This window comes from Podarcis pityusensis (assembly GCF_964106645.2).
Source record: "Podarcis pityusensis genome assembly, chromosome: 7".
Lineage (NCBI taxonomy): Eukaryota > Metazoa > Chordata > Lepidosauria > Squamata > Lacertidae > Podarcis > Podarcis pityusensis.
The window spans coordinates 52,085,316-52,157,404 of NC_138031.1; the positions used below are offsets into that span (position 1 = coordinate 52,085,316).

The 72,089-nt window shown below is 40.4% G+C and overlaps 1 protein-coding gene and 1 long non-coding RNA gene across 2 annotated transcripts in view; one reads left to right on the forward strand and one right to left on the reverse strand.

The window, feature by feature from the left end:
• Nucleotides 1-21,785: 21,785 nt before the first annotated feature.
• On the reverse strand, nucleotides 21,786-24,364 carry LOC308480725. The gene is made up of 3 exons (XR_013988259.1): nucleotides 24,202-24,364; nucleotides 23,069-23,165; nucleotides 21,786-22,173 (listed from the first exon to the last, which is right to left on the reverse strand). It is a non-coding gene; the product is annotated as an uncharacterized lncRNA (long non-coding RNA).
• A 46,594-nt stretch (nucleotides 24,365-70,958) lies between these two features.
• Nucleotides 70,959-72,089, forward strand: part of LOC308481657 (uncharacterized protein) — a 2,904-nt gene continuing 1,773 nt past the window's right edge. Inside the window, exon 1 of the mRNA XM_081014291.1 lies at nucleotides 70,959-71,957. Coding sequence (XP_080870417.1) covers nucleotides 71,110-71,957 — 848 coding nt within the window. The 5' untranslated portion in view covers nucleotides 70,959-71,109. The remainder of the gene's footprint in view (nucleotides 71,958-72,089) is intronic.

Genomic DNA, 72,089 nt, shown 5'->3' on the forward strand with positions numbered 1-72,089 from the left:
AAAAGTTTGGAGGTTGGCAACATGAAACTGGGTCTTTTCTGTGGTGGCTCCCTGCTTCTGGAATGCTCTCCCCAGGGAGGCTAACCTGGCACCTTCATTACATATCTTTAGGCACCAGGCAAAAATACTCCTCTTCTCCCAGGTCTTTGTCCGATTAAACAGTCTATGGTCTTTTAAACTGGGGAGGGGGGCGTATTCTTGTTAGTTACTAAACTGCCTGGTGATTGTTGGATGAAGGCTAGTATAGAAATTTAATAAATAATAATAATAACATTTTCTCAACCAAGAAATATGCATGCTTCTAGCTGAGAACACCAACTACCTTTAGGACAGAGCTGTATGACTACGTTACACTGCTCAGTGTGGGAATCTTTTAAGTTTGGCTGGTAATTTTGACCAGGCATATTATTTACCAACTTGGGGTTGTATCCACTTAAGTTTTACCCAGCATTAGGGATGGATGAATCTGCCAATTTCAGTTTCCTTTGATTTCTATTTTTTTCACTCTTAGGTTCAGTTCTCCACATGTCCACATCAGTTTGCCAGTCCTTTTAAAACAAGCCGTTGTGAAAATCCAGCAGGGTCTTAGTGTAAATTTATCCTAATATATGCATTTTGTATGCAATGTGCCGGATAAATGCATTTTTACCAAGTAATTTCCCATTCTGCAATGCATTTTCATAAAAAACATGTGTTTTTATGCCCCATAAATATGCATTTCTGTAAACCTTACTTAGCTGGAGGAACGCATTGCAAAATTCAGAGAAGTATGAATCTCAAAGGATGGCTGTGTTCTGATTTGCATATTGTTTCAGAAGCACCATGATGCATCTGCAGCAGCACAACCAGATGCCTTCATCTGCCCCAGCTGCAATGGAACATATTTCTCCTGTATTGGTCTCTACAGCCACAGCAGGCACTGTAACCTTCCAACAATTTGACTTCACCCCCAAAAGTGGACTCTGCCATTGTCTCCTGAGACAGTTCGCCTATTAATGCAAACTTAACTGATATATCTCTCACATTCCTACCTAAGTCAGTTATGCCCATCAGTTTTAATAAGCCTACTCTGCATATGACTAAAGTTGGCTACAACTCTTTCTGTTTTAAACACCACAAGGAGATGAGTTCAGACATAATGCTCTTGTGTTGTTTCCTCAATCTGTTCTCCTATTGGTGTCATTGCATTAAAATAGACAACTAAGCCACAAAAAGATTGCTCATAAACATGAGCAAACTTGCATGAGAGTTACCATACTCAGAAGTGGCAGAATTGTCCTTAAAAATATCAGCTACATTTTCCCTGGACCCTCTTGCACTGGCAGAGTAGGATTAACCATGCATTCTGTAGAGCTCACATTTGCACCACAAAAGCATCTTCCAGTTTAATAAGGCAGAGCAAGAAATCAGCATGAGCTTGTAGGACTAGATGATTTCCATGATCACATACTAGTTTCAAAATAAATGTTGCACAGAAATATCCTAGGAGACACAGGATACAATGTGAAGAGCCATTGCTGACTTGGAAGAAGAACCAACATGCTGTTTTTTTGGTTTTGGTTTTTTTTTAAAGTTCCCTGAGTGGGCGTGCTTTTCATGCTTGGACATAAAGCTTTGTGGAGTATATGCAGCTGGAAAAATAGTCACATTTTTTTTTGTATTGTAAGTGGATAAAAGCAACTAGCACAAGATATGGGCAAGAAGAAGAAGAAAAGTCAAGAGGAGAAATTTTGCTCAAAATAGCCACTCTAAATTTACCAGAACAAGAAAGCCAGCAATTCCATATTTTCCCGTTATTGATTCTCATGACAGTAAAAGCTATGTAGGCAAGATAGGAAATGATTGACTGAAATTTCAGTACAGGACTGATTACATTAATTTTAAAAAATCAACTGGGAGTGGAAGAGAGATCCGAAGATCTCTTCTCCCAAGAAAAGAATTACTTTCAGTGTCAGAAATGTTTTCTGCTTTGTCAATAACTTTGGATGTTTCATAATCTGTATATTTACTATAGTAAATTAACCTGAATAGTTTTGGGTGTGAAAAAACAAGTACAATGAAGGGATGTTGGGACATCCTGATTTCTGGAAATGTTGGGAAATGAAACTCATTTGCTTTTAATTATCAAAATGTAAATGAATGATACCATTTCAACCATTGTTGCTTTTTCTTTGAGATTGAAAAAATCTTGATTTTGCTTTTAGAAACTGTTCTTTACAAAGGTCGAAGGTTCTGCCCAGGAAACTGAGAAGGGCAAAATGAAACACACACACACACGTGATTAGGGAATGAGAAGGAGAGAAAAAGCATTGAAATTATGGAAAAGAGAAATTTATACAGAACCTTTCTAACAGGTCAAGGTTTGGGGAGATTGGGCGGAAGCAATGAAGCTGGCAGATAGGATTAATTAGAGTTAAGAATTAGAGCACTGTTTGTGAAAGAAGAAACAGATAAGACAGAAAGGGCTACAATGGATCCAGAATCCATAAATTAAATTGAGATAGCTAGAAACTGTTTCACTGCTAATTATTGATGTACAATGAAGTAAAGACTCCTTGGGTGAGAAGGTCTCACCCAACCTCGTCTTTATAAGCTTGGCAGGAGCAGGGTGTCAACAAGCAAGACATTTATATAGCTTCTGCTCAGTTATGAATCTCTTGCCTTGTTCTTGTACTTTGACTTTTGGACTTTGTGCTTGTTGCGGAGCCTGTACTGCTAACAGCCTGATTAAAATGAGAGTTACTCTTGTGGTGTTTTGGGATGGGAGCCTCATACTGTTAGGTGCAAGTATGCATACACACCCCAAGGCCATAGTTGAGCTCTGGATTGTTAACTATATGTGATGAATCCCAGCTGATTCCCAAATTAGACTTAACTCTTCTTGGTTGTGCACTTCTGACCTGAAGAAGTCAGAGCTTTTACGGCTGTTGGTGTGGGCAGCTATGGTTGTAGTAAGAAGATTTCAGAGTTTTAAGGTGTGATTCAAGATCAAGTCCACACAGACGATGATTTGAAGGTGCCAAGAAACCCAGCACCACATAGTACATAGAGAACTTTATGTAATTTAGACTTAAACTTCTAGATCATCAGTCTGCTGAGTCATCTTCTTTGTACTCTAGATGCAACTTCTGGCTCAATCTGTGGTTTCTAATTTCATCCTCTCACCAGTTGCCATGGTTACACAAGAACAAGTCCTCTGGTGCCTGTTCTTCAGGGTCCAAGATAGCCTTCCAATTTATCCCCAGATAAGGGCAGCAAAAAACATTTAGGAACATTGGTCACAGTTTTTGAAATGACATGGACCCAAAGAGAGTTTTGCCTGCAAAAGCCACATGGAAGCCAACAAGATGTATGTGTATAGTTAAGCACTTAAGTTCATATTGATTGCAAGGGGATAACTTCAATTGGATTTCTGCCAAAGCTGTTTTCTAAAGACTTGGACCTGTTAATATGGCAACAGAGAACTAAGTACCGCGTGGTCAAATCTGTGCAGAAAGCTGCATAGGATATGTAAATAAAATACGTTATGATGTCTCATATGACATAGGAAGCTGCTTTAGACCAAAGGTCTTGCTCAGTACTGCCTATGCTGATGGACCGTGGTCCTCTTGGTTCTAGGCAGGAGTCTTTTTCCATCTTCTTTGGACTTGGCAGGGATTGAATCTGGGGCCTTTTGCTCTGTCACTGAGCCATGACTACTGGAAGAAATTTACAGTTATAAACCCTCATCCAGCAAGGTCCTTTGCATATGTGTACACATGTACAGTACTGCAGATATTTGCCTTTCTGAACAGGAGTTTTCAACCATTCCTGTCCCTTTGAAATGAGGTTTCAGTTCATTGTAGGCATCCTACTGTGAGGAGTTGAAAAACAGCACCTCAAAAGCCCATAATGTATATGAAGCTTCCAATGTGCTCTGCTGCATTGGAGCATAATCTCATCTCTACCATTTCATAGTTAAAATCAGGTGAACTTTTGCTATGTGCTAGCCACTTAAAATGTTGTTGGTGTTAGCTTTAACTGCATGGGAAGAACATGGATTTCACAGAGGTTCTTGTAAGCATTTTAATATGATGTAACCGAAATGTGAGAACAATGCAATAGCATTGTTAAGAAGTAATTAAATGTGATTAAGAAGTAATTAAATGTGATTAATTTTGTGGTTGTGATTGTGTTGTTGTTGTGGTTTTTGTTGTTGTTGTTGTTGTTGTTGTTGTTGTTGTTGTTGTTATCTACTGCTGCTGCTGCTGCCGCAACTTCAGCCACCTTTCTATTTCCTTCATTTGTTTTCAGGGAAAACATTCCCAATTGCTTCCTTTTTTTGTAACTCACCAATGGCAACTGAAATCAATGAAAACAGATTTATAATAAGCTTTCACATAAATCCTTTTGGTGGAAGAAGCAAAGAATTAAGTCCCAGAAAATGAGGGGAGGGGAGAGATTTCATTTGGTAAGCCCTGTTATCTTTCGTTGTAAATATTATGCATTAATTTCTTCTTTCTTTTTGAATTAATGGTCTGGTGCTAAAGAAGTCATCTGGTGGAAGCCCTTGCTAGCTTTGTGAATTGCTACCTTTCCTTCTGTTCCCTTCAGAAAATGTTTCCTTGAAGCATATTTTTCTAGCTTCGGTCTGAAACAGTGCTTACTTTCAAACTAATTTTCACCCAAAGCACTTTCTCTTGGTTTGGGTGCTAAATGAAGTTACTGAGGGGGAAAAGCTTGCATTCCAAATTGTAACTCACAAAGTTACAGCACAGGAAATGATGAATGTACCTCTCAGTGCAGTCTTTTCTTCCCTACCAAAACCAAACAAATAAAAAGATAACATCTCGACAGATTAAAAATAAAAAGTTGTAGTAGTGCATTCCTGTAAGCAATCAGGTAAAGATCAGCCTGCATTTGTCTGCAAATTCCTAAGCCATAATGTGACACATCTTTGATATGAACCGCTCCCAATAAACAATCTTTTTAATTCGCATTTTCTGCAAATCTGCCTTGATAGAAGGAAACATGCTTACAAGGCATATAATTCCTTCTTTACACACAGTATAATTACTGAAGGAATTACTGATCTAAATCTACATAATCACTAATTGAAAAAAGCTCATCTTTCCACGTCAGACATTGAAATAACCTTCAGATACATATGGCAAATTGTGTGTGTGTGTGTGTGTGTGTAGAGCTTCATTTTGTAAGTTGGGTTTCTTGGCCATATTTGCTGAATTTGCCAAGCCTTTATTTTATGATAAACTTTTATCTCTTTGTGGTAGGACACAAAGGGATTTCAAATGCAATGTTTTATTCATTTTTCAAAGTCCAAAGCTCCTTAAAAGTCTCAGAAGATTTCTTCCATTCTTCCCTCCCCTGCCTTTGTTTGTGGGTGTGAATGTGTATGTGTGCCAGTAATTGGCAACAATAGAGCCATTTTTGTTCTACAGGAAAAAACTAACCTCTCCCCTCAGTTTTCTGTGCTAAGGAGTCTGCTTTTTCCTTGACCCTCTTATTGGCTATAAAAGCTGGTTGAGAGTTCAGGGTTCTTCTGTCACTGAAATGCTCTACTCTGTTTATTTCTCCTTCAAGTAGGATCAAAAAGCCACAGTGAAGAAAGGTGCTGTGGACCATAGAAGACATGAAAGTGGCAGAACCATCTTGAAATATATGTCTTCCCAGAAAATCATGTATGAAGTGGGGCAGGGAGTTCAATTTTCAAGAGCAAAAAGAATGTATGGGTGAGTGCTGTTGAAACCTCCTCTATCAGAGTTTACATCTACACATTCTGAGGAGCTTTTCTTCACTCGGGAATTGGTTGGGTTTTTAAAACTGTTTGTGCAATACTTCAATAATCTATCTACCCACTGAACTTTGTATGAACACCAGCCTCATGTGTAAGATAGCCCCACATTCAGTGCATTGCGTGACCAGGCAGCAACAGCCCCAGCCCCCAGGGATCATAAGAAAGGAATAAATACTCTGACAACGTGTTATGGAATTAAAATTAGGCCACAACTTTATTAAACTTCCGAATGTAGGAAGACCTTGGCTTAGGCCTTGGGCTTCTACCCTCCCCCAAAGCTGGGGGAACTGGGGAACATCAGGGTAAATGGGATATGGGGGTGCACTGCGATACTTATGTGTATGCATGCAGCCCAGCCCATATCACTGCACACAGGGTAGTTCACTGAAAACCTTTCGGTGTATGGCCAGTGACACCCATTATATAACCCCTTTTAAGAGGGGAGCCTGGACTCGGCGCTGCAGGGGGGTGAGTCACCACTTCACGCCCCCCCCCCCATAAAAGGGAAGAAAAGACTAAAGGATTCCACCCAAGGAAATAAACCACCAAAGTTGTGACGAATTGCTACAGGGAAGATAGAACCTGCCAATGCAGGAAAAATTTTTCCTGGTCCTTCAGCAGCAACCAGTTAAAGACCATTGCAGTGCCCGCTAAAAAGGGAGAAAAAGTTAACCTGCAAACAAGAAAACACTAAACTAAGGGAGGGTAGGGTGGGTCTGGCTACTGTTGGCTCCACCCCCCCATATATAAATGGGACTGGCCTCTCCTCCCAGCAATGACACTTGACAACTGAGGCTGGGCGTGAACCTCCAAATAATAACACGGAGAGGCAGGTCAGTTCCTGTTTGCCATTAAGTTCCCTGGGAACTGTAGCACCGCGTGCAATCCTGCAAAGGGCACCCATAATGTAAAGTGTGAGTGCTCATTACAATAATCTAAATGAGAAGTTAACTGAGCACATATAACTGTGGCCAGGAGATATGTGTATGTGTGTATTTATATACACACACATAGTCAAGAAGTGTTGTAGTAACAAACCAGTTTCCTCTGGTGAAAAGTACAGTGGAAGCTCGGTTTTCAAATATTATCCATTCTGGAAGACCGTTCAACTTCCGAAACGTTCAAAAACCAAAGCATGCATTTCCGGGAGCATTTACATCTGGAAAACTCAATACGGAAGCTGCGTGGCACGTTAGGCTTCTGAAAAGCATTCAAAAACTGAAGCAGTTATTTCTGGGTTTTTGGAGTTCGAAAGTCAAAATGTTCAACTTCTTAGACACTTGAAAACTGTCCCCCTAGAGGGAGACTGTGAAACAGTAACCAACACCTGGGAGCTGGCAGCTGTTACAGATTACAATCGTGGGAATAGACATCTGACCTTGCAGGACAATGTATTCAGAAGCTCTGTTGTGTGCTTTCTATAAACAAATGCCCTACTGGAACAGCTACATGAGAAGACGAATTTGATGGCTGATTCGATTAGAAATTTTGAACAGGCAGTGGGAAAATATGTGGAGCCCACCCAGGAATTAAATCAGGAGTGTGCCCTGACAGAACAGGCCCAACAGGAATATGAGCTTTCGGATTTGACAAATGAACTTGGAAAAAGCCAGATTGGAAAGAAAAAGTTTGGTTTGGTTTGGAAATGGGGGGTTGGATAGACCCTCCTATGCAGGGATTTTTGGACTTTTCAAGTCTGGCAATGGGCCGTGAGATGTTTGGGATTGTGGGGGCTCTCAATTTTGGAGGGTTTTTGAAACATGTTTTTAAATACCACATGGAATTTAGTGTCGATTATGGAAAAGGGGCTGATCTGTCGAGAAGGGTCAAAAATATTGCTAAGCTGGAGTTCCCACGAGTGAAACGAGCAGGAGACAAGGGAAAATACAGTTACAAATATGAAGAAGAGCTGCGGAAGGGACATGGAAGAGACTTAAGGGCCTCGGATATAAGGTCACCAGGTTAATGCGCCAGATCGATGGGATAATAAGGACTGACAAACCCGGGACCAGGAGGAAGGGACGCTGAATGAAGATTGGATTTGTTTTTATTTCTTTTTTTCATCACTAGGACTGTTTTATAAAATTGATGAATGTTAGAAAAATGTTGGAATGAAATTATTTGGCTTTAGTAAAAATGTTTAAAGAATTATGTAAGAATATTATGGGTATGAGAAGTTGGTAAAAATAAGATTTAAGTTTTAAGTTCCAAGGTTTTTTATAGTAAGATAAGATTAAAATAGTTTAAGGTAATGTAATGACAGAATATTATGAAATATGGAAAGGATTTGCTGTGACAATTAACAACCAGGACACAAGGAAGGGGAGGAGGAGGAGGTCAAGGAAAGAGGGTAATGACAGTTGAGGAGTTGAAAATAATGGATTTGTTTTTAATTGTTTTTAAATTTTTGTGGTGTATTTTTGTTTTTTCCCTCTCTCTTATTTTGTGTATTTGTATGGTTGGAAGTGGCTTGTTTTTCTCTTTTTCTACTTTGTTTTCTTTTGTAACTTAAAAAAAAAATCCTTCAATAAATATCATTTAAAAAAAAAGAAGAAGAAAACTGAGGTACCACTGTACAGAGTTTGGGGCCTCTGAATGGCTTTAACTACCTCCAGACTGCAAACCTGGTATTTTAGCGGGAATGAAACTCAAATGCATCAAAAGTATGCAAAAGGATATGGTTTCTAACACATTGTGAAAACTCTTTATCAAGGGAAATGTCTCTAAAATCTCCCTAAAAGCAATGCAAAATGCACAGAAAAAACCTCCGAAGTAATAAACTAAGGACACATATGGGAGTGCAGTGTCTAACCATTGTGGTTAGATAATGCACTGTTTGATTAAAACAGTTTGCTACCTTGAATGTGTTGTCATTTAAATCTGCTTCAGAAGATTGGAGTGCCCTCCTGAGCAAATTTCAAGGGGAGGGAGAGAGGGAGATGGCTGAATATTGTCTCCTTTCACCGTTCCAATGACTGATTTGCTTCTATCACAACACAGTCACTGTTGGATACCATCCCATAGCAATTTCTTTGTCCCTTTCAGAAGATGCCCAGAGGATGGCAAGGAGAAAACAGGCTTTTTCATTGGTAGCCCCCTGTTTGTATAAACAGGGAACTTTATCTTGCATTGGCACTGAGATTTTTTTGGTTCCAGGTGAAGGCATTCTTATTCAGATAAATTTGGATCAAAGCTAGAAAAAAGGTGCAGAAGACAACTTAAGCAACTTGCACATCAAATCTCATTTAAGGTGAAAGTCAGAAGCTCTCTTTACAGGCAACTGAAAGAAGTTTTCAAATACCAATAAATACAGGGATTATACCAGTCACCCAAATCCCACAGATTTGAGTTTGTACACCTTTCTGTGTCCTGTATACATGTCCCTACAATGCTGACATATCATCAGTTGTGATGCAGTACCAGTGAAGTGGTTTATATTGCCAATTATAAGCAATAATGTGGTGTTGAATGTTTTATCTCTGAGTACTTTTGCCTACAGGGGTCATGCTAGTTGTTGATAAATTAAATTAGCACTTGGAAGGTGCTCAAGCCATGGGGTACCAAAAGCAGTCTTTGTCTGAAAACTATCTAAATCAGGGGTTGTCAACCTGGTCCATACTGCCCACTAGTGGGCGTTTCAGGATTCTAGGTGGGCGGTAGGGGGTTCTACGGCACAAGCTGAATCCTCCTTCCATCGAGCACTGGTGGGTGGTAAGGAAATTTTATCATCAAGAAAGATGCATTAGTGGGCGGTAGGCATAAAAAGGTTGACTACCCCGGTTTAAATATACTTGCCCCCTCCTTTGCATTAAATTCTGAAGCATAAGGGGGAAAATAACTTCCAAATGTATTTTTGCAATTTTTTTTTTACTAAGAATCACTTAAACAGTCAGAAATTATGTAGATCAAGCTACTATGCATATATATAAAAAAGTACAAACTCAGCTTATAAAAGCACAAATCAAGGGGCTTATTCACCAGCCTCTCTTTTTTAAAGAGTGAAAATGTTTGAGACCAATTTTAGAAGTAGTTTAAATGGAATTTTAATTGATTTTCTTAATGTTAATTTGGAACACAGTTCTCTTTATTACAAATGAATTATGGACACAAATTCAATAATCTTAGGTTAGAATAAACCTTCCCTTCAAGGCTTTTTTAACTCAAATAATTCATTTTCTTCCTCAATACTTGGTTAGCTGTTTTTAGTTTTTAGTTTTTCTTTTTGTAGTGGGCTCACCACATTAGTGTAAATAGGCTGGCTTTCTTCTTCTGTCCCTTGGTATGTTTTTGGTTGTTTATTTATATGTTTATTTGGAAAGTCACTACAAGGGGCAGCATTAACAATACCAATTGTGTTGGCAGCCTGGCTATCATTTTTTATTCTTACCCATGTCCTGGACCTAGCTGCATTCCAGGGCAGTGTGTATGATTGAGAGAGAGAGAGAGAGAGGGGACATTTGCCACAAAATGGTGTAAAAAATTATGCACATTGGCCTTATTATTGATGGGAGGGAGAAGAATATCAGAAATTTTAGCTATAATTTGGAAATAACTGATGTTTTTGTTGTTATGGTGCTCACTAATATTTGCTAACCTGATTTCACATACAAAGTTTGCAACACGTTTAACTGAAACACTTCTTTGATGTATCTAGATCCAGCCCCGGTCTCAAATGGTGCCATGTTAAAATGATTTTAATCTATGGTTACCAGATGTCCCCGTTTCCCGGGGACAGTCCCCTGATTTACAAATCTGTCCCCGGACAAAATCTATCCCCAGAATGTCCCCGGATTTCATTTAATGTCCCCGGATTTATATTTTAAGTGTTATAGATTTATTAGTAGGGAATGACTGTTGCGTGATTGGTTTAACGGCACAAGACACATCATATGGGGGCTTCCGGTGAGGCAAAATGGTGGGCGCCATGGCAGTGAACAGCTCCTGAAGCCAGCCAGAGCCAACTGTGCCACTGCCGAGGGGGAACCGGGGATCCGGTGCGTCAGCTAGAGGTACTGCTGCCCCCCCGACCCAAATCGAGTTGGGAGTGAGAGCACTGGCCAACTGCCCAGTGCAAACCCTGGAGCCAACACAGGGGAAAGGAGGAGAAGGAGAAGGAAGAGAGAGAAAGAGGAAGGAGAAAAAAGAGGAGAGCCGTGACCTTGCCGCGCCACTGCCACCGCTGAGGTGGAGAGGTAGGAGAGCACCGGGAGGGCAAGGACACGTGGCCGAGCCCAGGCCCGACCTTAGCCTATTCCACAGTGGCTAGTGCTCCAAAAGTGCAGGCCGGGGCCCAGAGGAAGGCTGTGTGACAGAGGAGACCACAGAAGAGAAGATATTCTTTTTTAAAAACACACACACACAAAAAACATTTTTTTAATAACTTTTTTTTCTCTTTTAAAAAAAAAGTGTCCCCGGATTCTTTGAAAAAATCTGGTAACCTTATTTTCATCTGAGGCTTATGCCTCATGGTTTTACTGTTTTACTATTACACTGTAAGTGTAAGAGTGTGTTATTTATGAGATTTATTGTTTTTCATTTTTTTAAATGCAAATGCCACTTTTGGTGCAGACCTTTGTGGAAAAGTACCGTAGATTACAATAAAGATATGACTAGGAGAGAGAAAAGCACTTGGGTATATAGGAGCTAATTAGGGCTTCATAGCTCAAGCCCAGTACAATTGCCCATGCACTGCTATAATAATCAAATTATGACTTTTGCATCCTTGCCATTAAAATCTATGCCTTTCTATAGCTGGATGTGCTTTGTTCTGCATTAAAAAGACTGCTGGTTTAGTTGTCCCCTCTGGATTCAGTTATGTATTATCAGTTGGTTCCTTTCTGGAGTAGACTTACAGCAGAGGTTAGCAGCATGCTCTAATGCAATGCTATGCCCAAGCCCTCTCCAAGGGAGTTTCCGTCCAAGTTCTATAATGAATGACTGCTGCTGGGCCAGCAGAGCCCTTGTGGTTTTACTGTATTAAATAAATGGCCGGCATGCCTGAAATACTAAACACAGAACTGGCAGCTGGGACAAGCATATTCCCCAAGAAATTCTTGAAGGAGTTAATGCTTCAGCTCTCCTTGTACATAATCTATGGTTATGGGTCTCTCATAAGAAAGCTCTGCTGTATAGATGATGGAAGCAAGGCAGAAAAGAAAGTGATCCTCTTCTCCAGCCCATTTGCACCAGCTCATTTTCCTGCAATCTGTCACTGAAAATGGTGCAATGAGTAGGCATGTGCAAAATCCTCCCTATTATCTTACAGAATCATTGAATTGTAGAGTTGGAAGGGACCCAAGGATCATCTAGTTCAACCCCTTGCAATGCAGAAATCTGAACTAAAGCATCCTTGGCAGATGGCTATCCAACTTCTGCCTAAAAACCTCAAACGGAGAGCCTGTCAGAAAGTTATTCCTGATGTCTAGTCAGAATCTCCTTTCTTTCAACTCGAATCCATTGATCCAAGCACTACCCTCTGGAACAGGCGAAAACAAGCTTGCTCCATCTTCCATGTGACAGCCCTTTAGATATTTGAAGATGGCTATCATTTCTCCTCCCAGTCTCCTCTTTTCCAGGCTAAATATAGCCAGCTCCCTCAACCATTCCTAATATGGCTTGGTTTCCAGACCCTTTATCATCTTGCTGCCCCCTCACCCCTCACCCCACACACATTCCACGTTGCAGCTTGTCAATATCCAATATGCAGTTTTCACTTTGGAGAATGAAAAGCTCAGATATTCACTTTTATCCCTGGAAATGCAGTGACAACAGCCCTTACACCTTATTTGTGATTTATTCCCCATTGCTCCTGATTATCTTGCCATTTCCTTTACTTCCTGAATTTTAAACATACTTTGAATCTACTCTAATTCTTCTGCTACAGCTAAACAACCCACACTTACTAGTCTCTGGGTAGGATGAATTAGGGTGCAGGAAATCAAATATTCTAGTTCAAATAATTCCAAGGATGTAATGACCCATTTGCATTTTAATACAGATTTTGACTATCACACCTGAGACTTCCAGTAAGGCAGGGATTAAAATTTTAAAGTAATTAAGAATTGATCACCCTGTGCATTTGTTTGCTCTATTAAATAAAGTTGCTTACTCTTGTCAGCAAGAGTGAAGCTGACCCCAACTTGTCCTAAGTTATATTGTGGTTCTAGTTGTAGTAAGCATTCAGAAAGGGAGCATATATTGTTCTATTATCCACTAGGTTTGGTTTCTGAGACAGATATTCTAATTGCAGTGGTATGGACAGTTATCACTAACCAATCTTCTTCCTGATGTTTGCAAGCACCTAGAAATCTGTCTTATACTGGGTCCAATTATTTGTCCATTTGTTTCCATACTCTAACTGGCTCTCCACAGTATGAGAAAGAGATTTGCTTTTCCCCACACCTCTTTTTTAACTGAAGATGCTGTGAACTGAACCTGGGACTTTCCACATAAAACACATATGCTCTGTCACTGAGCTGTGGTTCCCTGCACTGCTGCCCACAGGTTGGCATTTCAGAATAGGGATGAGCATCCAAATGTATATGCCTGGAGTAGACAATGTGGTGTCATCCAGATGTTTTAAAGTGTGGCTGCTTTGTTGTTATCCCCCATCCATCCATCCATTAAAAAAGTCCAGTTTATATCAGATAAACAGATGGTTGAATGGGAAGGCTTAGATTCTAGTCTGTGAGTGCTCTCATCAAGGAGCAGCAACTGGCACTGCACAGGATCAAATTCTTAGTTGGTAAGCTAGAAGATTTTATCCTGTGCAGTGCTGCTTCAGGGGGTGGAAAGAATGAGAGGCCTGGTGGGAAACTAATCCACCTATCTCCCACCTTCTCCCAGAAGAATGCAGCCTCCTGGTAGGTCCCTTGTTTTCACTGCTTCTCCTTTTCCCCATCCAGCCTGTATCTCTCTCCTACATCCCCTCCTCCTGACAGCCTTGGATTGCTCTGGGCTGCATAAACTAACCTGTGGTGATCTGGGACTATCTCAACCTGACTTGACCAATGCCCCGATTCCCCCAATCAGTCCAATTTGGTTTGGGGATTGGCTGAATACAGTGTGGTGCTCTACAAACAATACACAACATTAAACAAATGTAAAAATGTCACCCCCCTCCCCCGTATCTCTCTCATCCCATATGGTGTTCAGATAGCACCAGGACTTCAACATGTGAGGAGGGCAGTTTAATCCATCTACTGTACATCACAGTCCACAAATCCACCCACAGGGGTTTTAGCTGTAGGACAAAAGGGTTAATTTCTGTGAGACTGCTGAATGAGGAAAAGGTTATCCCCTCCTTCCCTGACTCACCTGAGTCCTCATCCTTTTTATCCCCATCCTAGCTTCTCTTGAAATAACAAATACTGTGCCCATAAAATGTTTACACGCTTACAGTGTTGTGTGTAGTTGTCCTCAAAGAAACAAGAGAGGCACTTGGTCAAGGAAACAATATTTGGTTTATATCTGGACCATTCGTCAGTAACCTTATCTAAGTACAAGTGAAAATAAGAGAGCAGAAGAATTGTCTTGCTGGATCCTACCAAGGTCGTCTGAGTCCATTAGCCTGTCTTCAGCAGGAGTTGCTGTCAGCCAGATGCCGCTGCTCATCAACAAGGCTTGAAAGCCATAGTTACTTGTTGTTCTAGCATAATGCAATTGTAAGTAAGCCCCACTGCACTGAATTGGGGAAAAAATTAAATATATTCATTGAGAAAAAGAGGACAATTCATTTCAGTGTCATTACCATAGCCTTGATAGCTCAATATGTTACAACATTTAAATAAAAGTCCCATTTATATGGGCAGTATATATCTCAACCGAACCTCAATGGTATACTTTGGAATCTCATTTGACTATCATTAATGAGCACCAAGTGAGATATCTATTGCCTCTTCATATGGAGTCTTCATTTAAATATCATCACTGATATATACCTGGAAAACAGCTCTCTAAGGCTTTGCCTAACCAGGGATCCCCAACCAAGTGACCATGTATTATGGACTACCACTTTCAATGAGGAAGTCATTTTCATCTAAGTAAGGCATAGGATTGTGATCCTAATTTTCTGTACCTTTTTTCAGTTTCATATTTTTATTAGATGAAAATGGTGGCACTGTGGGTTAAACCACAGAGCCTAGGACTTGCCAATCAGAAGGTCGGTGGTTTGAATCCCCGCGACGGGGTGAGCGCCTGTTGTTCGGTCCCTGCTCCTGCCAACCTAGCAGTTCGAAAGCACGTCAAAGTGCAAGTAGATAAATAGGTACCACTCTGGCGGGAAGGTAAACAGCGTTTCCGTGCGCTGCTCTGGTTCGCCAGAAGTGGCTTAGTCATGCTGGCCACATGACCCGGAAGCTGTCTGTGGACAAACGCCGGCTCCCTCAGCCAATAAAGCGAGATGAGCGCCGCAACCCCAGAGTGGGTCACGATTGGACCTAATGGTCAGGGGTCCCTTTACCTTTACCTTTAATACAGTATTCTGTATGTGGCTATGTTACAGAATTATATAAATAAATTATGCTTGCTGTTCTTTGTGTCTGCAAAAGATGGGGGGGGGGGAGGAAGGAATGAACTAAAATTTATGTTTTCTGTTTCTATTGCGTGAGTCATTTTAGAAAGAAATTCAATCTGACCTCTCCTTGGGCAAATGTGATTGACAGAATTTCGGTGGATGTGGTATTAATGCATGCAAATAGCAGATTCAAAATGTAGCTTTTCTCAAGTTACATTTTATTGTATTGATTTCAATTGATTTCATAGGAGTTACACTGCTATTGTACAAATTTATGGTATTAACCCAAGCAGCATCTGTATGCAGCTACAATATGTGCATGAACCTGATATCTCCACTTCTTTTCTTTTTTCACTATTCCTTCTGTACGTGCCTAGTATTGGTGCTCAGCACCAGTGTCAGCCACTGAGCTTTTTGGGTACCTTCCAAGGCCTCAAGGCTCTGGCTAGGCTCACTTCTATGCCTGCCCTGTGTTCCCCTTATTCTTTTGGTCTGACACACTCACCAAACTGATGACTGGATCTAGCCATCCTTTTATTTCCTACTATGCCCTCAACCTAGGGTCACTTTGAAGATTTATGGGAAATTGAAAAGACTGCCATATCTAGCTGCCCAAAACTACTTGAAGTCCACTAAGTGAGATGCCTTCTACCACCAACAGGACTGGCAACAAGATTGAGAGGGCTCTCACACCATTCTCTAGAGCCCTCTCAATCTTGTTGCCAGTCCTGTTGGTGGTAGAAGGCATCTCACTTAGTGGACACTATGAGTTTCAAATTAAAATCTTCATCTCCCCCACTAGAAATGGTAGATGGGCAGAGAAAGACACCTCTTTTTGCTGTGACCCTGAAGCATGAAATCCATCCCTGTTTAGTCTTTTATATTTTTAAAAAAGTTTTCGATTCTCTTGATTAGGGGTGGGAAACCTTTTCAGCCTCAGGATTGCCTGCCAGAGACCACAGTGATGGATGGGGCCAGAGGCAAAAATGGATGAAGCAATGGATTTGACTATTACTTTTTGTGCTGTAGGTTGCGTTCAAGCCATGTAAAAGTCAGTGGTTTCCACACACACACACACACACACACACACACATCTCTTGATGCTCCATCCAAGCAAGCAGGGACATTATCACAGTTGAGTAACATATTCCAGCCAAGAAAAAGTACATGAGAAAGGCATGGAGCAGGTGGGGGTATAGCTAGGTGTGGTGTGACCTGGAGAAGCATGATGTGGTGAGATTCCTGAGAACCAGACAGAGTCAGAATGGCCAAGTTCATCCCTTAGGTCTGAGGTTCCTCACCCCTGCTCTAATTAATACTAAACACTAAAAAACTTTACTATTGATAACAAACATTTTAACACATAAACTTGTTTTAATAAATATTCTGGGAAGGTTTTTTTTTTTTTTAGACAATATTATCTGGTAACTGCTAAAATATATATTTTAAAATGCCCCTTCTAAAGTATCTTTTTTTGTCACCAGTTGTTCCAGGAATACATTGTGCTTTTGCCGTCCACAGCTGGGATGTGAAGAATGAATTAAAGGTTAGCAATGAAGGTTAGCAATTGATCCATAAGCAGACCAGCCTTTGAGTGATCAGTCCTTTCTGTAGTGTAGATGCAGGTGGCAACTCAATTCTTGACCCAATGCACATTTTTCTAGCAACCTAATCCATGAACCGGTTAATCTGCAATTCTTGACTTTCAGCCAGTTTAGTGTTGTAATGCTGAATGGTAGATTGATCAGGCTTTCCTCTCTTCTATCTTTAAAAAAAAATGTAGAGTTAAGTTTTTTCATTCATCAAGATATGTTCATTTGCTCAAGCATCTTAAGACTGAATAGGCTGGTTCACACATTGCCTTTCACATTTATTGCATTTTGCCACATGGTGCTTGCATCCATTCAATCTCATCTTGCATAATGTAACAATGAGTCATAAAGAGGTTATGTGTGCCTGCTCATACATACTTAGGTTTGTTAGCCAGTAAAGGTTTTGTTGCTCTTCCTCATCACACTAGGATGCTTGAACTAAAGGTGGGGGGGGGGGGAGGTTAGAGTAGGATAAATGTTGGTTGAAGCCACCGTGAAGTGCAGACAATTTCCGTCTGAAATTCTAATGTGGGTTTACTGATTTGCTGGCTAGCTAGTAGAGGGGCCATGTGTTGCATTTATAAAGAAAACATGACAAATGTGTAATATACCTTCAGTGCTCTTTGTTCCCAAGGAAAGCAAAACCTAGGCACTTCCATTGAGCAGGGAACCATGCAACACTGTTTTGCATCTTATATTCCAGGGGTGAAGGGGAGCAGGGGCTTTTCTTATGAGGACAGCACTCTCAGGTTCCTGTTGATCTAAGCAATCCCTCATGGCATCTACTGATGCTTCCAAATGTGAAGCTTGTTTGCAAAACTAAACTAAGAGGCAGCAAAGTCAACAACTGCAATTCTTGTTAATGTTGAATCTATCCTTGGATAGAACACGTGATTTCATTCGTTACACAGACCCTGTTTCACCACAAGGGGGACATTCCCTTTGGGGCATCCATCATTGGGCCACATGCCACTGATGGAAGGTGCCAGAGGCAAGAATGGGTAGATCAATAAATGTAAATTTTATCTTTGTGTAGGTTCATTTCTAGACACACATACCTGTGTCCTTCATCCAAGATCCATTATTAGAGTTCAAGGCATTCCAGTCAGGCAAAAGCACTCAGAGGGCACACCAGGGCCAGTGAGAGGTATGGCTTGAGGAGAGTTCCAAGGGCTACATAGGAAGGAGTGGAGGGTCCTGACACAAAAGAACAGGAGCCAACTTCTCTCTGTAACTTGTTTCTCCAGTTTTCAACTTTTCTCTGTGTACAATAAATGTGCACAGCCATTTTCATTTATTATTTCTTTATTTTGCTTCCCTCCAGAAGCACTGTTTCCAAATATACAATAAGCTTCCAGTACATGGAGGTGATTACCACATCCGCATTCTTAATCATGTGCTTGCCAGCATCAGCACAAATCGCTTTCTTATTGTTGGGGAATTCTTTCCTTGCTGAAGAATTCAGAGTCTCAAAGTACAGCAGCAAAGCTTAGTGGCTGAGGCCTATAATGAATAGGAGTCGGGGATCATATTTCCCTTTTCTGAATTCTGTAAGATAATCTGAAGCTAAGGCTATTGCCAGTTCCCTTCTCACACATTTGTCATGAAAATCTGCTTCTTGAGCTGATGTTGGGGGTAGACTTTTTTCCATAGCTCGGCAAAGTTTTTTCTGAGTCTGATTTAAGCAGCAAAAAATCCTCATTATCCAATAGCAGATATAAATACAAAATACATATACACATGCATGCAGCAGCTTTTGCCAGTGACCTTAAATAGCACATACATTACACTATGTCTATAAAAGTACATTGGCACACATATTTTAGTGCTGGGTGAAAATTGCCTCCATTCTGCGTGGCAAAATAACAGGGATACTGGATTTCCTCTGCAGGGGAACAGAAATTCTCCAATGTTTCGGGATGGCTGAAAAAGAAATTCTCTTCTGATAAATTTTGGTGTAGTTAATATTGAATGAAATTATATTCATGTGGAATACAGGAAGTAGTGGACTAACAGAAGATGATCAGAAGGCTTAGGGGCCAAGCCTCACTGCTTCCTTCAATCACTTTTAAACAATAACAACCAATAATTAAATCTGGAATCACAGCTGCAATACTTTATTGATTGCAGAGACGTTGGAGGGCACTTCAGCAAATATTCTCCGGTTTGTCCCAATGAAATTCTCCAACAGTTTGGAGGGAACAAAAAAAAAAAAAAAAAAAGGACATCCCCCCCCCCAAAATACTTTTTTGAGAAATTTCAGCCCAACCCAATTTTTTTTTGGTAACACAATATACTTAGGATTCTCAGGGGAAGCACATGTTATACAGAAGATACAGTAAATTTATTCTTTGTTGCTGATGGATCATATGTTACATGTGTTACATGTATGAACCACATGTGTGTCCAGCATGGATATAACCCCAACATGTACCTTCTATGAGAAGAATGAAAACTGGAACATAGAGACTGATGGATATTTAAAAGATTTTCAAATATTTAATCTTTTACCCAATAAATAACTTTTTACTCTAAGAAACTCTCAAAAATGTGTGTTGTTACAAAGAAAAGACGGAGAGTACATGGCTTTATGTATGGGCAATCTATCTGGAGATATTTGTATTCTGAGCAGTTAGTGATCTGACATGTTTATCCTTCCTGCCCCCTGTTCCTTCTTTTTCCCTATCTCTCGTTCAGCTCTTTGATGGCTGAGAACAGCCTTTAATGCCCTAATCTGTGGAAGGAAATGATTGTGCTGGGTACCTTCTCCTTCTTTGATGTTAGACATTTTTTGGAGAATGTGAGGCATTGGGAGAGGTGGCTAATGAATAATCTGCACGTAGTCAGTCGAGCAAGCCATGCAGTCTAACAGGCTAGCTATCTATAAATCAGATGGTGTTGGGCAGAGTCTGAGAAGCTCATGCATGGACTGATGGCCACGAGGCTGTGCAAACTGAGGCTACCTGGGGAAGTCACTTCGCCACTTCTTGAGGGCTTCCAGATTGAGGTGCTTGCTTGGTATGTATATATCACTTGCTGTTTACAATAAAATCTTTAACCTTCTCACTCACTTGTGTTTTGTATTACTTCTGAATCTCATTTAAAAGAACCACCTTGCATTTGTCAAGACACTTTAACAGTAGGTTTTGTTGTTGTTTAGTCGTTTAGTCATGTCTGACTCTTCGTGACCCCATGGACCAGAGCACGCCAAGCACTCCTGTCTTCCACTGCCTCCTGCAGTTTAGTCAAACTCATGCTGGTAGCTTTGAGAACACTATCCAACCATCTCGTCCTCTGTCGTCCCCTTCTCCTTGTGCCCTCCATCTTTCCCAACATCAGGGTCTTTTCCAGGGAGTCTTCTCTTCTCATGAGGTGGCCAAAGTATTGGAGCCTCAGCTTCACGATCTGTCCTTCCAGTGAGCACTTAGGGCTGATTTCCTTAAGAATGGATAGGTTTGATCTTCTTGCAGTCCATGGGACTCTCAAGAGTCTCCTCCAGCACCATACAAAGTGATAATATGCAGGCAGCACCCAGTCATAATACACTGACACTCTCTTAGCCCTAAAGAATAAAGATATCCTAAATTCCCTTAAGGTATGCAAAAGGAAGTGGGTGTAAGCAGCAGTACAGACCAACAGGAAATAATGACAGGAGCAAAGCTTATACTTTTCCAAAAGACAGCCAAGATGCATGGTCAGGATCAAGATTCTAATCACTGCTTAAGGGTTAAGCTGAGCTCTTCTTTTCCCACTATAGCCTTGCATTTTAGTCAGGTCAAGAACACCCTTACCCACTCGGGTCAGAGCTTCATAGCATTGTCAATTTGGAAGTGTGGGGTGGAACAGTGCATTGCCAATTTGCCATTGAAAGTGCTATCACTTAAATTCTTTTGGTTGTGTGTCCTGTATGTCTTGGTGTTCTTTATGCACATCCTGCAACTCCTGTACATTTGGTTGGGTGTGCGTGTACAAGACTGTGGGGAGCCAAACCCATTTTTGATGCACCAGCATCAAAGAAGCCCCCTAAGGGTTGGCCAAGAATAGATGTGGTCCTTGGGCAAAAAAAGTGGGAGTTAGCTATTCCTATGAAAAACATAGCCTCTCATCACTTAAGAAAAAGGAATAATAAAAGATACGATCTTATCATTTTGCATAAAGAAGTGAAAAGGGCAGCATTCAGGTGGCGATAGAAAAATAACAAATTTTGATTAACTTTTCTATGCCCTTAATCCAAACCATTCCACATTTTGTTATTCACATTCAGAATGCTTTCAACTTGCATTTCTCGCAAAGCAGCTTCAAGTACCACATGGCAAACTACTTTTAAAACACATGGAACTTCCAAATGTTACATGCTTTTCCAAGAAATATAAATAAATGAGCCACAATGAGCCTAAAGTACATTTTTGGATTGTGACATCCACCTAATAAATATCTCTTTCCATCTATCTGTATTGTAAAGTAGTTCAAATGTGCTGTTGAATTTTCATTAAGAATGAGTTTTTAATGAAAATAGACTTTTGCAGAGTGCAGTTAGCACCAGATTTATATAATCTGGCTGGCCCATCGTGATTGTAATGGTTCTTTACCTATGTGCTGCTTTCTCAAAGCATGCAAATCTCCCTAAGTTTTCATTTTTATCTCCTATTGAATTCAGTAATATATCCATTGTATCAATGGCATCTTAAATCTATGTAGCATATGCTTAATCAGCAATGTGACCAAGAAAGATTATGGATGTCATTCCTGCAAGGAAAAGCAATATTTCAAGCATAATATATAAGTGTTGTCAGAGACTTGCAATGGTGATTTAGTTTGTACACACGACTTTATTCAAAATGTAGGAGGCACCTACAAAGAATATATGAAAAAGCACACTCAAGGGTTGGAATTTTGTTTTATTTTTATTTTTTATTTTTACAGCATAGTCTCCTGACAAATACTAGTCTAGTGCAGTTAAGGAGTGGTTGAGCATTAAGTGAATGTACAGATGATCACATGTGACTATACCAAAGAAATCCATTGGAACATCAGATAATCAAATAGGAGCATAAAACCACCTTCATAGTAGCAACTAGAACATAGAGTCATGCAGATTTTCCAGTTACATTCTGTTATAGTTGCATGGGTTTGATGTTCATATTTTGCTTCACTCATCTTCCAGTTCAACTTGCATATTTTCTAAAATTTTACAGTTGGCACAAACCTTACAGTTGATGGCTCCCTCCACTTGCATCTCTTTATTCACCTTCTGTCATCTCCACTACCTGCAGCTGGACAAAGCCCAGTGACGAGGGAAAAGAAAGATGTTAAACAGAAACCACGGCAAGCTGTGCATTTGTAATCTCAGCAAAGCCTTAGGATCAAGATCCAATGAATGACAGGTTACTAGCTCAGTGATGCTACTCCAGAAGCAGGATCAAGTTATTCCGAGCCCCAAACTTGGGTAAAAAATTAATCCCATTCATGCAAGGGTGGATTTAGGGCCGTTGGAATGGTGCGCATACATTGGATGCTGAGCCAAGGGGGCGCGTCTCAAAGTCTGGTAAGCAAGGTGCTGGGCTTTGGGGAGGAGGCATGAGGCTCTAACAGGCAGGGCTGTCTTAAGCATATGTGGTGCCGGGGTGCAAAGATCCGCTCAGTGCCTCCCCCCCAGGTTGCCCAGTTCCAGGTGTGCAGGAGGGCAGAGCCAACTGGTCGCCTCAGCGTCTCGCTGGCTCAGTCGCCCCCGAACTTGCACAGCAGAAGAGCCCACCACAGCGCTCCGACCGATGGGCAGGCTCTTCCCTGGACTCAACTCTCGGGCCGTGGAATCTCGGCCTGGTGCCCGGGTGCCCTACTACACCCCTAGCACCTATGGGTAAGACGGCCCTGCTAACAGGGTCCTATAGTCTTCCATCCTCCTTTCCTTACCCTAGTTTGTACTTTCCCAGCTTTGGGAAGGAGGTGGGAGAGTGCTAGGACCCTACCAAAGCCCTAACACCTCATTTCCAAAGCTGGGTACCTCCTTACCTGTCTTTGGGAAGGCAGTGTGAGGATGGGGGGGGAGGTTTGTCTCCAAACTTTGGCCTTGCACAGGGCACCATAGTACCCTCGTCCACCACTGTATTCAGGCATTCCCACTCATGCAGTTAGGATCATATGAGCAGGGAGAATGGGCTATGCTACCTTTCTCTTCTGCTCTGTCATTGTTAGGGCACGTCTGAAGACTTTCAGAATGGAACAAATGTTAGTGCTTCTAGTCTTTGGGTTGTGAGATAACATGCTATAATACAGAGGAGAGACAAAAACAGGGTCATGGTTTGTAAATCAATTAAGAGGGGGGGAAGTCACATTCATTCGGAGGCATAAAATTGATCATTTTCTGGTGCTTATTTCTGTTTGTAAACTTCATATTTTCTTTCAGCTTGCTCAATATTGCTATATGGTCCATTCTGTTATGTCAGTAGTTTTGCTGATTCTTGTCTCTTCCTATAAAATTACAGCATTCGAGACAGAAGATGTGATGAAAGAGGCTTAGTCTTAAGAATCAAGCTTCTGGAATGGAAGAGAAAAGAATAGTGATGCTGAACATTAATAACACATTCTGAAATGAAATCTCTGCACAATAGGAAGAGTGTCAATCCAATAGACAATTCAGAGGGAAGAACTGTAGCTCAGTGGTAGAGAACATGTTTTGCATGTGAAAGTTTTCATATCTATCCCTGACATCCTGGGACCATGCAGGACCTCTACTAGCAGTACTGAGATAGGAGGACCAATGGTCTGACTCAGCATAAGGCAGCTTTCTGTATTCCAAAGATAGTTGGTTAATAAAGAAAGGACCAACAAATGGTATTCTGGCAACCAAAAGTCCTGATCTACTGCTTATCATTAAGAAAGCCTCTTTCACCTTTTTTCACCAGCTGTATGGCGTTGGATCCAAAGATGCCTTGCCGAAAAGAAAGGCACTTCTGCTCAGGTAAGTTAGCTCTTCTAAATTCTGCAGCACCTTTCAAAAAATGAAATGGAAGCCTTGCCAAAGGTCAACAGAGTAGCTGGAATACTTATTAGCAGCAAGAAAACAAAAACGTGTTGTGGTGTGTTTATTGGCTTACCAATTTGTAGCCCAATGTCTAGTACAGGTGTATAACCATAGGACTCAACTTCTACGGGCTGAGGTCCCTTTGACCCACCCAATAAACTTTTTGAGGGACCCCAAAAGTTCTCAAATGGTGCGTGTAGACTGTAGAGACACTCCTGCTTATAACAATTTGTGACAAACCAGGTGCAGTGGTCTGCCAGGACATCCTATTTTGTACCTCTCTTAAGGCAGCAAAAATAGGGATGTTGTCGAGCATCTGGCAAGGTAGTCAGCTGGGTTTAGCTTGGTGAGTCGCAAGCTGTGCACATTTTGGCCACATTCACACCATACGTTAAGGCCACAATGATACTACTCTAAGCAGCCATGGCTTCCGAAAGGAATTCTGGGAGCTGCAGTTTGTTAAAGCTTCTAAGAATTGTCAGGCAGCCCCTAATCCCTTCACAGAGCTACAATTCTCAGAGTGATTTAACAATCAATCCCTCTCCACAGGGAACTGCAGGGATTGTAGCTCTGGGAGTAGTATAGTGGTCTCTAAACAACTTTCACTCCCCTAAACAAACTACAGCTCCCAGAATTCTTTGAAGCCATGCCTGTTTAAAGTGGTATCATAATGTGTTACATGTATGGTGTGAATGTGGCCCAAGTAGTCTACTTTATCAGATGCTTGAAGAAGTCTGAGAGAGTGATAATAAACTGACTAGATATTCCAATGATTTAGGGCACACTAGAAAACAATTTAGTTCTGCAAGATGAAAACCAAATACAAATCACATTTGTACTCAAGTATGCAGAATACAATTCAGCATGGACTTGGAAAGGGTTTGCCTGAGTCTTACCTACCAAATTTCTAGGGTAGTGCTGGGCCTGTCTGTCATGTTGACCACTGGAAGTTTTCCATTGGGAAATGACAAGATGTAACTCATATCAATATAAGAAACCAATGTTTCTCTCCTTTTCCTCCTCCTGTGCTTTCTATTCTCCCTGCCCTTGCACTCTTCTTCCTTAGTGTTTCAGGCAGCTTCGAACTCCATCCCACCACTAGAACTTAAAGCATTCTAGAGCCTGCTCTGCTAGGAAAAGATGGAGATTGGAGACGTGGCCTCATGCTGTTTGTTTGTAATATTTATTACAAGGTAGTTTCAAAGTATTCAGAAATAGCACTCATTTACACATATATTTTCTTCAGAACTTGTTACAGTTTTTCTCACAAGTTTTTCCCCATGTCCTTTTAAGCTTAGTTATATTAGCTTGTAATTATCCATTTTTTTAAAAAAAATATATAGTAGTAAGTCTCAACCTGGCAAATGACGTTCTGAACATCTGTCTGAGTCCACCCCTGCCAACACATTTTTAAAAAGAACACAAAGGGATCTTTTAGTTTTAAATTTCATTTTGCAAACTGCCGCTCTTCTTGTGGTACAAGATGCAAAACTAGACCCAGCTAGAGAGCCAGTTTCTCTTTCCATCCCAAGAAACCTACTATTGTTCCGTTTCATCCACTGTTTGAGAACCTTTTCAAGGAATCAATGTTGAATTTAACCCCTTGACTTTAGGTGAAAGTAAATGGATTTCAGTGTGCCTAAATTCTGGTGGATTGTGACCACAACACATAGCCAAACATTTAAATCCTAAGAAATACTGCACTTTTTCAGGGGGGAAACCCAGTTCTTACATGCTAGAATTTCAGAACTCCTTTGGGGTTGGATGTTATTTTTAAACACACTTGATCCTGAGATATAAATTGTTGGAAGTGCATCAGCACAGAACATTCAGTGTGCAATTTTAGAGTTAATGCTGTTATTAGTAAATCAGCTAACCAAGTTGTGGTGTTGCTTAGCAACCAGGCAGAGTCAGTTGTGGAGGAAGGGGGTGTCACCACTGAGAGGGGTGACAAAATGCCAGGTGGCACTCACCGTGGGGCCTGCAGTGACGCGGTGACTTGGGCGCCTGCAGGCTCCGCGCTGCCCCAAATGGTCCGCCTGCCGCCTCCCCCTCCGCTGTAGGGTGGCTGAGTGGGAGGAGGCTGGCAGACTCCTTGGAGGCCCCATGGAGTGTTCTGCCCCAGCTGGCCCTGCCCCATGCATGGCTGGCCCTGCCCCTGGGCACAGGGCATGCGCGCCGCCCCAGGCGTCCAATCGGCTTGCTCCGTCGCTGGGCAGAGTGGAATGAACTTTACTGAGGTGGCATGTGCTCTGATTAACTGTGAAATTTTCCTCTATGTTTGGTTGAATGTCTCCTTGCTAAGAACAAGGTCTCAAGTAAGAAAGACATAACCTCTGTGTTTCTTCCTTCTCAAATTATACATTTTTTTTTTGTTTCTTCAGTTTGCATAGTAAAGTGTTATCAGCATTTCCTTTCTCTCTGTGTTAGTTAAATGACTTTGCAAACATAAATCACTCCTCCTTCTGAATCTTGCATTTAAATGAAATGACTAATGTGAGCTGTCATGGATCTTGTTCGTTGTGATATACACGAGCTCAAAAAGGGATCTGGAACACATACTTATTCATTTAAATTATTATTATTATCCCAACTTTCAATTTCAAATTTTGAAGGCAGCATGCAATATCACACTGAAGCATCTGTTATAAAAATAAAATATACAAAGCATAAAAACACACACCAAAAAATCAGCAGCAGTAGTAAAAAAGTGGCAATAAATCATATAATCACCAATCATATCCAAAGCCTGGGAAAGTAAAAAAGTTTTTACAGGTGCCTAAAAGCCATCAGGTTTGGTACCAGGTAAACAGATAAGGGGAAGTGGTGTAGTACAGATCTTACTATAGCGAGGGTTTTTTCATATATATATATATATATATATATATATATATATATCAGTGATTTAAAAACATGAATCTTCCTGATGAAAAATAAGAGCTGAGCCAGAGGCTACAGGGAGCAGTGAGGTCACTTGTAGGCAGCAAATCACAGACAGAGAACTTAACAGAATAAAAAACAAGAACTGGGATTTATTTAACAAGCAGGGGAGAGCAAACAAAAGGGGTAAGTCAGACAGTATGTTGTTTAAATTAAATATTTCAATAAAAATAGAAGGAGATGGAGTCTAATAAAATAGTGATCTGCAGATGAATGATTAGACCTGTTCACCAGATGAGTCACTGGCTGGCTGGGATGCAGCCATAAGCCTCTGTTTTGGTCATAAATGTGGATCTGCTTTTGTTGCTGAACAAATGTTACATGTTCTCTCCTCATCCAGGCCAGCACCATGATGGGGGGCGGGGTTTACTTGGGTGGGCCCCTACCACTATTGGTTCCTGGCAGCTGCCTTGCGTACCATTTGATGGAAGGGCAGGGTGAATTTTAACAAAATAAAAATTCACCATCACTGTGGCCTTCTTCACCTCTTCTTCTAGCAATGTTCAGCTATGCATCTCTGAATTTCCTCCACCAAGACTTCCCAGCTCTCCCAATCTCCACTGGCAGAACTTTTCCAAGATCTACTCAGTCGGTTACCCTAGGTGGGTCCTACTAGTGCTGTGCTCCAGGCATCCCACAGACAGGGTGACTTCCTTCCTTCCTTCCTTCCTTCCTTCCTTCCTTCCTTCCTTCCTTCCTTCATATGTCTATAACCCACCTTTCCTCCAAAGAGCTTGGTATGCATGGCTCTCCTGCTCTTCATTTATTCTCACAAAAGTAGGTTAGGTTGATAGACTATGACTGACCAAGGTTAGCCAGGAAACTTTATAGCTGAATGTGGATTTGAACCCTGGTCTCCCAAGTACTAGTGCAACACTCTAACCAGTACATCATGTTAGCCTTATATAGCAGTTTGTTTAATGTAGCATGTTCAACTGATGCATTTTTTTAAAAGTCTGTTATACAATATATACATTAATTAGGTTTTAGGCTGCAATCCTATGCACATTGGAGTAAACCCTAATGGACAGTGTTTGACTTCTTTCTGAGTAAACATGCAAAGGACTGCCCATAAGATAGCCCCACTGAACACAGCGGAACTTACTTCTGAGTAAACATGGATGGGATAGCACTGTATGTTACTTCTCTGCAGTATTCTCTTCTTTTTGCTTCACTTCCGCAACCTCTGTTGTTATTCAAAACTATATGTAAATTCAATATGAACATTTATTTATGTGCATGATCCAACAATTTGTGCTTGAACCAGTAATAAACATAATGGCATTATTAGAATTATCTGTAATTTCAGTAGAGACATAGTCTTGCATTCTGTAATGATACAAATACATTTCTGTAGAGAGGAGATAATGACAATAAGTGCTGAATAAAATATAACACAATTTTATTTTAATTTTCCTCTGGTTGTTTATAATTCTGACCTAGAAATAGCCCCTACCAGAATAACATGGTAAACTGTACAAGGAGCATTATATTTTAGAAATTGCAAAATGTGTATTCGTAAACGTTGTGATAAAAATAAATATCAGACTGTCTATATACCAAAGACATGTTTAGAATGCAGCACATTTTTTTAACGAATGATCATATCTATCAACTACATTTGCAAATGTAAAAAATATTTGCATTCATTTACCTATCTTAGTAAGAGTAGAAATGGATTATGGCTCCATGAAGCTTGATCTGAAAGAACATATCCTTAATTCATTTGCCCGTGTCATCTCATCTTAGATGCAAAACTTTAGATGTAACTAAAGTAATGGCATGGTAAACATCCTACATATGCATAGCAGAGGTGTAGAAAAACATATGCAGGAAGTGAACAATTTATAGCTGCCATTTAAGATCAGATATTGCTCATGAATAACCACAGCAAATTCATCACATAACTACAGATAATAACAAACAGTGTAAATGGTGTCAACATGCAGAATCAATAGATCACTTCATGGCAAGTTTCCCTGTACTGTCAAATACTGATTGCCTAGCAGCCAGGAAACATGGGAGAGAATAAGCTTGCAAAAATATCCACAACGAATTAGCTCAAGAATTCCAGAGTGGGTGCCGTGTTAGCCTCCTGCAATGAAACAACAAAATATGTTTTAACAATAAACCATCAACCTTTGGTTTTAACATGTTCTGTTATGGGCTTTCCACATTCATTCTAAAGGTCCAAAAATGCCAGGAAATTACAGCTATGAAAGGCTGCACCCTTAACAGAAGTGTTATTTCAGCAATATTGATGGGCTACAATCTCCTATGTTGTGATTAATAACAGCTTTACAACTACAATGGAGCTGAATCAGAGACTTCTCTGATTCAGTGGGACTGACTGTCATTGTGATGGACTGAAGTCCCAGATTTGTGTGTTCATTGGAACAGATACGTGGAGTCTAGGCAACTGAAGCTATTCTGCAACTGAAGCTACCATTGCATGTTGCAAGTACATGGAACCAGGAACCACTAGCATACATATACAATGATGCAGCTGGGAGAAGCCTTGAAGCTCAACTAGGCCAACTCCCTCTTAGTGCTGGATGGTAGTAGTAGTAGTAGTAGTAGTAGTAATAATAATAATAATAATAATAATAATAATTTTATTATTATTAATACCCCACACATATGGCTGGATTTCCCCAGCCACTCTGGTGGCTTATAGCATATTAAAACAAACAAACAAAACAACAGACATAAAAAACTTCCCTAAACAGGACTGTCTTCAAATGTATTCTAAAAGTCAGATTTCCTTGACATCTGGTGGGAGGGTGTACCACCAGGTGGGTGCCACTGCCGAGAAGGCCCTCTACCTGGTTCTCTGTAACTTCACTTCTCGCAGTGAGGGAACCGCCAGAAGGCTTTCGGAGCTGGACCTCAGTGTCTGGGTTGGATGATGGGGGTGGAGACGCTCCTTCAGGTATACTGGGCCGAGGCCGTTTAGGGCTTTAAAGGTCAGCACCAACACTTGAATTGTGCTCAGAAACATTCTGGGAGCCAATGTAGGTCTTTCAGGACTGGTGTTATATGGTCTTGGTGGCTGCTCCCAGGCACCAGTCTAGCTGCCACATTCTAGATTAGTTGTAGTTTACAGGTCACCATCACATAGAGCACATAGGTGAAGTATTCTTCCTAATGCCTCCTATGCATCTCTCACACAGGCTTTTGGTTACATGTGTAATCCAGAAACATCCTATAAATCAGATTAATATTGCCCCGTAGTGTAGAATCTGCAGAAGAGATGAAGAAAAGAGAATAGTGCCTTACTTTGAAGCACTTTGTGAGATTGTGGTACAAGCTTTGGGCCACGTAGGTTATGGAGCTGCATTGTAACTATGTGCAACCTTAGTCAAATGGAAACCATATGTAAGGTATAGGGTTAAGGCTTGGTAGTTCTCCATAATATTGCTGTGTGAGTGACCATTTTGTTGAAACTCTTGCCTTTTAAGTCATTAGATAAAGCAATGTACATAAGCGACTGTGAACAGACACACATCCTTATGTAAGTAGTAAATTTCTCTTCCTAAATTCTCAGTGGTCATACTGATCTTTACCATAACCACTTCCTCAAAGAATTTGGTGCAGTATATCAGCACACTGCTGTTTTCAAGGTAGAATCGTGTGGGGAAAGAAGTGAAAAGAGCATTAGAAAATGGGTCAGAAATGCTAGCAGTATAATGAGTAAAGCTAACACAATATTACCATGTCTGAATTCACCCATAGAAACCTTCTGGACCATACAACAACTTCATACGGAATGTGAACTTCCTTCCACTACTTAACTGTCTAGATTTTCAGTTACAACACTCATGGCCTACAATGCAAAGGGCAAGGAACGGCATGTCTTTCACTGTAAAGTCTCAATTCGATGATTATTTTTTATGCACTACAAAGGAGAGATCTTTCATCAGAAAATGGGATTGTGACATACACACAACACATATTTTTGGCTCTCCTTTGTGCAATGAAAATGGATCTAAATAGAAAGATAATTGGAAGACCGATTTTTAAAGAAATCAAATAGCTTACAGTTGACTTTAATATTTCTCAAGTTCCAAGATAAAAGGTAGTCTTTGTCTGACAGCAATCATTGTTTGGGCTGTCATCACCCAGGTCAGCAATTTCATCACTTTACAGATTTTTTTTTTTTTAAATGAAATACCCAACAAACTGCTAAAATTCATCAAAACTCTGAGAGAAAAGATGTATTTTTCCAAGTGACATTCTAAGGCTGCAACTCTATAGATTTTTGACTTACTTACAAGCAGACATGCAAAGGATTGCATTGTTAGGCTGCAGCACTGTACCTAACAGTAAGCCTATTGAACTAAATAGACCTACCCCTAAGTACACATTTACAGGATCGTGATACTAGTCTCCTGTTTCTATATATTATAGTAAATTACAAGAAATTGAACCACAGCTAGCTAGACCACTGAACTGTCCTCACACTCCTGGGATAGAACCATAAAATGAAGTAAATCATTAAAATTATGGGATATGCTGTTCATATATTTATGTTCTGTGACATTTTTATTTATTTATTTAACCTTTTCACACTCAGTGCAGGTATATTTGATATCAAGGTGAGACCTAAAAAGTTCATTAGATGGGTGACACCACCAAACATTAGACCAAATACATAACCATTTTTTTCCAGCACCATTACAAAATGCCTTTCAGATTGCACTAGCACCATTGCAACCACCCACTGAACTCACTGCACCAGTCCCAGTCACATACACCTTGCTGGATGTATTTATTATTCCCACCCCGTCAAAAGAAGCACAAAAGCCTTCTGCTTTATTTTAATGCCAGCATTGTTTACAATAGTGTTAGTGTCCCTGTTTGCTTTGGAAGATGTTAATACTGTATTTAAATCACACAAATTATGAATTTATGCAAGCATGAAATATCTAAGTTGTCATGACTATAATAAGGGGATCATCCATTTATATCACAAAGCATTTTCAAACTACTAGGAGCACTTAGTTGATATTGCAGACGCTAAAAGGAGAATGACCTGATGGGTCACAAATTGTATTCCATTAACAGCAAAGGATATATTTCAAGACTTAATAATACTCTACTTCTATTAGCCACTGCAAAAAATAATTCTCACAAAGCCAGATGCCACATATTAGCCTCTCTCTTTTTATTTTCCACATGGAATTTTAACTTTGGAAAGATACGCCATAAACCATTATTTTAATTCTATGCAAAATACAATACAATGTATTTACATTTTATTGTATAATAGCATGTATTGTCCCAATCATTTTTTATTTTTTATTTTGCTATCTGGATGCATCCTTTTGTCTTTTATCTGTCCATCAGAACTGCACTCCCTCCAGCCCAGCAAACAGCTGTGCTTTTGATGAGTAGGGTAGCACCAGGAAGCAAAATTGAGTAGTGGGAATAATCTCTCTCTCTCTCTCTCTCTCTCTCTCTCTCTCTCTCTCCCCCTCTCTCTCTCTGTGTGTGTGTGTGTGTGTGTGAGAGAGAGAGAGAGAGAGAGAGAGATTATTCCCACTACTCAATTTTGCTTCCTGGTGCTACCCTACTCATCAAAAACAGAGAGAGAGAGAACAGAGAATGGCTTGTAAGAGCCTTATGCAGCCAGTGGACCAGAGGTTGCTCAAATGTGTCTTGTACATCAGGTTGCAAATGGTATCAAGTTTATGCACACTGCAGTTATGTGGAGAACAAGGATGGACAGATCTGTCCAACTTGAGCCTCTCAGTTTCTCTCTAGCCCAATGGTTGCCATTAATTTGATTTGAATTAATTTTATAATGAAATGATTTTAGAATGTTGTATTATTTTATTGTTGTAAGCCGCCGTGAGCCCAGCTTCGGCTGCGGAGGGTGGGATATAAATAAAAATTGTTGTTGTTGTTGTTGTTGTTGTTGTTGTTGTTGTTGTTGTTTTCTCATCTTAAATTCAGTTCTGCAGAAATTTGCTTTTTAAAAAAGAAGGGAGAAATTCTCATGCAACTTCACCAGCATTTTAGTGATAATTTCTCCTAATACATTTTTATATATGATTTTGAAACTGGGCAAAAACAATTTGTAATGCATTTCTGTCATTTTCACTAAGATATGCATTTTGTAAACATTACTTGGCTAGAGAACTGCATTGCAAAATTCATTGGTCCATTGTGGTGCAAGGGGAGCACCTGGCGGGAGGCTACTGAATGGAGGAGGAGTGCCTATCTTCAGGAAAGAGGGTTGGCATTTTAAGACTCTAAAGTTAGCCACAAGAGGGGCAGAAGCTTACAATGGTTCAGTCTAATCTCAGCCTTTGCTGAAGCAAGCTGCTTACTAGAAGCTATGTGGACCTTGCTGCTTTCTCCATGGGATCTGGCATCAGATCTGAACATGAGTCAAGGCCACAATCTCCCACTGATCTGAGTGTATTTGTGTAAGCAATAACACCTGAAGAGGCACCCTGCTAGCTTTTGGTGAGTGGTATTTCTTGACCACAGGACAAAAGCTTTCCAAAAGCCTTTGACTTGGAGTCAAGTTTTGTATGTGTGCCATTGTTTATGGTTTTGCAAAATGCTTTCCAAAGCATTCTTGAAGGGAACTGTAAAAATAAATTTTAAAATGTCACCATTCTCTAAGCAGCCTGGCTAAATCACAGCATTCTAGAATCCCAGGGATGCACCTTAAATAATGTCACACCATTCTTTATTGCTGCATGGCTGGTACATAACATTAACATTTTATGATCCTAAGTACTTTTAATTAAACCGAAGCTGTTAGTTAGAATGGAGATTACAGCATGCCATACTTTACTCTGACATAATTACTTATCTTTTAATTAATAATTCTTTTATTTGTTACAAGTGCAATTGCCTTTAATATTCCACTTACAGTCTTGTATGTATGAGCATTTTTTTAAAATAAAAAATCCACCCCGGAATAATGCTGCCTAGTAAGTGAATTCCATTTATTCACAAGGCAAAAGAGTTCAGAGACATATATTTTGTCTGAAAGAGTCACCGAAATAATGAGCCTCTGAACTGTATTGCGAGCAGAATTAAGGGGGGAAGCTAACTTTAATTAATATGTGCATGGAGAAGAGCTAATACATGAATGGAAAAGTTACAGAGACTGAAGGACTTGGGCATGGCATAAGCTTCTGAAGCAATGTTTGGGATTTACCTGCACTAGAATTAGACACCAAAGAGCACAGGGATTCCTTCCAAGTAAAATTAAGTAAGGTTAAGAATCCCACCAACAGAGATGTACTGTAATCCAAGGACTGTTTTAAACTCTGCAGCTGAAGTTCTGTTACCTTGAAATGCCACACATAACTATGATAGACATAGCTCAAACATACAACAAAATGAAGATGGTTGGCAGTGTCATGGGTCAGCAATGCTGGGTATCTGCTGAGGCCCACATCCAAGTAGGGGAATTCTGCCAGTTCTTGAGCTCTCCTGCTCCACTCCATTGCTTATACATGCCTTCTTTGAATGAGGGAGCAGTGAAAGGAGGATGGAGAACAGTAACAGCGGTGAGGAAGAGGTAAACCCACACAGGGAGCATTTTGACCAAGGGTACCACAAAACCTGAGAAGCGTCATGGTGTTTATGTGCAGAATAATCCATAACATATGCACTTACATGCGCAATATATAAAGCTGGTTTATAATTCAGTTGTGCAGACCAGGGCCACCACAACCCCACTTCACATAAGTAGCTGGCTTTCTATGCTACTAGGGGTGATTTTCTTAGGGTTATGGCTACAGAGATGAATGCTAAACTATGGACGGATGTTGTTCTGATGAAAATCAAAGGTGTCCATACATGGTGTTAAACTGAAAAATCTTCTGATGTGGTTGCCAACTAGGCATTAGGATTAACATCTAGTATGGCCCACAGTATTCCAGCTGCTAGAAAATTGGAAGAGAGGAAGAAGAGATAGAAGGGCAGAAGAACCAATTTCTCTGCTGCTGCCACTGACAAATCCCTGTTACATAGAAGCCACTTGGTGAGAGGGGTCCTGGAGTTCATGGTCAATGAGATATAGGGCTGGATATACTAGTGAATTTAGAAACTGAGCAAAACTGACTATATTTCTACTATTCTCAGAATCAGTCATCGCAAAAATTCCTGGGGAAGTTTGGTCATTGCTAAAGAACAAGTTTCAAAGTCTGGTTCTTGGATAAATTCAATTGTAAATTACAAAAAAGAGCATTATGTCAGACCATTTGTACAGACTACTTTCTTACATCTCATAAAACACAGTGATAAGGGTTCTTGATGAGTGACCAAAGTTAAAATGCAGGAGCGAAGTGCTATACACATTTCAAATGGTACCTTTATTGTCCTGTGTGATGGGACTGTGTTCACCATGTATAGCAGATGTGTGGGTGTTTTAAATGTCTACCACCTACTGCTGCCGTTGCTACAACACATAAACAAACAAACAGAAAGAGTAAAAAAAATCCTTCCAGTAGCACCTTTAAGACCAACTAAGTTAGTTCTTGGTATGAGCTGGCAGACCAACACGGCTACCTATCTGTAACCAAAAACAGAAAGAGTGTGTGTGTGTGTGAGAGAGAGAGAGAGAGAGAGAGAGAGAAAGAGGGAGGGAGGGAGGGAGAGAGAAAGAAAGAAAGAAAGAAAGAAAGAAAGAAAGAAAGAAAGAAAGAAAGAAAGAAAGAAGTGCTATTAACACAAATGGAATACAAATGGATCTTAAGCACTTCTGGATGAAAAGCAACTTATGAAAACATGTTGACTTTGCTTCAGTTAAACTTGTAATATCTGTGACACTAACAACAATGAAGCTTGAGCTCCAAATGAAATTTGCAGACTACTGAAAAATGTACTGCAATTTCTCTTGTCACAAAAGAATATAATACACAAATAATGTTCCATAAAGAAGGGAGCCAGTAATTTCACAAATAGAACATGATGAATTTCTGTGAAACAAGATCAGAATTTATAGGCAGCTAAAATGAAAAGTTTTCAGTTTAACATTCATTTCTGCTACAATTTTCATAAGAAATCTTTCAAAAGTATATGGTTTATGGATGCATGTGAACGCAATCTTGGGCATATGAGCTATGTCATATAAATACTAAGTGAAAGTGTAATTAGAAATGTAGAACACCTTAATACTTTCTGAATTGAGTCTCAAACCTACAGAAGACAAGCAATAGATTATATTTCACCTATGGGGTATGCTTAAAAACCACGATGCATGGATCCATTGTAGAAATCACTTCTTATACAGTCCAATCCTCCACATATAAAGTTAAATGAGACTTACAACCAGGGAAGTAGGTATAGGGTATAGGGTTACAGTCCCTATACTATGCTGAGTTTAAGGTTTGGTTCACAATGGGATGGTTTCCCCCCTCCCCCCAATGAAATCTTATACTACTCAGAAGTAAGTCCCACTGAGTTCAATGGGATTTATTCCCAGATATATGTATAGAATTGCAGGCCTTTGCAGAGTTTGCGCAATTTCTTCCTCTTTGTATTCCATTTGCACCTTATTCTAGGATACACCACATGGCTCTGGAAAGCTCATTTGGTTAGAGTGTGGCGCTGGTAATGCCACGGTTGCAGGTTTGATCCCAGTATGGGGCAGCTGCAGATTCCTGCATTGCAGAGGGTTGGACTAGATGGAAGGCGCTTTTGTTTCGACAAGCTTTCCCAGTGTGAGTGGGGATTAGGTCTCTGCCTTGGGTGTTTATCTATATAAACTTACATTTTGCCGTTTTTATTGTATAATTGCAAATCTCATTGCAATTTATATGGAAAGCGATTCATTCATTATATTATTAATGTACTAAAAAATTAATTTTAAATAACACAAGATAGAATAAAGAAAAGAATGGAGCAATAGGTATGCAATTTTGCAGCCAGTTCTATGCCGCTGTCCATAGCATTTGACAAAATGATAGTATATGAACACCAAGGGAACACATTGACCCCTCTAGAAGAGGAGTAGAGGTGCAGTGGTAGCCATTGGGAGCTGTTGGCTCCCCTATATAAGAGCTGGAGTAGCAATTCTTTCCACAGCAGAATATTGCTCTTCAACAGTGCTGTAGTAACTTATTTATTTATTTATTTATTTATTTATTTATTTATTTAAATGTACATTGAAAGGTAAGCAAGAGCAGACATGTACCCACTTCCAGGGCAGAAGCCACCTCTTTTGATATGGCTGCAGCAGCTCAAGCCAAAAAATACAGCCACTCCATTGGGCTGTTGTAAGAAATAAAATGATGCCTATTCAAAAGGATGCCTATTCAAAAGTCAAAACAAAGTGAAACCTTTTTTTTTGTTTTTTTTTGTTACATACTTCATTTGCCTTTTCTCCCTGGTCCTGTTATGTCTTCACATGAGTTATTGTTCGGCTAGATAGCAAAGCCATTATACAAAATATGCAAAATCTCAAGATGAATATTTTGAATAAAAGGAACTCGAAGCTATTACGGGGAATAAGATTATGGCAATACAGCCTTGAGAGCACACTAGAGGTGCCCTGGGTGAACGAAATAAAAGGGAAATAAATAAAAATAACTTCTAAGCATCACCGTTTCTTTTGCCTGACGTATTGAACATTGCGCTCTCTGGATAGTCAACAGTCACCAATCATTTACAGGAACGGAACCGCTCTGGAAAGGATAATGCTATAAAGTTCATGACCCACTTCCCGAACTAACTTCAATGATACTAATATGAGCAAAAAATAAGTGTACATTTTTAATCTTCTAGGTTTATGAGCAGGGCAGCAGGAGGTTATCCATTGTTTAACATTTTGATTTAGACACACCTCAGTGGTTTGGTTGGAGATTGTTTTGAAATGAAAAGTATTAAGTTACAGGCTGCCAGAGGAACTCCATCACTGTGAGAGTAATATGTCACAGGAGCCTTTTAGTATTAATGCTACAGTAGACACAGTAGTCAATCTTGCCTTTGGATTCCGGGGAAAGGAATTGCACATAAAAGAAGCAGCTACATGAGATGTAACTTGTAAAACTTGTCACTGTATATATGTAGACATGACTTCTGTCTAGCCGTGCTGGAAATGTTGAAATTAAGCAAATGTGCATTGTAGCCAGCATTGCAAGTGAGCGATGTGATGAGACAAAAAGAGCAAAATGAAGCCTCCCGCTCTTCATAAAATCTCTTGCAAACAGCAATAAGCAGAACAATTTAAAGTGAGTCCGAAGTGACAGAGGAACAATCCAGACACATGGTAGAATTTCAGATCAAAGCAGCAGCCAGGATGAATGCTAACTTTTAAATTAGAAGAAGTGTCATGCTTGCCAGGTTAAGGTCTGAATGGCCTATCTGCTACCAAGTAGCTGTCTCTCAGCTGAATTATAAGCTCTTTGATTTACTATTCATTTCCCATCTCTCATGATAGTGTGCAATCACACATTTGCTCCTATGAGAGAGGAAGAATTTAGTTGAATACATTTTTTAAAAACTAGAAGGAGAACTACGTTCAAAGCAAACATGATATGTATTTTGTCAACCCCACAGTGCCAAAAGAGACATCTCAATCTTCAATTAGCAATTTACTCATACACAGGGACAGTTTTATAACACCACCACACTGCTTTGAACTTCTACGAACCAAGGCTGTTTCTGAAATATGAGCCTCTTATTCTTTACTGCCTTTTTTGAATCGGAAAACAGAGATGGCCATTTCCTGTATTCCCAGGTGTCACTCTCTTCAGTCAGTGGACCAGTGGCCAAAATTATATTTACAAGTGGCCAGGTCCCTCCTAACACCAGCAGCTTTTCCTGGCTTGGGATGGGGGTATGGCAGAGCAGGAGCAAGGTCAGGACTGTGTGGACACACTGGGGAGAGTGCTGGATTGGCTCTGCCATGCATCAATGTAACCCTGACATCACCACCCTGCCCAGGTATGATGCAGTGAGGTTCATGTTGATAGGGTGGCTTTGCAGTGTCATGCCTTCACAATGGCCATTACCATTGGCCATCGCAAACGACTCTGAGGTTGTGGCGCTCATCTCGCTTTACAGGCCGAGGGAGACGATGTTTGTCCACAGACAGTTTTTCCGGGTCATGTGGCCAGCATGACTAAGCCGCCTCTGGCAAAACCAAAGCAGCTCACAGAAACGCCATTTACCTTCCCTATTTATCTACGGTACTTGAACTTTGGTGAGTTTTCGAACTGCTAGGTTGGCAGGAGCTGGGACCGAGCAATGGGAGCTAATCCCATCGTGGGGATTCGAACCGCCGACCTTCCGATCGGCAAGCCCTAGGCTCAGTGGTTTAGACCACAGCGCCACCCGTGTCCCTTCACAACTTAACAGCAAAGGCTTCACAGTTATGGTGCACTGGCATAGCCTGGACATTACATGCAAAATCCAGAGCAAGTTAACATTAAAGAGCGGGAGATTTCCAGTACGTAGAACTTTCTGTTGCTTATGACGAATTCCTTTTTGTTTTTGGGAGCTGCACTTGGGCTATAATTCAATTCAATTAAAAACTTTTCAGTTTTAACATGTTCTGTTCAGGATTTTCCATATCCACAGCACCAAAATTCCTGTAAATTGAAGCTGTTTAGGGTCACACCATTAACAGACTTGTTATTTAAGCAAAATGGATTTGGGATACTATGATGTGGTTAGGAAAGTAAGTTGTCAGAGAAGCCAATAGCTGGAGACCCTATGGAAAGTGAGCAGAAGTGGGCAGGTATTCCCGCTTGCTCACCTGAAAGTGGTGTCAGTAAGGTGTGAAATAATTAAACAAATAAAACAAGAGAACAAAGTGAAACTTTGTCTTTGGTATTGAGCTGAACGAAAAGAGGCCCGACTAGTCCTGTATGCTGAATCCAGTGCTAGGCCAGTGGGATGCTCCCTCAGAAACGAAAGGCGGGAGCAGGATCTATGGGAGTGTTCATGCACTATTTTATGCTCAGCCTGTATATGTGACCATTTAGATTGTGCAATTTATGTTCTCATTTTGCCCTGGGGAGAAAATAATATGAAGAAGGGGGTTGGGATATGAAATTGAAGTGCATGAAGTCAACTAGACCATATGGACAATCCATCCCCCAGTACACTCAGAGGCATATTGTTTCCTTCTGCGACAAATGGAAAACAAATCTGTTAGCATTTTTATAGCCTTGAAGCTGCACCTGGAAGCAGGGCATGACATATCAAATTGACAACAAGTTAGCGGCTCACGAAGCACAAAGCATCACATTTAGTCACTGGAAGCTTAAAATAACATTGCTCCGAAAGGGAGCAATTTACTAAGCACTGCCAGTCACACGGGCTTCATTCATTTCAGTTGTGCTGCTGGCATGATCCCCTTCCTCCTGCCTATGAAAATGAATGGCAGCTATACAGAAGGAAAGATTTGGTGGTTTGCACACAAACTATTATTGTTTATTGAAGATAAGTGAAGCGGGGATTATAAATGAATGTGGAATAACAGAATGTTTAAGTGAAGATTTAAGCAAAAACTCATTACCTGAAACAATTATCATTAAGAGTTAAAACCAGGTGCCTACCCCTAGGCTGTTTTCAGTTAGATTTGCCCTGAACAGTTATTCCCCTCTGCTGACAACAGCAACAATGAAGGTTCAGTAATGCCCTCTCAATATTTGATTTGCTTATTTAATTTCTACACTGTTTAATATATTAAAACTATTTCTAAGAAACCAAGGCACCAACACACAACTTAAAGAAAATATTGTTACATATACACAGTTACATAGACAAATGTTACATTAATACAAAGTTACTAACAGGGCTTTTATCAGCTGGAACTCACTGGAACTCAGTTCCAGCACCTCTCAGGTGGGTGCCATTACCTTTATAAGACAACAAGTGAGGCATTCATGGTGAGTTCTGGCACCTCTTTTTCTAGAAAAATAGCACTGGTTATATATATATATATATATATATATATATATATATATATATATATATACACACACACACACACAGTGGTACCTTGGGTTACAGATGCTTCAGGTTACACACGCTTCAGGTTACAGACTCCGCTAACCCAGAAATAGTACCTCAGGTTAAGAACTTTGCTTCAGGATGAGAACAGAAACCGCGCGATGGTGGCAGCGGGAGGCCCCATGAGCTAAGTGGTACCTCAGGTTAAGAACAGTTTCAGGTTAAGAACAGACCTCCGGAACGAATTAAGTTCTTAACCCGAGGTACCACTGTAGATCAATATCCATTCATTTTCCTTCTGACACACCTTCCCTCTCAGTCTCCAGGTTCTCATCCAAGATCCAAACAAGCTTTCTGCTCACTTATAAGAGTCTCACAACAAGAAGAGTTCCTGAAAACAGTGTACATCGCCCTAATTTCTCACTCTAGTCTTGCTTTTATGGGCAGGTCCAAGGTGGCTGGTACTTCCTCAGACTGCCCACAGTTGTGTTGAATTCAGTGGCACATTCCACACACAGTTCCAGGTGCAAAAGATTTGTTAGGTTTCCCAGGGGGTCCAGAGGATGGGGAAAGGACCTGCTCCATTCACAGCTCTTTCTTCACCCTCCATTTTTTTTTCTTTGGAGGGGGGGGTTCCGTTCCTGACACCAGCAGACATATAAGTGTGCCCCTACCCATCACGCCCCAGCCCTAGTTTCTCTCAGGACCAAAAGGACACGAGCATCAGTGATCGTGCATCAATTGGACATGCCTAAAATGGTCACCACCTGTATCCCCCCCCAACACAGATAAGTGCCGACACTCCACTATTTTATGCTTACACTTATTTTATCTTAATTTAGGCATCAAAATTGGTAAAATAATATTTATTGATGCTTCAGTGGTTAATCTGTGATATGTTAGTTTCCCTTCTGACCGTTTACGATTTCTGACTGCAATTTGGTTTTGTTGTATTTTTCTGTAATTTTATAATTGTATGCTGTATTTGTTGAATATCAGCTCACAAGAATTCTAAACAAGATAAAACGAATAAAAGGTTCAGAGAGCTCTTTCTCTGACTGACACTGGAATCCTGTACACGCTTACCCAGAAGAAAATTCTACTTCGGTCACTGTAACTTAGTGGGCTACACAGATTTACTTGGGAGGAAGACCCATTGAGCTAACTGGGACATCCTTCTAAGTTGATGCAATTAGGATTGTTAATGTATTTGGATGTGAATAACTATTTTATTTGTTATGATCTGCTTTGATGGCGCAAAATGCAAGACAGTCATACAAGAAAAACAACAACAAATCAATAGTGGATTTATGCTCTTATTCCAGATTGAAGTATATATTTCATCAAAGGACAGTGCCATCATTTGAGCAGTATTCCTGGCACCGGAAGCTGTTCTATTAGGACATTGCCCCACCAAGCTCAGTTTGTCCTCAGCCAGCCCCCATCTGCCTGCCTTCTTGCACTAGTCCAGGTGGGCCTGATTGTCAGCTTCATCCTCCTTAGTTTCAGAGTTGAGCTTGTAGAAATCAGCAGGGAGAAAGATGGGGACAGAAGTAGAATTAGTTGGCCATGCCTGTCATTGGCACTGACTACACCTATGGTTGACCTCCTTGCCTTCCACCCTACCAGTCTCAATGGGCACCAGCCACCATTGATTCCTGTTTTTTATAGTAGTAGTAGAAGAAGAAGAAGAAGAAGAAGAAGAAGAAGAAGAAGAAGAAGAAGAAGTGTTCAGTAAGACTAAATTTTATTCAGAATATACCTATTGAAATTAATAGACATGACTAACATAATTTAATGGGTCCATGGAGTAAAACGTAGTTGGACACAACCCAAAGTTTATAAATAATATGCTTTCTTTTTACTGATCAAAATTAAAAGATTTTCACAATAAACTGTTTTCTATTTTCCCCAATAGGTCATTTAACTTTATAAACATCATATATATTATTAATTGCTGCTTTCAATGCTGGAATGCCTGTTATTTTGTCATGTGTAACATTTGATGCTATTACAATGTATTTTTTGAGAAAGATTTCGAACAAGCTAATTATAGTGGATGACAGATGTATTAAATACTGAAAATGAGAATGCTGGCCATCCACATATCCAGTTTATCCCTATGTGGTAATTTCCTTCCATGAAACAAAGAAAATCTCTCTTGCCTTTATTATCTGCCAGCTAAATTTAGTTTCTCATATTCTGCAATATATGAACATAGCTGTCAGGGACTGAAAAGTGCAAATATATCTTTCAGAGTACTGTCACAGGAAATTGGGACGTGCTATTATCAAGATCGGCAAATATACATTTTTGGCTGATGATGGAGCTAATTAGCAATGATGAGGAAAGGGTTAGGAGGCTGCAGTTCTCAATCTGTAAATGATCATTCTTCCCCATGAGTGAAATTGCTTTCTACCCCCACCCTATACTCCAAATGTCCCTTCTGTACTTTTTTTGCCCATCCATCATCTAGCTCAACAGTCTGTCCCCATGAATAAAATTGAGCTATTTTTGAACAAATAGTGGTTTGTACTTACCAGTTGGGAAAGAGACATCCCATTCTGCCCTGTGAAAAAGTAGAGGGGTACCCCCCAATAAATCAAAATCAATAATATGGATGTGCTTAAACTGCCAGCAGCAGAACTGTACCTGGAAATTCCTGTGCCACCATGAGGTCACGTCTTGGTGGCAGAGCAGCGTAGACCAGTGCTGTGTGGAACTCCCTATTTCCATGAAAATCTTACCTCCCTATGGAAAAGAAAATCTTTCATCTGGCCTTCCACAAGGTGAGAACGTCAGAGAATATTCTTGGTGAGGTGGCAATGGGTGGTGTTCTTAACTTACATATTACAAGAGGTGACCGGAGGCTGTGCAAGTTGTTTGAAACACTCTGCACGTGCTTCACAGAACACTTTACAGATATGACCTTTTGCCTCACAGCACTTCCTATGATGCCTATGTTACCACACAACATCCGAGGAAAACAAGGTGGGGGGAAGTGCCATAAGAATTGGAAAGCTTGCCAGAGAGAGGGAGAGAGAGGGTGTGTGTGTGAGAGAGGGTTGTGCTCTGTCCAAAATGCAAGAAAGACACTGCAGAAATTCTTAGTGTCAGGGTAACAGTTCACTTCCCACAATGCCCTGGATAGACATGACACTGGGAAACCAAAATGATGGCTTGTCAGCTGTCCTGTACTGCTCACAGAGCTTATGCTTCCTGCCACCACCTAAGGCTGTAAGCACTTCCTGAGGAAGGAGGATGCCTGCCAGAATGCCCTTTTATCCAGGGTCCTCTCATACCTGAAGGCAGCACTGCTAGGGGTGTTGCATTTCCAAGGCAACCGAATAACATTTCCTTTCTCCCAAGAGGCTTAAATCACTCCACTGTAAGGGAACAAAAGCCAACCAGTTGCTTCGATAACTGGGATATTTTCCCCTATGTTCCCGAACTATACTGTAAGTCTCCATGAAGGGTGTTTTGCCCAGTCACCTAGGTAACACAGGAATGCTGTGATCCTTGCAGCCATGTTTGCAGGTTCCACTAAATAATCAAGGGTAGTTCTCCTCTGGAGTCCACAAATATCACTATGAAGTTGGGAATAATGTTTCACCTCAGCCCTGGTTCTACTCCCCTTCCCCCATTGGATTTTTCCCAATCATCTTAGTTTGAATATACTGGGGTTAAACTGTTTTCTGGCTCGCCTGTGATTGTCACACACTGAAACTTACAGAAAGGCCCAAATAATATATGAATATCAAATGAGAGTATTAAGTCTTTCCCTACCCTCTCACCAACTACATTATCTTCATCCTTTTAGGAAAAGCTGACTGCACTCTGCATGCGGGGAATTAAAGACAAGAATTATTATCCCTAAATTTTATTCTATGTAGGGGCTTATACTGCAGCTGACACCATTAGATCAGTATTGACTTTCTTGGCTAAGTTTCAGTTTTTACACTACAATGAAAATCCTGAAAGCACTTTAAAAAAAAATGAAAGCTCCATATGTGGGGAATTAAAGACAAGTGTTATTATCCCTAAGTTTTATTCTACATAGGGGCTTATACTGTGCCTAACACCATTAGATCTGAATTGACTTGCTTGGCTATGTTTCAGGTTTTTACAGTGCAATGGAGGCATAGAATTAAAATAAAAACTGCTTGAAGGTGGGGAACCTTGAAGGTTAATTTAGCACCATTTCACCTGTTATTAATTTATATTTAAGGTATACACTGACTTGAGAGGAAGCCCACTGAACTTGGTGGGACTTATTTTCAAGTAAGCATTTGTAATATTGGACTACACAAATGTATTTCTGAACTACCTTAATTAACACCTCTTTCACAAAGATCTTTCATCCCCCCCCCCCCGATAACTTCTTACAAATTTCTAAACCTTATTTCACACATTCGTATGCAATATGTTTTGAGTTGTTTTTTAACAGAGGTCAAAAGCTGAAATGGATGAAAGGCACTTTGCATTTAGAAAAGCAACTTCAGAGTTCTATAAGAATGCTGCTGGAATGGTTGCAGATGCATTCTGGGTAAATACTAACTATGACTGTATGCATTATTTTTCAGGTTTGGCCGCAGGCCTGCTCCATATTTTGGGATCCAGCTGCATGTGAGCTCATATAAATGTAAATCCCTTGTCAAGAAAAAGCAACTAACTGCATTTCATATTCCATCCTTGGTACAATTATGGCTTGTCCTGTTGGTATATGACACCTTGCATTAGGAAGAAGCAGGAGTTATGTCACTGAACGAATGTTGCAAACTGACAATCAAGATAGTTGGTTATAGGCTCATTCAGGGGATTAAAAACACCAGCACACAGGCACATAAGTACCCTATTAAAAAGTTGTAAAAAGCTCATTTTAAGAGCTACTTGTCAAATAACTAAAAGTAGGGAATTTAATGATATTGTGCATTTGCTTCAGATTATTCACTTGTTTTATGTAGTTACTAGCTGTTTCATTTTCATATTCATAGCAGAACTTGAGTCATCATCTGGAAAGTTCTTCATTTATTTCCCCCATTTGCCACCCAAACCCATTATAAACTTTGATTATGCTCAAACCAATCATAAAGAACTGCTGAAACAATAGCATTAGGAATTACATTGAGTCAAATATCAAACACTTGATGCAATTTCATGGTTAATTCCAAAAGCATTATGAACCATAAATAGTTGCAGTGAAACTGGCTTATGTAAGATTTTTGGCTGGATGGTTTCATTCTGACGAATACATAATCACTTATGAATATTCATGATCAACATTTCAACATTATGGGAACACCTCTGATTGTCAAGAGCAGAAATAACACACAAAAAACCCTTATTAACAACAAGAAGAAGCATTGAATACCCTTCTTGCTTCTATTTTTTTTCCACCAGAAGAACCACTGGGATTTTATAAGGGTAAATATAAAATGCCTAATCAAAATAACAGGAAGTTGAAAAATGAGCATCTTTTAACAACAACATTATAGCATAGTTGTTTTCATGCCATAGACATGTATTTGTGACAGAGATCTGACAGAGAAGACATTTCCTCACATATCTACATGGGAATTTAAACCATGTGATTTCCTCATGAATCCTTTTCTAAGTAAGCCACATGCCATCATCATCATTATTATTATCATTATCTCTGCTGCTTGTAGCTAGGGCTCTTAAGCACCACACAGCCATATGGACCACTACCAGTTTTGTCTGCGAACTTGAATACATGAGTTTCTAAATCTTATACAGTACTATAAACAATACGAGGAACATAAGTGCATCACAGTTACAGTTAAGAAATGAGGGTTTATTTTTGCTGGGCCACCAGGAATAGCAAAACAGCATATATTACTCATGATTCTGATGCCTAGCATCCTATCGAGTCATTGTTTTTCTCAAACCTGTTTCATTAGCATTTGATATCTAAAGTGTTTTTCTTCATACAAAGTTTAAAAATATCACCTCTAGTTTAGAAAATATTTTAACAAAAGACCTTTAAAAAAAATGTTCTTCATTGCTGACAGTTTCTCAGATATGCCATTGTTTTGGATGTAATAGTTTTGGATGCCAAAATTCTGGATAAACATGGCTCACCTGAGAATAAACTGCCGTGGACAGTAAGGGTAATCTAAAAATGCAATATTAAATTTAGAAAATGTGTAAAAATGGGAAAATATGGATAATTGGCAGAGAAGCTGAGGGAAGTCCAAAAAGTTGAAATTTGTGAAAATTGTTTGATATGGCAAATTTGTATAATGGAAAATTTAATAAAAATTATTATTATTTTTTTAAAAAAGAGAGAATAAACTGCCGTGTGAATGTAGCCTAAGACTTCAACTGGTTCATTCTTAGCTATGGAGGGAACTGTGAAGAGATGTGTGTGAACTGGAACTTACAATATGGTTTATGTCTGTAGATCACAGTCCAATATGTCAATCTTATGATGAACTTTGGTGACTCTGGACCGTCCCGCCTCAGAAAAACACTCAGACATATCCTGAGTTCACCCACATCTGACCTAAATATTAACACATGCACATTTAGTTGCTAAGTACAGGATACTCAACTTCTCAATGGGAAACATCCATGCAATGATAAGGCGATTTGAAGGCAGATGGCAGACAGAGATGGCCAGGTTCAATATATGGCTCCCAATCAAAGTCTCTTTTTTAAATAATAAAATTTTCATTAATTTTCAATTACAGTCCAAAAATAGCCTCATTATAATGATACCAATTTATAATACAAGTATTAATACCAATCATTCAAATACCGAATTATATAATTTAGTTAAAGTGGCCCCTCACGTGCTTGATTTGATTATTTTCTTTATTTCTGCTTTCCAAAATCTTATTAGTTTCAATTTTATTCCAGTCAAAAAAGTAATAATCCCTTATACAACAACTGCAATATTTATACTGTAACTTCTATTTGTGTTGACAGGTTAAATGATTTACAAAACGTCAAGTGAGGAATTTGAACTATATCCTTGTTCTTCCTGTGTGTGACAATTATACTGTCCGTGGTGTTTATTCCTGTCCTAGTAAGATTTTATATCTCTCCCCCCCCCCCAATTGTTGCTGTTATCCTTGGGCCTTGGGCAGAGCTAATATCCCATTGTTATTCCAGAAATTTTTCCATTGCTCCATCCCGTGCTTTGTTGTTTTGAAGAAGAGTTTGGATTTGATATCCCGCCTTTCACTCCCCTTCAGGAGTCTCAAAGCGGCTAACATTCTCCTTTCCCTTCCTCCCCCACAACAAACACTCTGTGAGGTGAGTGAGGCTGAGAGACTTCCAAGAAGTGTGACTGGCCCAAGGTCACCCAGCAGCTGCAGGCGGAGGAGCGGAGACACGAACCCGGTTCCCCAGATTATGAGACTACTGCTCTTAACCACTACACCACACTGGCTCTCAAGAACTTTAACAACAGCTGCATAAGTCACTCTGTCCCAGGAAATAAACTATTTTCATCATTTTTCCTCTTAGCTTGGGAAGAAGAATGATCTGCCAAACTGCAGATGACTCAATAAAGAACCTTATCAGTTCACAGCAGCTCACAGACTCCTTTCATCCTTCCTTCCAGCTGAAGATATATAACCAAATATTCTCCCAATTAAATTACATTCCAAGTCCTCTTATCATTACTCAGTTCACTTCACAGATATTAAAAGATGGGGAAGAGTCAGCTCCAAGTTTCCATTGTAAACCTTTTGCAAAATAGAGCTTCCCTCTCTTTTTCCTTTTTTTGACGCACACAGTTTTGTTTGATGTTATATTCCATATTTATAATTCAATTTCTTCCATCATCACTTGTACAAATATAATTTGAACTAACATCCAGAGGAGGGTTGCTGAATCATATAGGCAGAGAAGAAAACTTTAAATAAAGAAACCACAGGCTCCTGTCCCCCCCACCGTCTTTTGCAACAAATGAAGTTTTATCTAAAATTCAAACCTTAAAGTCCTTGCAGTTGGTTTGTTCTGCAGTTTGTGATCTCATCTCTTCTAGCACATGCCTGTACTTTACTCCAATTGAGCTCTAATTAACAGGAGAACCTCTGCTTATTAATGGTGGCATTGGAGGGTTTTCACCAGGCGAAGTGCTTTTGCACTCAGCGCCTCCCTGCCATCATTCCATGCCGGAGCAAGAGCCAGGTACCGAAATGAACTGCGAGTGAAGGCCCCCCCCCACTGCCCTGAGGGGAAATTGCATAGATGTTTTACCCTCAATCATCCTTGTTTTTCCTTCACCTATGATCTCCTGCTGTCATGGGGGCTACCTCCATTAAGGCAGAGCGGAACTGGAAGCCCCCTATCAAAGTCTTTTACCCTTTTATATACCCTTCAACTGTCCTGGTTGAATTGGGAAATCCCAATTTGTGCCTCATGCAGGAGCATGGACCTAGAAGAAGGGCGTCCCAGTTTTCCACTGCAACATGTTGGAGGGTATGATTTGTTACGCAAACTGGATGGCCAGTTTTTAGTCCTTTTCTCATTAGGATGGGCAGGGTGAGAAATGAGCAGGAACTCGGGGGGAAAGACAGGAATGGCTCATCTCAAACCCCCTCCCTTTGCTATGAGGACAAGTATACTTTCCTCCCCACCCCTCTCCACTTCTAGTGTGGATTTATGGCTAAATTGTCATGCCCACATTTCTGGAACCTTTTAAAAATAGGGAAATGTTTTCGCTTTAATCAAGGTGTGTATGTATTGTAGAATTTGCTACTTGCTTAGATTCTAACTTTGTTGTCTGAAGCAGCTTTTATATATATACTGTCGTGCCTATTTTATATAATAAACCAAGCTTTATTTATTCCTCTGTGCGAGAGCATTTTGTGGGCATAAGGTTAAGGGTTAACACCCATTTATAACAATCCCACCTCATAACTGCAGCAAAAGATCCTAAACCTCTCAGCACTGTGTATACATGAGTACCAGACGCACACATGTGAGTCCAGGTACACAACCAGACAGGGGAGGGGAGTTTCTTTTACAGAGTAGGCATGTCTCTTAAAGAGACTAGCCACACACATTATGGACTGGAGACAAGGAAAGCAGGGCAACTCTAGTGAATCTACATTTTGTGGGTTTGGGTGGGATGGGACTGAGCAATTCCTGACACTGCCTTCAGTTGTGCATATGGTTTATCACTGCAATCAAAATTGCCCGTATTGATTAAGAATACAGCTCAGTACTGCTATTATTCTGAAAGCCCCATCCTTTCATCCAGAATCCTTTGCCCTCTGGTTACAGATTATAATGGCTGGGTTATTATTTTTCCTTGCTGAAAGAAGTGCAATCTGTCGAAATTCAGAGGCAACCACCTCTCTTTATGATATTCCAGAGCTGTGGCCTGTCATTCAAAACAGCCCTTTGTCACATTAATTCTGTGCAAAACCTTCATTTTCTTTTATCATACTGTATTCCAGATATGGACTATTTGCCAGAGATAGCTCATACTGATCATTACTAGCAATATCACCTGTAGCTGATAGCTTGAGCCTAAAAGCAAACATCAAACCATTGATTTTTTTTTACTCTTTTTTAGTTGCAGGTGGGGGGGGAAACCCTGTTTTCTTACAAACATCTATTGAATGAATCAGTGTGTAGATGTTTTTGCACCTGAAAAAATAAAGATCAAGGGAAGACATGTTAAAGGTAAAGAGACCCCTGACCGTTAAGTCCAGTCATGAACGACTGTGGGGTTGCGGTGCTCATCTTGCTCTATAGGCCGAGATAACCGGCGTTTTGTCCACAGACAGCTTCTGGGTCATGCGAAGACATGTTAGGAGTCTTCAAATACATGAATGGCTGCCACATAGAAAATGGAGCAGGGTTGTTCTCTCTTGCTCCATTAGCACTAGAACCAATGGATGAAAATGAGTCCTACAGTTTTGGCTAAACAGCAGGAGAAGCCTTTTAAAAAGCTGTTCATCAGTGGACCAGACTGCCATGGGATCTACTGAGTTCTCCTACTCTGGGGTTATGTAATCACAGTCCAAGGATGCTATGCTATGTGCAAGATCCTGGTGTCAAGCATGCTGGTACAAGGCTGCGTTCAAAAGGCAGTTTATTCCATTTCCCTGAAATTTCTCTTACTGTCAATTTGTGCATTATATTTGAGTGTTCACACAACATAAAAAGCTACTTCCAGAAAACTAATGGAATATGGTGCATGTTTTGCTCTCATCTTTGTGTGTTACGATTCCAGAAATAATCTGTTTACATTCCCATGGACCTGCAAAATACACAAGAGCTTTACACTTCAATTCTCCTGTGGTAGTCACAGGTCTTGCTCAAGTGTTCTTGTGTCACTGTTGTTGTCCAACTTGTGCCAAGTGATGTCCACAGAAAACACGGTCAGTCCCAAAGTGAACAAGCACCCTGATCCAGCCACCCTTTGTCTCTCTCACCTGCTTCCAGGATCCTGCAGGGTTCAGAGCCCCACTCCACCCACCCTGGATCCTGCAGGTTGTATGTGAGACTATATAAACAGCTTTCACACATCTGGATCATAGGGTTAAGCCATTTGCAGAGTCTCACTCCCCCTGCCCCAAATAGGATTGCTTTCTCCTCTCAACAGCTGTTGAGCAGAGGGGACAATTATAACAGTAGTGATTCTGTCCCGATTTCTAATATTCATTTTTCACTGCAGCAGCTACTGGTGTGAATGAACTTTAGCACAACATGTTGGTATGTAGGCACTGCAATGTGAAAGGAACGTTAGAAATCAGGACAGAAGGACTACCATTGTAATCAGCAAAACAAAATCAATAAACCCCAAGTCTGAATGCAGCCTGAGTTTCAAATCTCTTTCAGCATTGGGACTGCTGCTTTGCTTAAGCCTGACTGGGGTGGGGAACAAAGCATTAAAAATAGTGTGTTTTTGCTGGGTTGCCAGTTTGTGTGACCAAACTGAATGGGCTTAGGATCCAACCTAAGTCACCCCTTCTCAAGTCCTTCCCCCACCATACTTATTTAGGCTTCAGCTCAGCCAGCTTTTCCTCAGCCAGCTAATCCAAAATGAGAAATTTATGCAAAGCTGGGAATCATCTGGCTGAGTCATCCCAGGTAGTCATCCCAGTGGATCTTGCCATAGGATTGTGTTAGAATTCCTGCTCCATGGTTGCAGTCATGGGATTGTTGTCTATCACATGATGGTGTATGTTTTGACTCCACAGAGTGGAAAGTGACAGACAGGATGTTTGTGTTACTGTGTTCTGTGAAGTGGGACTATTGTCCTTTGTTCTTTCTCTTTGCTGTCTGATGCTAGAGAGAGAGGGAGCCATGTTGCAGCACTCTGTGTGTGTTTATATGTAAATAAAAGTAGATTAGCCAAAATGCTGAGTTGCTGAGGTCTGTCACGCAAACTGTGAAGACTCTGTGGATCCCTGAGTGTGCCGATGTCTGTTGGCATCGGTCGCTGTGATGTTCGGGCAGAAGAAAGCTAATGAAGCTCCCGAACGATTGACCAGGAGGGAGAGAACATGCCAGTCGGGCATGTGTCTCTACCAGGGTCCTACTCAATTGTAGGATGAGCTCCTGACAGATTGTTCCCTAAATAGCTTTTTCTCTGAAGTGGTGCAACTGCAGTGTTCCTGAACTGAGCAGGGATTGGACTAATTCAAAATTATATGAAGTGGCAGGAGTCACCACGTTGTGGTTCAGAATGCAACACATGCACACAGAGTTCCATTTCAGCAATTTTTAGAATACATATCCTTTTGAAAATTTGTGAAAAGAGTCATATACTGTGCTGTAGGCAGCTGAGTTTCCAATAATAATAATAATAATAATAATAATAATAATATCATCCCAACCTTGTATGTAATGAACATTGCCTGGGTTTAATTGTATGTTCATACAAATAGAGAAAGCATCCATATGGTTCTTTTGTTCTTAACCCTGCTATTTGTCTAATTGTCTAGGGAGGTCTTGTAGAGAATTTGGAGATAAGTTCCTTGAAATGTCTTTAGAGAGCATCCACGGATGGCTGACTTATTATTATGTTAATGTTTTCGTTCTTTCATGCCCATTGATGAAAAAAAATGTGAGCATGGTAATTGTGTTATGTGTCAGAGGGCAGTTTTTAAAATCTAGACTGCCCTGCTCTTTGTAGAGAAAAGAAAGTAGAGAATTATTATATTATTTACAGGGATCTATTCACCATTATTCATGCCTGGAGGCAAGTGAAAGGAGAACTGAATCATTTCTTTAAGAAGATGGCTGAAGGGGTGGAAGCCTACACCTGTAATGAGAGGCAAGACTCATGTTATTGGTTTAAACCAGGCTTCACAACTTTATTATCCCTTTGCATAGGGGATCCTCAATAAATTGGACACAGCACAAACCAGCACTAGGGTTGCAGCAGGAGATGCCAAGCACTCTCTTGCCTCTGAATAATTTCAGTTAAACTTAACCTTGGCTTAGAATCTGAGCAGCTATATCAGGAGAATTCTCATTCTTTCTGGCAAGACTTCAGAAAGACTTGCCTGCACTACCGCTCCCCTTATCTTACAGCTCTGTGTATGTTGCACCCACAAGCCACAAAGTGCTAGTGTTGATATTATTCTAGTGGACTGGTTGTAACTTATTTGCCTTGTTTCTTAGTACTTGTGTTATTTATCATGTTTTGTAACCTTCAAGTTGGGTAAACTACCCATATCTGGTCACAGGTCGGGGAGAGAGAGAGAGGGAGGAGAATGAATCATCACTGACTAGCACTTAGGGGTACTGAGAAGACACAAAGTGACTTCTTGAGGCTTGAGAATCCAGGGACTGGGAAATGAAAGCCCTTTTAATTTATTTAAAACATTTCTAATTCATTGTTTTTTGCTTCATCTTATGATACTGCTGTAATATTTAAAGGCCTTACATGGTCTGAGACCCAACTGCACATTTGTTCCCATGGAAATATTGCCCACTGAGGATTGGATGTGGTGCTCGGATTTTAAACATTACAACAATAACAACAACAACAATAATTTATTTATACCCCACCCTTCCCAGTTCAGAAAACCGGGCTCAGGGCGGCTAACAACAAATTTAAAACACTTAATTGATGCAACAAAAAATAGCATAAAATACAGTATAAAACGTGAATAACAATAAATTCAGAATTCAAAAATCAATTTAGGGGAAAATCCATTCCATAAACATTAGATGATCACCAGGGCTAGCTGGCTAAATTAGTCCTACTTGGGCCAGCGAGGAGACCAGGGGAGAATTAGCTGTGGGATCCCAGAGCTGGTAATCTTCATAAAAAGGGGAGAGGGAGGGAAGGAAGGGGAATAAAAGATCAGGCTAAGTTCAAATTGAAAGCCAGGCAGAATAGCTCTGTCTTACAGGCCATGCGGAAGGAAGTTAAATTCTGCAGGGCCCTGGTCTCATGGAACAGAGCATTCCACCATGTTGGAGCTATCACTGATAAGGCCCTGGTGGAGGATAATCTGACTTCCTTAGGGCCCGGGACCTCTAAACTGTGATTATTCATGGACCTTAAGGTCCTCTGCGGGGCATACCAGGAGAGGCAGTCCCATAAATACAAGGGCCCTAAGACACAAAGGGATTTAAAGGTCAAAACCAGCACCTTAAACCTGACCTGATACTCCACCGGGAGCCAGTGCAATTGGTAAAGCACTGAGTGAAAATGCTCCCATGGCAGGGACCCCGTGAGGAGCCTCGCTGCAGCATTCTGCACCCGCTGGAGTTTGTGGGACAGTTTCAAGGGCAGCCCCGCATAGAGTGAATTACAGTAGTCAAGCCTGGAGGTGACCGTCGCATGGATCACTATGGCCATATCGGAGCAGGAAAGGTAAGGGACCAACTGCTTGATGCGGCAAAGGTGGAAAAATGTCGCCTTGGCTGTTGCTGTAACCTGCACCTCCATGAAAAGGGAGGCATCAGGGATTACACCCAAACTCTTAACAGAAGGCACTGGCACTAATTGGGCCCCCGCAAGAGAAGGGAGTTGGTCCCTCATCCCCATGTCATCCCGACCCAGCCAGGGTCAAGTGTGTCAAAGAATGAATATTTGAGATAATACAAAAGGAGTTCCCATGTCACAGGTCTAACATAAAGGGAACCATGGTCTCAGACTTTTAGCTTTCATAGATTGCTGCTGCTGCTGTTGATGATTATGGAATTTGTATCCTGTCTTTCACCATGAATGGTCTCACAGAAGCTTGCAAGACTAGCGCAGCAATGAAATACAGTAACATTTACCCAATAGTGATTAATCATTTGGTTACTGATTAACAATATTAAGGACTGTAAGGTTCTTCACCAAAATACTTTTTAGAAGAAACTCCTTCAAGAGGCTATTACAAAAACACTGCATTGGCCAAGTTCAAATTCATTCTTCTTCTTGTGACCGTATTTTTATAAAAAGCACGATTTTTTATTCCTCCTCTGGCTTGCAAATGTTACAATGTTACTCCTGCTGAAAGGGACAATTTGTATTTTTATTGGTAATCATTTATTTGGTGAGACACTAATTATGCTGAAACCACTATAAAACAAAACTATAACTCCCTGGTGATAGTTTCTTGCTGCCATGGCTTAATATATTGCTTCATGTTTTGCATCTCCTTTTGTTACAAGTTACTGTATATAGCATAAATGTGTATGAGATAATAATTAGGTTTTAAAATGTACAAATCCACAATTATCATACTTCAAGTAAGCCATAAAAACAGCTATTCTCTTGTTAGTCATGTGTGATGTAAACTGGAGATTGATTACAATGATACACCAGGTCACATCTATATTTTGTGAGTATGATGAACTGGTAGCACATTAATATTAGACATGACAACTTCCATAAGCTGTGGTGCTGGAAGATGTGCATCATTAAGGATGCCTGCAGAGGGTAAGTATTTTGCAGGAAGCACATTCCAATAAATGTAGATTTGCTCAAGTAAAGTGGCTGAAAGGGTTCTGCTGTCCTAGCACAACAAATCTACTTTTATTTATTTATTTATTTATTTATTATTTTTTTGCTGTTAGGAAAGTGAGGCAAAAATGAATGCAATGAAACACGTGGAATGAATGAATTGTTAGTGGGAAGAAGTATAAATATCCCACAAGGAATTCAGGATGAATGTTCACAGTTATATGGCTTCCTCACAAACAAATCAGAATGAATGCTCAGTACAGACCTGATATTATTTAACTTCCATGTAAACTTTGTGCAAGGAAATCAGGATGAATGCTCAGTAAATAGGTTGTCTGGATAAGGCCCAAATTTACCACATGCTCTCCTACCACAATTGCATATTTTCAGTGGTATCCAACAGAGCTTTTCAAGTACTTAGTAGCTTTTCACAGCTTCTCCTTCAAGAGCCGATGGTGGAACACTGTGACCACGTTGCAAACTTTACAGCTGCTTAGGTTCTATAAGTTCAGTTTTGTTACTGGATGTGTCTATGACTCCTTCTTATGTTTCTATAGGTTTTTTTTTTACTTGTGAAGGCTGAGGATATAGAGAGGATTCTTGGAAAAGTGAACCATATCATGTGCACACTTAACTTTTGTTCTTCTTGACTAACTTATTAGAAGAGTTAGAGTAACTTGTTGAATGAGTCGTGGAAATTGCTAATGCTTCATGACAATAAAAAAATGAACAGGGTGGTGATACAAAATGACTACTGCAATCGACACAAGGTAAGCTTTTGCATAATTTGGTTTTTTCTTAGTGGTTTATATCATAGAATATTTAGCCACCTTGGGTCTTCTTAAGGTGGAAAATTGGGATAGAATATTTGTAATCAATAAAATTTGTTAATTATATGTCCTTACCCACCCGCCCCTTGCATTGCTCCAATGAAGGCAGATTCAAACCTCACACCTTATTCAAAAGGTCTGCACCACCTCATAATTTAAAATACCTCTTAATAAAGTCACCAGAGTTGGAGTCACATGTCTGTCTTTATGTTTTAAACAACATATATCCATGTCTTCATGTTTTAAACAATATATGTATGCTGGGCATATGATATTTTGATTTCATTCTGCAACAATGGTTGTGAAAGAACTTCTTACTTTTGTCAGGTTAAATCCTGTATTGACAAAATATAGATTAGAAGCCTTCATTTCCCTTTCACATACATATGCCTATATTGAGATCATCATTTCTTGATACAGGAGCCAATTAAAAAGCTAATTTACCTATTTTAGAGGTTCCTGATTCAAAAGTCACAGTGCTCTTTAATTAACGCAAGAGCTGTGCATATTAATAAAGGTTTTTATTTGCTTTTATGGTAACCTGAGCAGTGTATCCAAGCTGTGACTCAACTGTATATGAAAGCAAGGATTTTTCAGTGCCCCCACCCCCGCTTCATATTTAGCTGCACAGGTTATATGCAAAAGAAAAGAAGACTATAATTATGCAGATTGAAGGGTATGTCTCAAACGAAGATGTTGCAGGGAAATTATTTAAAGAGCTAAATCCATAATTGAAGTATGCTTAAATTTTCAGTTTCCATGAATTGCTCATAGTAATTCTATTACTGTATTCCACTTATCTTTTACAATTCTTTTCAAGTGGCTTACTGTATCCATTCTAAGATGAGTTTAGGTCCTAGATGAGGATGACATTATATACATGGTGTGTGTGTGTGTGTGTGTGTGTGTGTGTGTGTGTATGAAAATATTGTTATTATCTAGTCACTTTTTCTCACAGAATAATCTAAAGCAATTTACACTGAAACCAATTAACAGCACCCAACAAAATTCTGAAAAAAAAACAGTCACACAGATTAAAGGCAGGATTTACAGATTACACTCCACTAAAAGAGGCCATAACTTTCAAATTAAGGACCAAAAGCCCAGCTAAAAGAAAATCCTTTGCCTGGGACCTAAAAATAATGATGTTGCCAGGTGTGCCTCCCTGGAAAGAGCATTCCACAAGTAGGGGCCACCACTGAAAAGGCCCATTCTTGTGTTATCACCCTTCTAATCTCTCTTGGAGGAAGCTCATGGGGAATGGCATCAGTTGCTGATTGCAGGGTCTGGGTGGGTTGCTGTGGGGAGAATTGGTCTTTGAGGTACTGGGGTCCTGAGTTACATAAGGCTTTACATGTCAAATCTGGCACTTTTGAATTGAATTTGGAAGCTAATTGGTAGCCAGTGCACTCGTGCTAGAATAGATTACATATGTTCAGACCACCCTCCCATGGTCAGCAATCTGGCTGCTGAATTCACCAGCTGTAGTTTCTGAACCATCTTCAAATACAGCCCAACGTATAAACACACTGCAGTAGTCCAAACTAGATGTTATCAGAGCAGAGACACCAGAAGTTAGGTGGTCCATGTTGAAGTAGGGGTGGAGCTGGGCCACCAGTCAAAGCTCATGGAATGCACTCTATATCACCAAGGCTGCTTGAGCCTTGAACAACAGTAATGGATACAGAAGCACCCTCAAACTATGTACCTGCTCCTTCAGAAGGGAGCAGGCCAGCTCCCATCCCTATGTTCTTGGGAGCCACTCACTAACTGTGCCTCAGTTTTGTCTGTCTTCAGTTTGTTGGCCAGACACTGAGGCCAAACACTGGTCTAGCACATCCACTGCCAGACCTGCAGATGTGAAGGAGAAGTAGAGCCATGTGTAGTCAGCATCCAGAACACCTGATGACTCTAAGCTGAGGCCTGGCATCCTACATAACTAGCACTAGCACAGCTAGCCACAGGTGAATGAGTGTGTCTGGGCAAAGTTCCATTCCGAGATTTATTCAACCTACCAGGTATGCTGTTCCATTTGGGAGTGGGGGTGTGTGTGGGGGGGTGTGTGAATTAAGAACAGAGGGTGAATCCAGCATTCCAAATCTGGAATAAGGTTTTGCCCAACTGGACTATCTTTCTGTGAAATGTTCATTTTATTATATTATTAAATTACTGTCAAAACTAATCCATTTCCTGAGCAAATCTTTATCTCTTTCCAGCCTGACAATGTATAATAATTAAGTGGTTTTTAACAACAGCACTAATCAGTGCATCTATTCAATGCCTATCTTTGTTTTCTGTTCTGTTCCATTGGATTGCAGTGTTTGATAATCCAGCTGAGTTTAAAGAAATGTTAGTTAGCAGGATAACATTTTCGCGCGTGTGTGTGGAGGGGGAGGGGGAGGGGGAGGGGAGGGAACAGAGATAGTAAGGCTACATATCTTTCATACATGTTTCCCTCTGTATACTGTAGTTTATAAAGTCTAGATGTAATCATTTATACAGAATACAGACATGGTGGTATAAATATGATAATTCTCTTGAAGCAACTATGTTGCAGAAACAATTCCATATATTGCACATTTCTTTAGGAACTAAATGGCACTGGTTAATAGAAATGATGTCAGTGTTGGTAGCATTTAAATTATGGGAAGCACAGTTTGAATGTGCATTGATTTTTCAAGTGCCTTGCAATTATTAAACCAATAGCACAATTTTATTTTTGATAGACACACCAAGTAATCTCTCCCAAAACTCATCTTTAATTTCTTCAGCATTTTAGAATGCTGATGTTAAAAATAATTGAAATATGTCAGAAAAGGAGAGACATGGGGAAAAGAAGGTTAATGCAGGTGGTCTTCATATAGGGATAATTTTTTTTATGTATGCTGCTATTATTTCTCTGGAGGTTGCAGACTATTAAACTACACTGATTATACCTGTTACATTAATGCATTATTCATGAAATTGGCGCCAGAGCATCTTCAACCAGCCTGTCATTTCCCATTAAGCTTCCATCAATGAAACCATATGCTGTTCTCACGGTATATTGCTGTGAGGTCATATACAAAGCAGGCATGCAGGCATTATTTGTTTCCAGGTGAGCATTGCTTTTCAAACAATTATCCTTAAATACCAATGTTATGGTTTGTTTGATTATTCAGCAGTTAAACTATGACATTGCAGCAAATGGGGAGACCGGTGCCTGCTTTTGAAACAGTGGAAATGATGTTCTTCACATGCAAACAAGCAGAAATACATTGAAAAGATTCTTAAGTAATGGTTGATTTTGCTTCCACAGATAGTTCCTTGGATATACCCAAATATGTTTGAAAGAGTTGAATGTGTCTTTCTGAGTCTTACATGTATCTTCTCTTACGCATCTGAAGTCATTCAAAGGATTGTCAAGTAAGTTCATTAGTTCTTAGGACAGAACCTTCTGGTTTCTTGCATTTGTAGCAAAGCAGGGACTCAGAGGGATAGTTAAGGAGACCCTTCCATTTTCTGACTCATCAGACAAGCAGCCTGTTTTTTTTTTTTTTTAATAATATTTATTGAGATTTCAAAAAAACAAGAAATACAAAAATTACACAAAGAACAAAAAATAGAAAATACAAAAACTTACACACAATAAAAAAGATACAAAAGTGAAAAATAAAAATATAAGAAGGTGTAAAATACAGAAGAAAAATAATAGTAAAGAAAGAAAAAAAAACATTAGACCTCCTCCTCCCTTCCTTTGTATTCTAGTTATTAATTATCCCAGCAAATCCTTTCCATCTTTCTATTATAAAATAAACCTTAAAATTTAAAATTTAGATCTTAACTTTACCAGCTTCTTATATTCATAATGTTCTTTCATAATTCTTTATACATCTTTACTAAAGCCAGGTAATTTCTTCCAACATTTTTCTATCATTCATTTTTCTATCATTCTAACATTCATCAACTTTATAAAACATTCTATTAGTTAAAAAAAGACGAAAAAAGAGAAAAAAAGCATATAAACAAGTCCAATCTTAATCCAACGTCCCTTCCTCCTGGTTTCGGGATTTGTCAGTCCTTATTCCTCAATCTAACCCGGTGACCTTATGTCCGAGGCCCTCAAGTCACTTCCATGGCCCTTCCGCAGCTTTTCTTCATATTTGTGGCTGTAGTCACTTGCTCGTAGTAGCTCCAACTTAATAGTGTTTTTAACCCTTCTCATCAATTCAGATCCTTTTCCCTGTTCATCGCTACATTCCATGTAGTATTTAAGAACATACTTCAAGGGCCCTCCGAAGTTGTGGGCCCCCACAATTCCAAACATGTCGCAGCCTGTTACTGTATTTAAAAAGTCCAGATATCCCAGCATAGGGGGGTCAATCCAGCCCCCCATTTCCAAACCACACCAAACTTTCCCTTCCCATATCTGATTTTTTCCAAGTTCCATTATCAAATCCGAAGGATCAAGCTCCTGTTGAGACTGTTCTGTCAAGCCACACTCCTGATTTAATGCCACAAACCCCTGTTCTGTCAAAACACACTCCTGGTTTGAGTCCTGGATAGACTCCACATATATTCCCACAGTTTGATCAACACCTTCCACTGCCAGTCTGAGATTTCCAGTCGACTTGGCCATCTGGTTCACCTTATCATGTAGTTCTTCCAGTAGAATATTTGTTTTATTGAGCAGGCAAACCACAACTTCTGAAAACATTGTTGCACTCTCCCACGATTCTTTGTAACAGCTGTCAAGTCCTTGGCATTAGTTACAGTTTCTAAGGCTCCCCCTAGGGAGAAGACTTATATTTGTTTCTGATAGATTTCCATGTTACTTAAAATACTTTATCCATATATATTCCTTTAAAATGCGAAAGGGAACAGTAGAGTCACGAAAATTCTCTTCTTTTAACTATCTGTCACACACAGATACCTTGATTGGTTCACGTCAGTCCTGACTTCCCCGCTCCAGGATCAGGACGAAAATAACTTCCTTTTACTGCTTCAAATAGTCCAAAAAAAATATTCCCAATTTGAAATGTTGGAATCCACTCTTTTAACAGCAATTTTCAAAGCTCTAGTATAAGTTGTCTTTGCTTTGTTATATTTACAAAAGAACGGAAGGGTGACTTCCTGTTTAGCCCTTACCGCTCCGTACCAAATTCAATCGATTTTTTTTTTGATTTTTTTTTTGTAGTCCAATTCTGTCCTTTTCACTAGTCTTCATTTAATGTCCCAATTTGTTCAAATTCTGGGTACTCACGGATATTTGTTTTAAAGTCCGAATTGTCCAGGAAAAAAGGCAGCGCTCTCCGGCAACAGCTACGCGGCTTGACTCCACAAAAGAAGCAGACGACTCGCAGCACAGCGCCTTCACTTCCCCGCTCTGTTCCGGAGCCCGTTGCCGGGCTCCTTTGCAGATTGGGGGGGCACGAACAGTGCCCGCCGAGTCCCAGGGTCACAGGCTTCACCCGCCTGTGGTTTGAAGGGTCCCCGCTGCGCCGAAGCGGTTTTAGACCCGATTTCTGTGGAGCGGTCTCCCTCTGGATTAGAGGGATTCCGCCATTGCCATTGGCGCCACCTCCGGAAGTTATGGACAAGCAGCCTGTTTGTTACCTACAATAATTTAGCCTTTAGGGAGGGCTGAACAGCAACAAAAAAGCTGCCACTATAACACATTTTAATGGGGAATGAGCTTTCATACACATGAGTCTACCTTTCCCATATGTTGTTCAAGATGGAAGCAGGGAGATGATGAAATGTGAGGGTTGTATTGACACATTCATCCAGTGCTTTTTTCTTTTAGAATAAAAGGTGCCAGTTCTCACCATGAAGTTGTTACAGTAAGTGCCACACATTTAGCCTTTTAGAAAAAAGATGCCAATACTTCGTAGCCTTGAGTACCCCCAGAAAAAAGTGCTGCATTCACCTTTTCTGATGTGTTAGGAGTTTTGTGTGTGTGTGTTTTGACATCCAGCTGGTATAATTCCCTGCCCTGGCACATTGTTCCAAACTTTACCAGTGCTGTACTGCATTCTGAAAGCACATCTTTCCTCTCCAAGCTTCTAATTCATCTGCTTCATAGGATCCTCCTTATTTTTAATTTTGGGCAATTTCAGTATTTTATTAGTTAAATTCCTAACAGATGAAGTTTGTTTTTCTTTTTATTCATTTTCTTTTTTTGTTTAAGTGTTATTGGTGTGTCATTTTTTTATCTGTGTGTTTGAGCTGGGCTAGAAGCAAGCTGCAGGCAGGAGCTGGAGAGGGAGGGACATGCTTGATTTCTGCTTAATTCCTAGGCTGTGGAAATGGGAGGCCTTCTTGGGATGTTGATGCTATGAACCTCTCCATTGTAGACTCAGGTTGAATAAATAAGCCATATTTCATAAAGACACCATAGTCTCCAGTGTCTCTCATTCCAAGCAAACAGAACCCTGGGTAAGCATCTGGAACCCCTGAAATCTCACGCCACTTTGACATTGGTTGTGTGTACAACATTTAATTACATCTCCATTTTCCTGAACATGAGACATTACGATATGCTATTTTATAGAATAAATGCTCATAGTGGTTTGACTTGGTCAAGCTGCTCAGTGAAGCTAGAAGTAAAGATACCAATATTAAGATAATTTAAGTGTCAAGTATCTGCATCTTAGTTTGAAATGCCCTTACTTCAAATGTTTAATTTATGGGTTTTCAAAGCACTGCAATTCTCAAATACATCTTTATTGAAAAGAAGTATGATTGTGAAATTATCTTTACCAAAGAGAGAACTTCTGGTGACACTGCCTGGTTCATATATTTCCATGGGCTTTGGGTCTTCTTTGCATCATAAAGCTGTCCAAGTGATCTATCATCACCAGATTATTTGGGGGGGGGGGGGAGGAAATGCAAATTGCTTTTAAGTGAAGGCAAAAATTCATTAAGGGTGGTTCATCCGGTTTATGTATTTATTTAGAAGTTTCTCTCTTCTTTGCCAGACTCACAAAGGGTTAAATGGTGGTTACAATAATTTATGGCATTTTTGCATGTGCAAACTATTGCAAGTGCACTAACTTAATTAATGTCATAATAAATGACTGTCTTCATTTTCTACTTGCAGAGTACACATAATTGAAATGTAGATAGCTATATTATCCTTGTGGCTTTGTAAAGAATTTCCCATTGATCCATGAAAACAGGATTTTATTGCCTATTAAATATTTTAAAACAAATAATGTACAGGCATATGTAACTGATGGCCTATGCTTGTCACATAAAACAAGTGCCTCAGTGTTTGCTATTTCTCAGCTGTGGTAACAATATAAAATGTTGTAGTTCCATTGAGATATGCATATATAGATGAGACTTGTTATAAAGTATGCATCTTGTAATTCTTTTCTTTTCTTATTTTTGCAGAAGGCTGATTTCCAGAGTGTTGTGATGCATTTCTACATAAGCATTTCTGTACAGTGATGGCACAACAGTTTGCTGGGGGCTATCAACTACCATTGGTTATTGCTGAATGGATATGGTAATCTGTCACTCTTACTAGAGGAATTAGCATAGTGGCAACTGAGACATGGAGGGCAGTATCAAATGCTGCACAAGTGGAATTCTGTTCATGCAATGGGACTTCCCCTTTCTACTTGCACCCTCTCTCCAGTCTTCTCAGGTGGATCTCCCAACCATGCTGCAGGGGAGAGGAGGAGCATATGCAGATATTTGCTGTGGAAGCAGAATAGCAGCCTTGGATACAAGATGGATTCTGCTGTCTCAGCATTCTGTAGGGCCAAGGGAACTGAGGATGTAGAGTTGCTATCAAGAAATGTGTATATCATAGCTGATGATGGCAACTGTCTCCGGACACCAGGGTGGACCATTCATGGGCAAGTGCCCATGCTGAGTGATGCTGAAGCAGGAGTGAAAGAAGACATCATTTCCCATTCTGCCCTGTATTTGCTGCATGCAGCACTGCTTCCGTTCCACTACATTATTGTTCTGAGCACACCCAGCCCAAGGAGTGCAAACAGTTGGTAATTTCTTTATTGACAAAGCACACACTTGCACTAGCTCCTAAGGTGCACTGAACACACACACACGCTTCTGGCAACTAACTAGGTGGCATCCCCTCTTCCAAGCTGGACTGTTGCAGCAACAGTGTGACCACACTTCTGCCCAAATTTGAGTACCGTTGCCTAATGGGTCAAGAAGGCGGTTTCCGCACATGTTGTAGGGGACTTGTCAACCTGGGAAGGTAGGCCGTCTAGAAGAAGGAAAACTCTGATCCTAAATCTCCTCTCCCTTGCAGGATATCTTTAGGTGAAGAAAAGGCTATGAAGTATACCCTACATAAATCCAAGTGGAGTCCCTAAAATGATTGGAATGATTGGATGGAGCCTTGTATGCTTCCTTCTGGCAACCCCTGCAGCCAAGTTGGTACCAAATGTACTGCTTTCATTTCCTTTGGATCATTTAAGCAAGGCCAAGAGGGGGAACTTGTTGTCCAAGCAGCCCAGGACCTCCATATACACTGCCCAGACTTGTGCTTCAGGGAGGTCCCTTCAGTGCTGCTAACACAGAGGTTTGACTTCACCCCAGGAGGTTGAATCTATTGTCTCACAAGACAGGCAGCTGCCAACAATACAGTTATATGAAATGACCAAGTTCTTCAGCAGATTCAATGAACAAAGTGGGAACTGTGTTTTATTAAGAGGAAGATACAATACACATTTCATAGTTAATCATTTGCAATTCCCCCACCCCATCTCCTCAGGAGTGCTTTAAAGCTATATTCATGAAGATAGCTTGTTACTTTAATTCAATTTAGGGGAAAAGAGAGCAGTTAAAGGATGAAACACAGCAGAGTAGCAGAATATGTTCCCATGAATTTTACAGAATGCAGCGCATATGTACCCAGTTAGGGGCATTGAACCCAATTATGATTTAAAGTTCCAATCCATTAGTGGTCCCATAATTGAAATAATCCTCCCTAATAATAAGCAGGGAACTTTAAAAGGCAGTGTGTGTATAACCAGGAAGTTCCTTTCATTTGAAATATCATACTGTCAGCTTTGACAAAAAGACACTAGACAAGAGAATACACCCATGATGCTTGAAGATTTAGCAGAAACATCTTTTCTCAATGAAACAGAAGCAGCTAAGTGCACTGTCTGCTGTTACTGTAGTTGGCTCTTTTAAAACTGTGGAGCTTCCCCAACTTAAGAAAAAACTTCAGCCTTAATTATGGCCACAGTTTCATTAACCCCTGAAGAACACAACATAGCACATATGAAGGGAAACAACATGGTTCTAAAAAATGTAGTTTATTCTGCAGCGTCAGACAATGTTTCCAATCTTTAATGTTTCTTATCTTTCAGGATAGGATGCAGAAGTTGTCAGATTAGTGGAACAATTTTGACAAGAGAGATGCTCAGGATGGAGTGTATATACATTTTAGGAAGGTAATCTTACCATTTCTGTTCTGATTCTTAATCTGTCCTCATGAATCCAGGGAGGTACTTCCAGCCCCTGCCCCTGGTGGAAATGACCTTTCAGGGATTATTCTGACTTTTATCCATTGGGGCATCAGGGACTTTTCCAAGCAGAGACAGGAGGGTAGATATGTTAGGTATGGGGATGGACAAGCATCCCACTCAACCAGAAACACTTGTAGGCCTAGAAGCTTACCTTGGGGTACAGGAAGGTAGAGATGGCAGCATCTTCCCACTGGGTAATGGGATTGAAACTTCCAGTTCCAGAATTCCCAATGGCAATCTAATTCCATATACTGGAGAAATTATTCATTATTATATGAAGTTTCTGTTTACTTAAATAATATTTTTTTAAAAACCCTGTAATGTTGCCAGAAGGCACTATTGTGCCACTATGTTGAGCTTGGCTCTGAAAGCTACATTTTGCCTGGGAACATGATCTAGTAAAGATCTAAGAGCAAGGAGACGTGAACATTTTCAGACCAAACCTTGTATTGTAATGGTGGAGTGTGCTGTGCCAACACCCCCTACACACAGTTGTGGGACTCAGAGTCCCAGCTTTGAGCAGCAGCAGTATGTGAGTGGATGGAGCTTAAGTGGCACCCTCAGGGCTGGATTTAGGTTTGAGGAGGCCCAAAGCTACTGAAGCTAATGGGGCCCTTTATATGTCCAACTGTCCTTTGTTAACAACAAATTGTCACTGTTTTTTATCGAATATATGCTATATGGTAATTTATGGACCTAATAGGTATCTAAAGCCATTTGCACTTGCAGAATGTAGGCACCCTATATATAGAAATGAGCAAAGCAGTGATATTTTAGGGAGCAGGCTAGCAGGCGGGGCCCATTACTTACATCATAGGAGCCTACACAACACAAAACACTGTTGTTGTATGTAGGATTTATTTTATTTGTTTTTTTAATCTTATGTTTTGGAAATGTACATCCATTTTTTTTCCTTTATATTTTTTGGGGGCCCCCAAGAGAGAAGGGCCCTAAGCTATAGCTTGTTTAGCTTATACGTAAATCCGGCACTGGGCACCCTCATAGTAGTCACTTACCAGGGCAGGGATGGGCAGGGCGATGGCGATCGCAGGGGAGCTCCAGGTTGGTTGCAGTAGCTCTGCTTCTGGGTAGCCACTGCCAACTCAAAGATCCCCTGACCTTATTCCTATCTTACCCAATCCCATCTCACTTTGCTTCCTCACATTCTGCCTTTTCCTGCACTCTCATATCCAATAGTCTCTGCCTGATAAAGCCTTGCTGCGGCTGAGGAAAGACTTCCTACCTTCTTTTTTTATTTAACACGATTCTAAGAACTCCCATGCCCCCCACCCACATTTTTGGATGGAGCATTAAGAAGGAAAGGCCTATCTCTTGTTCACTTTCTTGCTTTTTTTTTTTTTTTTTTTTGTCTCGCCAGTGTTTCAATTCACTCTGCAGTTCTTCTCTTCCCTCAAAGCAATCCACCACGCAGCATCACTGCATCATCAATTCTCATCTCCATTTCTTTGGGACAGCCTTCACGGTTAACCACTGAATTGCCATTTTGATACACTTTCCCAAGAAAACACAATTTCTGGGAAAGTTCTTGTCTTGTTCCTCTTGCTTCTTAAGTACCTTACGTTGGCTCTCCGTTACTTCCACTAAATGACAAAAAGTTTCTTGTACGGTGCTCTTTTATATTAGTAAACATGTTAGTTTCCAAGCCAGCTCAACAAGACAGATAGCAAATTGCCCTCCCATGGAATAGAGCCAGGGTCAAAGTGAGAAATGATTCTTCAGTACATTTGAGCGAAATTAAATCTCCCCCAGTCATTCATGTTTCAAGAAGGCTTACTCCCTGAACAGGGAGGATTAGACATTTATAGAAATGTGTCTCAAGCAAGCGGGGGCAACAGTAATAGTCTGATATATTTGTTAGCAACTTGAATGCCTAAAAGGGTATATATTTGATAGAAAAATACATAAAAATAAATAAAAACTGTTCTTGTAAGAGTAAGAGTTGTGCTGCTTGAATGTCCACTAAACAACGTGTATCTCTTATGAAGCCTAGTGCCAGTGAATGCAAGATGATGATGTGCTAGAAGTGTAAGTCACTGTTTCTAAGCCCAACACAGCACATGCTATGAGTAAGATTTGCTCTGGCTCCCACCACCAAACAAAGAACTAGGACTCTTGGCTCGGTTATTCCAGAAGGCTTTATTCCGCAAGTCAGTACACAGTTTAAACATAGATCAAGTTACAGGATACACCGTTCATAAATTCAAAAGCAGAGCTCGAAGATACATGACTAGACACAAACTAAGACGCTGTTACAACACCTGACATGCCCCCTTGGCTCCCCTTTGGAAGAGGGGCGGTAGGTACTGGACAAGAAAGAAGTCACTATCGTGAGTCTGCTTGTGCTAGCACATATGACAAGATACCCTGCTTGCTTGGATCCCTGTCTGAATCAGGTTCAAGTGCCTCCCGAGTTGCTTGGACAGTCATGCAGACATTAAGGCAGGATAGGGGCTGGTTCAAGGGGTTCTGCCTCCTCTGCCAGGGTGTCCAATGTCAACTGGGTGGGAATGTCTCCTAACAAACCATTAGGCCTCTCCCCGACATCATACTCAGTGGTTTCATGTCAAACCTCCTCCCTCTCTGACCATCCCTGCCAAGACATCTCCATGGTGTTGATATAAAGAAATACTGATACACACATGTCTGAAATGTGAATATATGCCAATATCAATAGAGCAACTCAAAAATATTTGTAATCTGTGAGCATCAGTCATATTTTTACATTACAGCATATTTCAAATTTTCCTAGAAAAATTTCAAGTGGTCATGTAAATGACATACGGAAAGTAATCACAGGCAATGTACTACCCACAGGTTGCAGCTATGTAACAGTATTAAAAATATACTCAAATTCATATGATTTCAAAGTATATACAAGTCAAACCATGACATTTCACCTTGAAAGAGACAAACTGAAATTGTAAAAGCTTCTGTCCTGAAATTACAATGCCATAAAAAGAAAACTAGATTTGCCAAGGAAGTCTGAATTATGCAACCCAAGCTTTATGTGAGGTGAGAGCCTGTGTTCAAATGTTGTAGTAACCAATGGATTCTATTTCAGCAATGATTTTTATACAGCTTTATAAAAATAAGCATATTATAGGAAAGAGCACTGCCCCCGATCATTGAAAATCTGGAAATGACAGTCCTGTATAATAGAATCAGGAACCTTTGTTAATTTATATTTATGCACTATTAGCAAGACATAAAGTGTCACAATATATAATTGTTATATCTCATTATTTAAAGAATCACCCCCATGAAGCCAATCTCTAATTCATAATTCTTATATGTCTTCAGTCAAAGTTATTTTTCAATGAGGATGAATTACAACCTACTTAGATATTTGCCCACTGTATTTCTGTGCTGACCCATTTTTGCTGCTCCCTTTGAAGTGGAGTAAAATGGATAGTGTTTGGGAAAAAAGCTAAGAGATAATTAGCTTTTCTTCATATAGAGAATACCTCTTAATGTCTTCAGGGTTATAGAGCTACTCTGTGGCATAAAAAAATAAAATATTAGGCCTTTTTTCCTGTGAGACAAAATGAAGTTAGCAGTACAAAAATATACACTTAAGTTCATTATAGCATTGGGGTCTCTTGATCTCCAGCTCTGTCATCTGAGATCTGGTTGTGGATATATTATTTCCTCACATGTGAGTTTAAAACTTTTTCCTGGTGGCTTGTGGCACTGATAACTGCTATAATAGAGCACCAAACACCACTCCCATTATTATTTTTTAAATGGCACTGCAAATGCCTCTGAGCAGATACACACACATACATATGTGTGTGTGTATGTGTGTATCTTTCATCCCAAAGAAGTCCAGGAAAGCAAACAACACAGAAAAACAGAACAACAAAAACATTCATTCATTCATTCATTCATTCATTCATTTAAAATTACAACTACATATCCTCACAGCTAATATCTCCAATGTTGCCCAGAACAGTATCATTCAGCCATCAAGAGTTTCAAAATAGCACCTAAAAGTCAATTATGAGGGAGACAAGTGTGCATCACAAGGGAGGGCATTCCACAAATGGGGAATCACCACTGAGAAGATCCTGTCATGGGACAGGACCAGTTAGGCAGTGCTCAGCAGCATCACCAGTAGGGCTTTTATGATGATATTACATAATTCCCAGGACATTAAATTAGATGCTGAACACCATTTTGAAAGTATGTGTGGGCTGTGCTCTGGGCAATATTATAGCTGTTATTAATGTAATCTCCAAGGCACATGGACTGGCGACTGCTCTGTTAACTGTACAACCACAGTTAAAGGTTAGAAAGGGGTAGCAATGAAGATGTTCTCAGGCTACAGAGTAATTTAAAATGTAAGTACCATTGCTCTTTCATCCAAACTTTTGCCACTCAAAGGTCCTCTAACGGTCTTCAGAACGGTTCGCCCCACCTTGAAGTTTCCTTCAAATGTGGAAAGCTCCTTTTTTTGCTTTAAAATGCCTCAAATTATCACAACAGAAGCTGGAGTTCATAATAACTTAAATTAAGGAAGAGAGATGGCAAGAAACATTTTTTAATTAGAAACATTTTTTTTAAATGTTTAAATCCCCTGTGGTGAGTGCCTGAGGGCCCTGCTCTTGCCACTTACCATCTGGCCTGAGGATTACCTTTTGCAGTTTTTATTTGTATTGTTTTATTGTTTTCTGGGTTGTTTTATTTTTTGTTTTTATTGTTTTAAGGTTTTATTGTTTTAGGCTGCGAAAGAATAACATTAATTGCCATCAATGGAGGCTACCATGAGGCCTGGGATTGCTACCGTGGAGGGGCGAGGGAGGTATGGCGGTGGGGGCAGATGTTATAGGCGAAGGGGATCGAGATATGGATACGCTCGTACCCCTTCCAATCTGCTCCCCATCCCGAGGAATGAGGGTAGGGTGAGCAAGGATTACTCACCTCCGTCACTGGTGCTGTGCAATGCCAGGTCTATAGGCAATAAAACTGCCACCCTGCGAGATTTCTTTATCTCGCAGGGGGTCGACCTGGCTTGTGTGACGGAGACCTGGGTGCGCGAAGGGGCAACAGTTACCTTACGAGAGATGGCGCCCCCGGGTTTCTCCGTCCTCCACCAGTCGCGGACTGTGGGCCGGGGGGGAGGGGTGGCATTATTAATCCGGGAAGATTGTCCTTTCAGGGCTCTACCATCGCCATCGATCCCCGGCATTGAATGTGTTGGCCTAGTGTGGGGCTCCGAGGAGAGCTTGGCTGTCTGGCTGGTGTACCGGCCACCTAGCGCACCAGCAGCCGCCCTGTCAGGCCTATTGGAGGCGGTGGCCGGCTGGGCCTTGGAGTTCCCTAACCTATTGGTATTGGGGGACTTTAACATCCATGCTGATGCCACTCCCTCCTCACAGGCTCTGGACCTGGTGTCTTCCATGGCGACACTAGGGCTCTCCCAGTTTGTTTCTGGCCCCACACACCAAGCAGGCCACACGCTGGATTTGATCTTTGGCGTAGGTATAGATGTGATCATGTCTCCTTCGATGAAGGTGCCATGGTCTGATCACTACGCTCTGAAAGCCAGGATTGACTTTCCACCCCCACCCTGCTTAGGTGGCGAGCCGATTTGGGCTCGCCCGCAGAGGCTGATGGACCCTGATAGATTCCGTCAGGCCTTGCGGGACCTTTCTCCCCCTGGCGACTCATTGACTGAGCTTGTTGAGGGCTGGAATACCCAGCTCCTGGCAGCCATCGATGAGATCGCACCTAAGCGCCCTCTGCGACCCCGCAGAAACCGGGCTCCCTGGTTTACCAAGGAGCTCCGGAAAATGAAGCGGGACCTCAGACGGCTAGAGCGAGTATGGCGGGGTGCCCGTGACGGAGCCTCAAGAACATCTTATAGGGCTTTTATGAAAACCTACGAGATGGCGGTGAAGGCTGCTAAGAAGTCATACTTCTTGGCCTCCATTGCATCCGCTAGCTCTCACCCGGCGCAATTATTTAGTATAATCAGGTCTTTAACATCCCTTGAGGGACAGCCAAATTTAAATAACAATTTGACACACAGCTGTGAGGCATT